The sequence below is a fragment of the Glycine max genome, chromosome 3 (assembly GCF_000004515.6).
Source record: "Glycine max cultivar Williams 82 chromosome 3, Glycine_max_v4.0, whole genome shotgun sequence".
Classification (NCBI taxonomy): Eukaryota; Viridiplantae; Streptophyta; class Magnoliopsida; order Fabales; family Fabaceae; genus Glycine; species Glycine max.
In genome coordinates this window covers 33,573,292-33,645,380 of record NC_016090.4, presented here as the reverse complement: position 1 = coordinate 33,645,380, position 72,089 = coordinate 33,573,292, and the positions used below count along the sequence as shown (strand labels likewise).

Genomic DNA, 72,089 nt, shown 5'->3' with positions numbered 1-72,089 from the left:
AGTTAGTAACCTGTTTGTGGCGATTTAAAACATCTGGGTTCGAGATCCATCTAAGAGCCTAGACAAAATCTAGAAGAAAGAAAAAGAGAAATGTAAAAAGAAGAAGTGAATTTGCGTGAATAGAACGCGTGAGAGAAGAAAAAGAAGGGACCTCGATTTGGCCATTGGCTGTAGCAATATGAAGAGGAGAGTGACGATCGTAGAGAGTTGTTAAGAGAGAAGGGTCAAAGTCTAAGAGAGTTGTGACAATTTAAAGGTCGTTGTGCAGCATGACGGTGAAGAGGCCGTGGCCATGGTTGCCACTGCAACTCAAGCTCTGACCCATTATTACTCAATGTGTGACTTTGGTTAACACCCGAGCAAAAGAGATGCTTTTAGAATTCCAACATCAACATCGGTTATTTAAAAAAATCAATGTTAATCAATTTTCGTGTTAATGTTAACATCGGTTTTTTAAAAAACCAATGTTAATCAATTTTTGTTAACATCGGTGTTTTAAAAATTAATATTATTATCGTAACGTTAACATTGGTTTTTAAATAACCGATGTTAACATCATCATGTTAACATCGGTTTTTGAAATCGGTTTTTGAAAAAACCGATGTTAACAAAATCAGCTTATTTACAAAAAATGTCACCGCTTTTTTGTTAACATCGGTTTTATAAAAAACCGATGTTGAAAGTATTTTTTCTAGTATTGCATATATTTTAATCTGTCTAGATTAGCAACAATGTTTAACCTTGCCACATGTGAGGTTGTAGGGATGAGGAAGACATTGGTGTTCTAGAGTAACAGGGCTCCAAATGCTATCAAAACAGGTTGGATCATGCATGAGTTTCGCTTGGAGACGCCATGTTTGCCCCCTAAGGTTGATTTTCACTTCTACTATATTGTTTGCCTCAATTTTAAAATGTGAAATGAATGTTAATTAATATTATCTTTCAATTTTCACGCATTTCCAATAGCGTAAATGATGACTGAATTAAAAATGAAAGTCTTTGCTTAATATAAGTGAATGAGATTAGAGCATAGTGGGGCAGGTGCAAGTTTCCCACGTAAGAAATACAAAGCTCATGATTGTAGTTTCATTTATCAGTTGAAACACTTAGATATTTTGAGTAAATTGGATATCTCCACTGTCTCCACCTAGAGTAAAGAACTATTTTTTTCTCAAAATTTAATACAATACGAGAGTTGATAATAATTTGGGGCACGAACCTGGTATGCTTCCATATGTGTGTTATATTAATTTATGATGGACGGGTTCTTCTTTTCAATTATGCAATTCACTCGTTGTTATACAATTATTAAATTTTATAAATGTAACTTATTTCTTATAACAAGTCATGTCTAATACTTTCTATTTTCTATTAATCATGTGGTAACTAATATACCTGTCATTGTTTGAGTTTTATGATTTCTTGAGATTTTTTTTATAATATATATGTATATATATATATATATATATATATATATATATATATATATATATATATATATTCTTTTTTAGATATGTGATCATCAACTATACTGAGCTAAGTATGCAAATTTCTTTTTTGGAAGTAATATAAGGTTAGGGCCAGAAGTTTTTTTTCTTAATTAAAGGGAATATGGTATTTCCCACCATTATGGGGTTGGGTTCATGACTTTTCTGGCCACTGAAGCCAACCAATTTACTTTTTACTAACTACCCTAATAAATGGCAGCCATAAAAGACAAAAGGAAGGGATTGTGGTGAAAGCCTTAACATGTTCAAGCAACTTTGTGCTTGCATCTTCACCTAGGATTCAGTCTCTTTGGTAGTATACAATGACTTTGCTTGATCCATGTAGCATTGTAGGAGAAAGGATTTTGTTGTTGATTTTTATAAAATAAAAGTAAAGTATATATGGAAAGATTTATAGAATTTGACATGACTTTGAATCTAGGACTTGTATATAATTACTATACTAAATCTAAATTACCAAAGCTGAAATCTAAATGATCTTAGAATGACTAAGAAAGTCAAATTGGTAGCCATGTTTGTGAGAATAATAATTTTTGGGATAAAATAAATAAATATCATCTAGAAGTTGGTGTTATTCTCATTTTTTTTGGCTTAATTCTTAGTGTTATGTACTCATTTTGGTACAGAAGCATTCTGTCAGCCATAGATGTCGTGGGTGACCATGCAGTGATTGGAGTAAGTATGCTTGTCCTGAACTATTTATTAATCCCACATGCTCTTTAATTGTCATTTGTCACACGATCCATGTGACCATTTCAAGCAAAACCTCATCCAATGAAAAATAATGAATAAGTATTTTATCTATAGGAAAGACGTTGAAATTAATATTTGGGATCTTGACAACTTCACTAAGATTTGGAATTCCAAATTTATGAGTCTTTATTTCAAAACCTCTTACATTTATTCCTTACAATTTGATACCATAAATTTGTTTTTATATTAATATTATGAAATTATAAGTAATGTGATATTATAATGAAAATAATATTTTTAAATATTTTAATTTAAAACTAAAATATTTTTACAAATTGATTCTAGTTGATTCATTGTAAAAACAAACAAAATATTAAATTTTTTTACAGAAAACATCGGTTGGTCTAAAATCGATGTAGAAAATGTCCTTATAGCATCGGTTTTGGTAAGACGAATGTTGTAAAGACACTTCCTATATCGGTTTTGACCAAAACCAATGTTGTAAAGATACTTTCTACATCGGTTTTTTCAAAACTGATGTAGAAAGTGTTTCAGAATACATAATTCAACATCAGTTTTTTTAGAACCAATGTAGTTATTCACCTTACAACATCTGTTTTAACCAAAACCGATGTTGTTTTTGTAGTTTTGTTATATATATATATATATATATATATATATATATATATATATATATATATATATATATATATATATATATATTTCTTACTATAAAACATCGGTTCTCTTAAAAATCAATGTCGTATAGTGTATGTTAACATCAGTTTTCGGAAAATCGATGTTAACATCGGTGTTTTCAAAATCGGTTAAAAACCGATATTGAAAGTCGAAAACAACCAATTTTAAAAGTTTATTTTCTAGTGTCATGTTTATATTGTAAATGAAGTTTAGAAACGATGGATGAACATCAACAAAATTGGAAGGAAATGACTAACATAATGATTAAGATTAACAAAAAAGCAGACGAAATGTTCAAGACTGTTCATGTTATTGATTAGGTTAGAAATTTCAAGACTATTCTAAAATAAACATGACTTGATATAACATATTTTCTTATATAACATTGCTTGTTAAATGTAACCTTACGGTGAAGTCAGTAGGTCATTTACTGTAAGATTGAAGGATGAACTAGAGCTTACTTGGCATTTGCTACACTCTAGTGACAACATGCACACTGTCATATATAACAAAGATCTGGTAAGCCCAACTCTACTTGCTGGATGGATAGAACTCAGAGTGTTCTATGGGCTCACTGAAAATTATTAAGTGACCTTGACCCACTATGGACATAGTGTTTTCTTCCTCACCATCTTCAAAAGCACATCTAAACCAAAAGTTTATCCTAAATGGCATTCCTTGTACCACTAAGTTCCTAACTCAATCACTTTTAAAGTCATACTGACTGAGTACAAAGTGACTTGCAACAGTTTGATGAGTAATTAAACACTCATTTATATGTCAAATTTTAAAATCATATATATATCTAATATGAATTTCATGATGTGCTGAGTACCATGTACTCATTTATGAAAGCTGTAAGATTGACGAATCTGAACTTGGAAGAGACTATGAAGTGTAGGATAGTTTATAATCATCATAGGAATACTGCAAAAATTGGAAATGGATGGAGGAATTTTACACAATCACAAAATTTTCTTACTATAATTCAAATTATATTTGAGTTTTCAAATTTAATTTCTAACTTTGTTTTATTTTGGTTTTGTTTGTAATTAAAGTTCATTACTACTCTACTATTATCAATTTGTAAATTTTTGTATATAAGTTATTTTGTAAGAAATATTTGAACATGTTAAACACATTTATGGTAGATGCAACTTCTAACTTTGTTTCATTTTGACTTTGTTTGTAATTAAAGTACATTACTACTCTACTATTATCAATTTGTAAATTTTTGTTTATAAGTTATTTTGTGAGAAATATTGGAACATGTTGAACACATTTATGGTATATTTTGTTTTATAAATGTTTATAACTATTCTTGATACATGATATATTGATATACTTTGTTTATAACTTTTAGTGCATGACTAATTTTATGTGTTTTTTTACAACTATGAATGATAAGTTGTGATATGAATTAATTACAGATTGGTAATTAAAAAAACAAATAGGATATTAAAAAAAACAACAAAAATTGATGTTGCCTGTAAATAACATCGATTTTTGGAAAAATAGATGTTTTAGCAAAAAACAACATCGATTTTTAGGAAAACTAATGTTGTAATTTACTGACGACACCGGTTTTAAAAACCGATGTTGGTGAGAAGAAAACAACAAAAACCGAGGTTGGTTTTTGCTAAAACAACATCATTTTTTTTCCAAAAACTGATGTTGTTGTTTACTGACAATATTGATTAATAACTGATGTTAAAAACTTATTTTTTAGTAGTGTATAAATTATCTACCGTAACTTGAAGCTACAACACAAACTCGCAACATTTTCATAGAAGATTGTGTGATTCCATGACTGAAACTTGAAAACAACCTTGGATCCCTTAAAAAATTGAACCAATTTCACCCCAAATCCAAATGACCCTCGTTACAAAATCGTAAATCAAAGAATGTGGGCACAAGATCCAATTAGTTGCAACAACTTGAAGTTACAAGACAAACCCTAAATTCCAATTTCAGGCTAAAGAAATGACCCTTTAATTTGAAGAGGAAGAGGAAGAATTCATTGGAAGAAAAGAATAACCAAAAACCATTTGAAGAAGGAGATACCATTTGTAGAAGAAGACCCCAACTGTAAAAAAAACAACCATTCCAATCTTATTAAAAATTTAATTATATTTATTTTCACATTAGAAAAACAAGTGTACATGGTGCACAGACCAACAAGACAACTTAACGGACACGTAAGCATTTGCTAACATGCCTTAACATGAAACCATCAAAAGAACTAAAATGAGGCATTTTAGAAACTTAAATAGCTAGAGTAAAAAAAATTAAATTTAATGTACTAGAATGAAACACTTCTGAAATATAATAGACTAAAAGTGATATTAAGCCTCATTTAAAGTAGGAAACAATAACCTAAAAAAAAAAAAGAAACAATAATTGGAAATAGATTCTAGAGTTAAGTTTGTTAAGATTCTACTTAATTAGGGTGCATGAAATGCACATTACAAAAATCAGTCGCAAGCTTGCATTATGCAGCTATATATATGCATGTATTGCTCTATGTAAAACATTTTAATTAGGTCCAACTTAAAAGCGTCATTGTGGAGACTCAAGACTAGTGGAAAGACCCATGCAGTAAATATTATATTTTAATTAGTGCCAGCTAAGCGTCTTTGTGGGTATCCTTAAATCCTCCATTAGACTCTTTAAGATTTGCATTTTCACTACTACAAATAAAACTTTTTAATTCGGTTCTGCAGGCCATTTTACGACGGTTTTGAACCGTCATAGCACACAGTGTCGTAAAATGTACCAACCTCTACAACGACGGTTTTGGAACCGTCTTTAAAGACTGGTGTTTCTAAGACGGTTCTAGAAATAACGGTCTTAAAATGTATTATTTATTCAAGCCGGTTATCAACTATTAATTGTTATAATAGACCAACTTTCTACGACGGTTATGGCTAAAACCGTCTTAGAAAGTGAGACATACTAAAACGGTTTTGCCTGTAACCGTCTTAGTATGTCTCACTTACTAAGACGATTTATGTTATAACAGTTTTGGTATGTCCTTTGTTTTGAAGGTTTTATAAGACGGTTTTTGCTAAAACCGTCTTAGAAAGTGAGACATACTAAGACAATTTTCCAACAACCGTCTTAGTATGTCATTTGTTTGTGAGACTTTTTAAGGTTGTTGTTTCTAAAATCGTCTTAGAAAGTGAGACATACTAAGACGGTTTAGGTTGGAACAGTCTTAGTATGTCCTTTGTTTGTAACACTTTCTAAGGCGGTTATTCATAAAACTGTCTTAGAAAGTGAGACATACTAAGACGGTTTTCAAACAACCGTCTTAGAATAGTTTTTTTTTTTAATTTTTTTGGTGTGGCTCTAGTTTTTTAGGTGGTGTTTTAATTATTCTATACATTGATTTGAAGCAAAAGAATTTATATAATTAATGAAAGAATTTACATCATTTTGAAGAATTGTAAAATTGTTTAATCACATAATAAAAGAATTTACATAATTAATGATAGTATACAATTTTGCAAGAATTTAAAATTATTATGGAATATCTAACATTGTTAACTTCAGTTGTAAGTTGTCCACAAATTACAACCTTTGACAGCACAACTTTCATAAAGCAGTGCTGAAACCTCCCTCACCATGTAATGAGTCCATAATTAAGGGCAGATGCAATAAATCCTTGAACAAACAAGGACATTGATTAAGAGTTGATATAAGGATCACCGAGTGTTTATCAGATAAAAATAAAATAAAGATCACTTAGTTGTAAAATGCTAGAACAAACAATTTTATATTCTTCTCAACACTAGCAAGAACAAATTAGTTACATAAAATGTTTAAAAATCAAAATACATTTAAAAAAATACTTAAGCATAACTACATGATACTTTGAGAGATTTCACTGAATGGTAACAGAAATTCATAAAACTATTTTCACCCCTCACACTTCATTTGCAAGCAGTTCATTACGCAGGTATATGCAGTTCATTTGCATAAATACATGATACTTTGACTAGCAAATAAAATTAGGTACTAGATAATGTCAATAGAAAGGTGAGTCCATATCCTAGTCAACATGCATAATCAGTGAATGTCTAAACCCAGGCAAAACACAGAGAAAGAGAGACCTTTTCCTGATTTTGTGGCTTTAATAAAATAGGCTCAGGAAGAACTGCATTGTCTATATCTTGAATGTATGGCTTCACGTTTGCCTCCAACATCTCATTCAACTGTAGGTGAAATCAAGCATCAGTCACTTGCACAAAAGATTGATGGACAATGACATTTCAAAGCGTGCAAGGAAGAATAATATAATATTTGACAAATAGAATATATATTAAAAGGCATGTGATAATTCTGAAAGCAGTTTGCAGTTTGAGTACAACCCAGTAAACCACAGATAGCTTTGCATCCTGAATTTTGAAGCAAGAACCAAGAATACCAAGAACATTGTGAACTAACAAAGCATAGGGTATGATCTTGAGACAATTTGCAAATGCTGTTTAACATAATTTCATTACATGAAATGCCTGATTAGGACATATGTCGGTTCTGATTAGTTGATCCTTTCACCATGAACAAACAAAGTGGCAAACAGGAGATGGAAAGACAAAAACCACCAACCTTGTCCTGATGCCATTTAGTTTCCCACTGTGCATCCAAGATCTTATCAGATATTTCTCTTTGGGCATTAAGAAGAACAGTCATTTCATAGAACTTATATGGATCTTTGAGATCCTCCTCACTCCAAGATGATGCATTCAATGGAAGGTCAAGCTCCTTCCAATTTTCTGCAGTTAGTTAAGTCTTATCATGTTTGGTATAAGCTATATTTGTTTCTATATTCTGTTACCCATTATCATGTCAGCTGTTTAAACTACCTGGTTGTTTTTGAGATACTTTTGCCATTTTAATTCTCATCGTTTGTTTTTAATTCAAATTATTGGGCACCAAAATGAATCATCAATTAATTTGAACCAAATGGATTCAACCTTCCTTTTGCTATAAAGTTGTCATGAACTGACAATCCCCAAGACTTAAGTTATAAGCTGAAGACATGTGAATGAGTTTATATTTATACTACATCTCTAATATGCTCCCTCATGCAAGAACCCTTTGGGCTTGATGCGTGGATAATGCACAAGCCGGTCTACCTTTTATGTTAAAACTGAGAACATTGCTCAACAAGAGCCATGGTCTAATCACAGAATGCACTTCACAAGGGTCATCCTTGTACAGTGTTCACATGAAGCTTAAAAAAAAATTAAACCAAGTTAGACTATCCCAGTTTCGTCACCAACGTTTGACCCATTCACTGCAAAAGCCATAAAGAGGTTTGTAGTTTTTTTAGTTATACCGACCATGCCAATCAAGTCCATACAACTGATTATATATGGCCATAATAGCCAGTGGAAGAGAAAGAATTCAGCAAGTGCAATCATCAAAAGCACATTATAAATTGAAAGAAAATTGTGCACATTATTTAAGCATAGACAAATCTGGACTATCATAATAACTAAAAAGGAATAACTAGCAAGCGTAACATGAAGATAGTGAATGCGTACACCCCAATTTGGCGGTCTTGGTGGAGGATCAATCTTCATAACCTCTATCTCTAGAGCCTTCTTAGCCTTATAGTAAGGGACATTTTTCACTATGACAGGATCATCCCTTGCACGTGCATGATCAATAGATATCAAGGCCTGTGATAACCGAACAATCCAAAATAAAACTGCAAAATCTACTCCAGAGGAAACTATATAAAAATTAAGATGTCATAGTTTCAACCACACAAATAACACTATATCAAGCATCCAAGTAATAAAAAAACTACCAAAAATTATCAAAAAAATAGTACAAGAATAAACAATTTTTTGATGATGGGGTTTCTTGTTGTCAAATAACATTTGCAGAGAGGAAGAGGATTGTGAAGATGCCAAACTAAAACCCAATGATAGAAGTTTCAGGACCTACTTAAGCAATGGAGACATAGACGCAAACTCTAAAATTGATTCTTCTGAAGTAAGGTTTCACTCATTGGGGCTAGGAGCCTTGGAATCACTTTGGCTTGTTTATGTATCCTGGTCTACAAAATAAAAAATAACTTTTCTTTTCTGTCTGAGCATTCTTTCTTTGAAGATTGATAGGGGGAGGGAGGGATTGGTATCTCTATATTTTACAATCATGTTTCATAATTGAAAATTTCCTCAATATATAAACTCAAAAGTCATGTCCTTTGTAAGTGCAAAGGTTATCTACTTTCTTTCCTTCTGTGAAAATTATTAAACTTCCTCTTTCTATGTTTCACAGGATGTGTCTGCCAAAGCAAACACCAATGGAGCTGCACTGAGTGCTGATTATAGAACATGTAGTGGTTCTGACATTACATTGTCAAGTTCTGATGTCAGTTCCGGACTTGATATTGCTTTCTACATTTAGAACAGTGGAAAGAAATGAGCTGGTGAGTGAAATTGGTTTATTGAAGAAGGAGGCAGAAAGGTCACTTGATGAGCTAACTAGGATGAAGAATCTCAAGTATGAAAAAGAGATGGCGGGTACAATGTTGTAGTCAGAATTAGAAGCACTTTGATGATTTCATCTAAATTCATAAATTATTTTCTCTATTGTTTTTCGAAACAAAGGAAAATAGAAATTCTTAAAATAACTTATTATGCCATCATTTTCTACCATGTTCTTCTATGTCATTTCTACGATACTAAAAAAATTGATAACTATCTCACTAAACCACTTGTTATCTGTTGTAAAGTTTATATATATAATGTCTTTGATATCCCTCCACAACACTTACTTGAGGAAGTACTTCCTAAAGTTATTATGCAAGTGTCTAAGACAAAATCTTTGTGATAATTTTGATAGAATGTCATCAATTACATTCACTAGACTCTTTGACACCATATGTGAAGTTGTTAGGACCAAAACCTCCACAATATTCGCATAGGGAAGTGCTTCCTAAAGTTATCATATAGGTGTCTAAGACAAAATCTCCACAATATTTGCATAGGGAAGTGCTTCCTAAAGTTATCATATAGGTGTCTAAGACAAAATCTTTGACAATTTTGATAGAATGTCATCAATTAGATTCACTAGACCTTGGCTCATATGTAATTGCTAGTACAAAAAATGTACCATTTTCCAAACTTGATGGACAAAAATAAAACCTTTTAAAAAACTTAAATTAAGTACCAAAACGGAATTGTTTATAGAGAATCAACATGGAATCAATTAAAATGACATTGTTTCAATTAATATGTTAAATTATTATCCTAATAAGCGTTAACAAACACATCACACTTTTCTATTAACATATTTAATGTTTTAGTAAAAAAAAAAGATCAAAATGTGACTTTTAAAATTTAATGTACCAAAATAAAATAAAAATATCATAACATAAAGAACGTACTAAAAGTAATAGATAGCCTTTGTTTTATGAAAGTTTTTATTGGATGCATATTGTATAAACTATGTAATATTGTTAGAAATGCATTATATTTTGTTTTACATAAACCCTACTTTTATAATTCTTTTGGATTAAATAATTTTTAACTAACTTTATTAGAATGTGATTTTATACCTAACTTAATCTTATAATCTAATATTTAAGATAAAGATTGTTTATCACTTGTATATTTCTAAGTTGGCAGTATCTTTAATCAATCACGGTGAGATGAGTTTTTCTAAATATACTCCTCATATCCAAGGATTTTGGGCTTGGTGCATGTATAATATGGTGAGTGACTTGTTTAATGGATCTAAGATATGTTCCGATATCATTTTAAAATGTGCATTTAAGTCTAACTCAATTTTACAAAACTGACTTGTAAGGTAAGGGTTGTTAGTTCCTCACTTATATACTTCTAACTTGACACTATTTCTATCTGATATGAAACTTGAGATTTTCCCAACAAACCTTTTCAAAATACGAAAAAAATCTTTTTTCTCCCTCAATTTTAAAATGTAATTTTTTATTTCCCAATTTTAAAAATAGACCAATTCCAATTTTTTTAGATTAATCTCCTTGCTTTGAATATCGATGTCCCTTAACCAAGTGATCAAGGGTTTGAATTTTGATTTTGAGTATGAAATAAATCATGTTCGAAGGAGAACACCAACCAAGCTCACGGTCTTTGACAAAAAAAATGCTGATGTAATTAATATATTAACATCCTATAGCCAGCCACAATTAATGTTATGGAACAAATATTAGTTTCTTAGTTTTGTTAGAAATGTTTGTGGGAGAAATTCAAACCTATCATTTCTTTCTCATTCTTCCTTCTCGATCTCTTGTCTCTTCACTCTTAAGTTTTCTCTTTTCAATCATTAAATCAATCTTCTTTTAAAGCACATGGTGACAGGAGTGTAAATAAATGATGTCTAATCGTCTTTGGTTGATCTCTTATGTAAGTTAGGTATGTTTTGTAGTCCAATCACAAGATTGACTCCTTTTAGGAAGGGATTTTCTCCACTGAAATTTTAAAATGAGAGAAAGTGAATTTACCCCATTTTTCTATAAATTTTAAACACAAGTTTATAATATTTTTTATAAAATAATTAAATATTTTTAATAATTAAGATCACGTGTCATTAAAATGTTAGTGGAGAAGATATGAACCTGACTGATTCTCTCGGCCTCTCCCTTGAATATGTAAAACCCACGTCTCTAATCAAGTTCAAATAATGGTTTTGGCTTTGCTGTTTTTGACAAGTGAAAATGAGTTGCAATTCGCATTCTGATGCCCATTCACCTTGTATGGAAAGTTAACATTCCAAAATGCAAAATACCTGTGACAATATTTGATTTAGGATTAATTAAGTTTTTAGTTGTTAAATTTTTTGAAATTCAATTTTTAATTTTTAAATAAAATTTTGATTGATTAAAGTTTTTCAACTTTCTTTTATTAAATTTTAGTTCCTAAGCTTTGGTTTGATTGGTTAACAGATCCTAAACTTTAAAAAAATTTGTTTTAGTTTTTAAACAAAGGTTTGAATCGATTATTTTAGTTTTAAAATTTTAGACTTTAAGGACTAAAAAATATTTTAAAAAAAATTTAAGGATTAAAAACCTTAAAAAATAATTGAGGGACCTTGACCAGTCAAATTCTTATTTAGGAATAAAATCAAATTTCAAAAAAGTTTAGAAATGTTGACCAAACAAACTTTTGTTTAAGGATTAAAAATCAAATTTTAAAAAAATTCAGGACTAAAAACTTATTAAACACTTTGATTTATTAGTGGATAGTAAATTCCTATCTAATATTTTAAAATAGAATAAGAAAATAAATAATTTTTTAAATAAAATCATATAATGCATTAAAAATACAGATTTTTAATATTTATATATTACAAATAATTAGAATATTTGATCAAATAATTATGATGCTTTCCCTATTTGTAAGTTATTGATGCTATATGCATATATGTAACTAATGTAAGGACATACAACTCAAGATAAATGAATATTATTATTATTATTGATCACTAGTGTTCTTTTGCCAACCACTTTTTCTTTCGTCTACTACCCACGTTTTTCATATCTATTTAGGAGATTTTATTATTATTATTATTTTCGCAACGTGGGTCACGACAAGACGGTGAAATAAAATATTCAGATAAATAAGTAAATTTCCAAAAAAACAAAAAAAATTGGAGAGTCACCACCAACGTTCATTTAAGGAAAACTTCGGAAAAACCAAAAAGGATAAGGAATGATCTACGATTAGAGAAAAATGATTTGAGAGTCGTTTACGCACGAGGAAGGTGTTAGCACTCCACACGTCTGTCATGAAGACAATAACCTTTAATTGAGTGTGCTAAAAATAAAGTGACTTTTAATTATTTATCTTCCCCTTGAAAACATGAATTATATTTTGTTATATTATTTTTTTATTTAGAAAAGAAAATCAAATTTTTATTTTTATATTTTTTTTTAGAAAAATAATTTTATTTTTTAGTTTTTTTGGGTCGACAAGGGATTTGACCTCGCTCCTACGTATCCCCAAGTGCAATGAGAAAGTCATGCTTACATACTTCTTTGTAGAAAAAAAATGTATTTGTGTGTTGAGTTGATTTTTTTTTTTTAAATATTTTGGGTTTTGTAGTAAATTTTGTGAAGTCAAGCAAGTCGGAGACCCAACATGAAGTGCGTGTAACATGAAAAAGGAGAATTGAGTGATAATTTATTTGAGAATGTTACCTTTTTGGAAAAAACTTTAGTTATGTGGTAGATTTTGTGAACTCAAGTAAGTCGGAGATCCAGCATGTTATTCACAAAATTTACTCACACATTATTGAAACACCACCAAACAAGTCAGAGACTCAGCATGAAGTGCACATAGTGTAAGAGTGTACTAAAGAATGCTAATGCTAATTTGCAAAAATAAATAAATAATTGACATGAGACTTTGAAATCAGATAAATAGAATGAGAATAGAAAGAGATAGAATAGAAGTGGGGAGTACACTTAGTAATTAAGGATGCGAGATTAAAACATAGGGCAAAATAAAATGAATAGCGAGATATTTACAATACATTATTAATTAAACTAACTAGCTAGACAATGATTAAAAAAACACATTGAAGAATAAAATAAACGATAGAGACCATAAAGAAATAAAATAAAAAAAGAGATATTCATTAATATTTATAATTATTCTTTTTTCTTTTTTCTTTTTTTTTAAAAAAGTCAAAGGGTTGACTTAGACTGATGCAATCTTACCCCCCAAGGACATTGGATAGAAGACTCCAAGAAGATTGGATCAAAGATGCAAGAGAAGACCCTAGGATTCTCATGAGCCTTAGGGTAGATTTCAGGTCCATGAGCTAAGTATGAGCCCACTTATATTTGTATATATTAGATTAAGGTTTCATTAATTTTGGACCTTGTATTTAGGGCTCCATAATGGAGGTAGGGTACCCTAGAAATATATGCTTTTTTCAGTCCTTGTATTTTAGGGCACCTAGACTAGTTTTTGTATTAGGGGTAGTTTTGTAATTTCACATGCACTAAGTGAATATTTGATGTGTGTGTTGGAAAATAAAATTTAATTGAATTGGTAGAAGCCCAATCCAATTAAATTTTAGAGGGGGAGGTGAGCATTTGTTTACTACACCTCATTGCCACATCATATAGTCACATTTTGTGCATGTCTTTCATGCTTTACATGCCTCATGACACCTAAGCACACTTAGTGGAGAATCTTGGAATTGATCTTGGATTAGTGGGCTGAACCATAACTAAAATTCACTAATCATAATTAGTGAAATTTTTGCTCCACAAATTCAATTTCAATTTCAAGTGAAATTTGAATTGAAATTCAAATTTCCCTCCAATTTTGTGTGACACTTAGGCTATAAATAGAGGTCATGTGTGTGCATTTTTTTGAACTTTGATCATTTGAATATTAAACTTTAAATTTCAGAGCTCTTTTAGAGCACAAAATTTCGTGCTCTTCTCTCCCTCTCCCTTCATTCATCTCCTTCTTCCTCTAAGCTCTTATTCATGGCCTCCTATGGTAGTGAGCTTCTTCTAGACTCATCTTCTCCTTGAAGTGGCGTCTCCTCTCTCTCTTCCTTCTCCATTCTGTTGTCATTCATCTTCCAAGAAGCAAAGGAATCCATTGATGGAGAAGATCCTAGGCCTACAAGCTCCAATGGAACTTACATCATGGACTTAGTCAACACTGACAAAGTGCTGACATGGTGGGCCTAGTCACCATCTAAATGACAGGGCTGCACATATAAAGAAAGGAGTGTAACCATCAATTTTATTTTATTTAGGATTTCACAAAAAAAACTGGATAGGTCCAAAATGAAAAAGGTGCATGTGTTAAGAAAAGGGGTGTAAATATTGTGTTCATTTTATTTCAGATTTCACAAAAATGTGCTAGGCCCAAAACAAAAAAAGTGCACGTATGAATAAACATGGTGTGAATAACGTTTCTTTCTTATTACATACTTTGCAAAAATGGGCTAGGCCCAAACCAAAAAAGTGCATGCATGAAAAGCGTGGTGTGAATAGCATTTCCATCTTACTATGGACTTTGCGAAAATAGGCTAGGCCCAAAACAAAAAAGTGCATGTACTACAAAGGTGGTGTAAACAACAATTATTGTTGTTGAGTTTTTTTGTACGTTTTTATTTTTTTTATTTTTTATAGGGTTGGGTTGGAACCGGGTCAGGGTGACCTGACCCAACCCGTGATTATGCAACAAGATTGGAAAACTCTAGTTGCCTCACACAGAAAACAACACGATCAAAGGGGAAACCACCACGGAGGGTGGCATGTTGCCCCCGACACCTTTAATGCATGGCCTAACAATACGAGACCGCCACAAGGGTGATGGAGGCGTGACGAAAGCGGAGGTTTCACGGTGGTGCAAACAAAAAAAGAGAAATGAAATGAAAAAAAAAAAAACAAAAGTGATAGGGCCCTTAACGACACCGACGAAGGACCCACAGGTGCGAAGTTATCACGGGATAGCGGAAAATGGTGGCGGCGAAATGAAAAGAGACATTGCGGTCTCACCGGAGTTGGCAAAAGAAAAAAAAAACATAAATGCATTAAAGGAGAACCACTTGAACAACCAAACAAAATAAAGGAATAAGAAGAAAAAAAAAACAAGATCATATTATGTCGCCGACGGCCATGGTGGAGTCATCATGGAGGGTGGCACGGTGATATGAAAAAAAAGAAAGAAAAAAAGAAGAAGGAGAACAAACAAAAAGAATCAGAGAAGAAGAAGATGAAAAGGGAGAGTGAAGGAAAAAAAGAAACCAAAATGGGGAAAAGAGACAGTGAAGGGAATGAGGGATACCTGGAGATCTCTCTCCCTTCTCTGACAAAATTTCCAAATGACGCTACCAGATTGACTTGTTTTCTGCCCTCGGGACCTGTGCCTCCTCTGTGCATTGATTTTTAGATACCTTCCTCTTTTTTGGCTTTTATCTTGTGCTCTTTTCTTACCTAATGAGTTCTCTTTGAGAGCCCAATAAGCCACAAAATGCATTATTATTTTTTCTTTTTTTCTCTTTTCTTTCTTTCTTTTTTTGGTTACTGCACGTTTTGTTTATTTTTTTCCTTCTTTTTTTTTCTTTTTCATTTTTTATACATTTTCTTTTTTTTCTTTTTTTTTTGGACCCGGACAAAAATAGGATCTAACAGCTGCCTCTTTACTTATCTTTTATTGAAAGTAAAAGATAAATAAACACAAAGACACTAATTCTGTTCAGATGATTCTTCGAAAGATCACAACATGAGAATGAAGAAACTTTGAAAAAAAGAAATTGGTGTACCAACAAAATAAAAAACTTTGAGTTCAACGACAAGGAAAGGAAACGAGTCTCATGAAACAAAAAGCATAGGGCTTTGAGTTATATGAAACACAAAGCAGAGGACGTTGAGTCCTATGAAACATATAGACAAAGGACGTTGAGTCCTACGAAACATAAAGATAGAGGACGTTGAGTCCTATGAAAACATAAAGACAGAGGACATTGAGTCCTACGAAACATAAAGATAGAGGATGTTGAGTCCTATGAAAACACAAAGACAGAGGATGTTGAGTCCTATGAAAACACAAAGACAGAGGATGTTGAGTCCTACGAAACGTAAAGATCGAGGACGTAGATTCCTATGAAAACACAAAGACAAAGGATGTTGAGTCCTATGAAAACATAAAGGCGAGGACGTTGAGTCCTATGAAAGCATAAAGGCAAGGACGTTGAGTCTTGTGAAACATAAAGGCGAGGACGTTAAGTTATATGAAAACATAAAGCAAAGGTCGTTGAGTCCTACGAAACATGCCAATAAGTACTAGTACCCAAGGGCTCAACCTTATAATAAAGCAAGAGGTTGACTCTTTAAGAGGGCTACTCAAAAGATAGGACATTGGATTCTAAAAACTGGCATATAAAGAGAAATCTATGCACTTATAGCCTGATATGAAGCATGAGTTTTGGGATGTAGAGGCATGCAAACTTTGTCTTGAAATATAGTAAATGTAGGCTTTGTATCTAAGAATTCAATGCAAAAGGTTTTGAATCATGAAAACTGTGCAATGCTCATGACAATTTTCCCCTCTTTTTGTGAAAAACACAGATTGATTGTCTCTTTTTGAAAGATGTGATAATTCATGCAATCTCATACTATCTTTTGCAAATCTCTTTGGGGACTCCCTCAGATTGTATGTTTTGATTTAATCACTTGACAATTTTTGGGTGATGGAAGTGGAGCCATTTGACATTTAATCAATCAACTGAAATATTGATCCTTGGGTTCCTCCCTTTCTGTTTGTTTAAAAACATCCATTATTCTGCACAGCAAGGCAATATAAGGCTTTGGGACCGATCGGGTGCACCATTGAAGGATGAAAATGGATTGTTATACTTTGGTATATGACCAAGTGAAACTTTCCTGATTTAAGATCATGAAGTGATGCCATAGGTCTATCGATCCTGCTGAAACTTGATGACATGGGCTGATCCCGAAAGAATTTATATAACAAAGACTACCCTTGGATTCGAAAGGAACCCTAGGGAGCCTGCGTAAGTGACTAATGTCAGATGTATCCTACTATCACAATTGTTTTTGGGCGTCTTCCACGAGCTATTGGTCGAAAGAGTTTTCTTCTTAAATGCGCAAGTGCAAACCTCGAGGCTACTTTTTTATTTTTTTAATTTTTTTTTTAACAATTACAAGCATCTGCGGTTTCCATTCTAGAATCCAAACTCAAAAGTAAATTAGTCACTCCTTGATCCACATGGACTTTATTGGGTTTGTAACGTGGTTAGGGGGTAAGAGGGCTATGAAAGAAGGGATCGGAGAGGCTCAAATAGTGTTTAAGGTTTATATTGAGTAAGAACCTTGAGAGCCTTACTTGTACTTTTATTCATTTTAGCTTTTTGGGTTGAACTCTACTCCATTTGTCTTATACATTAATCCTTATTGCACTTTTGTGCCTTCCTTGTAAAATTTGGAGGACCTTTGTCGTTTTTTTTCTTCACTCGCCTTTGGCAGATTTGCTTTCTGCTTTTTTTTAACATCATTATTGCCCAACCTATTGCTTAGTAAACCTCATGCATGTGTTGTTTGTATGGCTCTTCCCGCCAGTTTAGTGGTGGTTCCTACTCAGGATTTTTGTTTTGTTTTTTGTTATTTTTTTAAGAAAACAAAATATGCTTTGGCTTGGAGGGGGTAGCAAGGGATAAATTAGTGTTTGGGATGAAAAAACATGACCATGTTTCATTTCAAATCTTGACTAGACACTCTTACAGTTTGGATTTGGGGACAAAACCTCTGATAACACGCTCCTGACTATTTTTATTTTTTATTATTTTTTTAATATTATTACCCTAACTTTTGCCTAGGTCGTCCTTTTGGGTTTTCAACCTACCGGGTGAGAGCTTCTTATTTGCCCCCTAGTTCGCTTGAAGCTCATGCATGGTGTTTTCATTGCCCTAGTGTAGGGTTCGGAGGTATCTGTTGTTGTCATTTGTCATATCCTATTAGCAAGAAGAAATAAAAGAAACTGTGCAGGTTCTCGAAAGAGAATTTACAAGGACAAGAAATATTTAAAGGATTTTCAATTGACAGATTAAGCCAAATGACTCATGCTCTTCTCAAATTTTTTTAAGAAAGACAACTTTTAAGAAAGATAAGATGAGGTCTCATGAATGTCTGTACTTATTATTTATTGATTTGAAGCACAATCAATCAAATGTGTAACATCCCATTTTTCGTAAAATAAATTAAAAAAGATTTTTTTTATTTAAAAATAAAGAGTTTTAGAAAAATCATGGTTTCAAGGAAAATAAAAAGATATTTTATTGATTCATTTAATAGAAAATAAAATAGAGTTCTTGTTTATAAAATAATAAAAATAAAGAAAAATGGAGTAAATAATAGACTGGAAGTACCTTAGCTATAAATAGAGACACGTTAGGTCAATTTTCAGACTGATAATACGTCTACGCTTCCTCTTCCTCTCAAATCCGTTTTCTCTTCTTCCTTTCCCAAAACTTTTTTTTCCCCGCATATACTCGAACATGTGTTAGTAAAATGATGATCCCGGACTCGTTAACTGTTGCATTGTCGTGAAATTTGGAAACATGGTTCAAAACTTATTTTTGCACACAAAAAGTGCTGGGATTTTTAAGCTAATGTCTATGCTGGAAGAAATGTCTCTCGCACTGAGCTTTCTCTTTTCCCGTAGACACCCAAAACCTATCCTAGTAAAACTACGATCCCGAACTCATCAACCTTTGGATAGCCGTGAAATTTGAGAATCATGTGCTATACTCATCCTCGAACATTCTCACCATTGGAATTTGAGAAAAAAATGTCTAAGGTGAGAGAAATGCCCTTCGCATCTTAGCTTTCTTTTTCCCGCATATAACTAAATTTGTTCCAGTATAACTACGATCCTAAACTCGTTAATCATTGGATCTTTGTGAAATTTGGACACCAGGTTCACAATTCATTTATGCAGATCTTCATCATTGGGATTTTTAAATTAATGTCTAAGGAGGGAGAAAAACTCATGACACGCAGATAGTGGAATGAAGGCTTCAATCTCTCTTCCTTCTCTCTAACGCTTGAAAACCGTAGTAGAGCAACCAGAGGAAAAACTTGAGGAGTCTCAAGAAACCGCTAGAGATACCGTTATTGCTAACGGAATACACATGTGAGCCTGCTTAGAAGTAAGGGATGAGTTAATCGCAATTGGGTTAGAATGAACATGTGTAGGGATCCTTAGAGGATTAAATTTGGGTTTATTTTGGGATGTTTATTGAATTATAATTTTCCTTTATGATTATAAATACAATATTGTTGTGTTTGACAGACCAATTGATGTCCTGATGCGAATTGGTTGATAAAATTGAGTGCTCTTGTTGTTTTCATGTTTTTCACCTATGATTTTAATTCATTGATTTTAATATGATTGTGTGAAATTGTTTGAGGGGTTTTACTCTCCATGTTGTGAGAAATTTTTTTGTATAAATTGTTATATTAAGATTATGAAATGGTGATTCAAATTATGAGTAAGTGACAAATTGAACCTGTGATGAATGATGAAATACATGTGTATTGAGATGTTGTATGTGTTGAGTTGTGAGCTATAAATCGTGCAATCACATAATTGTAAGACCCTTTAAGGGTGACAAGTTTTTGCACGATGAATATTTTGATTGGATCCACTGTGGGAACTCGACGAGTTGAATCAATTTGAGGCACGACGAATTAAAATGATTTTGAAAATAATTGAGTAGTTGTGTGTATTGCATAGTTCATAGGTAAAGTATATGATTCATGAGGTGTGATAATTTTCTACTTTGGGATTATACCATTGTGATTGAGACTGAGTGTATGTAATAAATTGAGTATGTATTGACTTGTAATATATATGTGCATTGAGATGTTGTTTGTATTAAGTTGTAAGCTACGAATCGTACAATCACACAACTATAAGACCCTTTAAGGGCGACGATTATTGTGATGGGAACCATTATGGGGACCCGACAAGTTTAATCATAAGCGCGATGAGATAAAATTATTTTGAGAACAATTGAGGAGTCATGTGTTTTGCACAGTTCATAGATAGAGTCTGTGTGCTAAAATGTTTTATGGGTTGGACCTGAATCAAGAGGGAGAAGCCCTGATGAACTCTTTAGAGTATAGGCCTTGGGGGTAAATACACCATGTTTGAGTGCTCCATTAAGCCTGTGCCGATCCCACATGGCTAGAGCATTCTCGCAAAACAGCATGGCCATGACTGGTCTCCCTATAATTTTACCTAGTGAGAGTGACCTGACTTACTAGTGTGTGGATTGTCTTGTCATGTACTCCTAGGTGCCCAACGAGGTTTTTCACTGACATGGTACCATATTGCATATAGGATTGAGTCTTAGTGTATCTGTTGCATAACGCTTGTGTATTGATCAATATTGATTGATTTAGTGATATTGTGTTTTGATCCTTGAGTACGTGAATGATGTGAAAATGAATGAGACGTGTTTTGTTGTGATGTGATATTTTGCGACAAAGTGGTGGAATGACGTGAGCTATGTTTAATTAAGTTGTGTCTCATTTTTCCTCTATTAGCTAGAAATGTGATAACTCACTCCCCGTGTGCTATTTGTGTTTGGATCCTATGATGATCTTGAACTTTGTGTTCGTGGGAGCAGATGGTAGGTGGATGGATGGCTATGAAGAACCTCATGTTAGAGGACGCGGGAACACAATGCTTTGATGGGATGTGACATTGGGGTATAGGTTTCTATATTAATTGCATGAAGTCTTGGGCGACCTTGTTTTGAGCCGAGATGATTTTATTATTTATTTGGACAAGTTTTATTATGATATTAGAAAAGTGAATGTGAGCCTTTTACCCTTTTGAAATGTTTATATTTAAATATGTTTTAAAAACGTTTAATTAATTCTAATTTCTTATTCATTTTATTATTAGTACATATATGTGTGGGGTAAAGAGTATCACAAAATGTTTATTCAACATTAGTCATTGCTTACAACACCCCACCAAACATGTAGAACGCGTCATTTCTGATTGGGCAGACTTCGAGATCAACTCCAGAGCGTAGGTCACATGAGCAAAAAAACCAACAACGTACATTCATATTCTAGTGAAAGTTAAATAAATATGCAAAGATATAATTGTGAGAGAATGAGAGACAACGACATCAAATTCATCCATATTATTAGCATTGTGACTGTTGTTTACAGTAATAGCATAAACCTAAAAATCCTAATGAGTCCTTGGAGACATCCAACAATAACCTTCAAATTGCCCTAAGCATCATGCATAGTATCGCTTGACGATGTCAGAATTCACAAATGATTGTCCTCCTCAAATCTTAGTCAGTATGCATCAATCAGACTTTGCACTTTATGTTTCAGGGTCATACAGTGCTCTATGGAATGCACCAAAACTCCCCCATGATAAACACATGTCACATTCGAGTTGTATCCTTGGGGAAATGGAGGTTAAGGGATCTTTGCTAGGCTTATGGCTACCATTGCATTATTGAGAAAATACGAGAGTAAGTCAGAATATGACATCGGGATTGGGGTGAATTCTTCAAGCTTCTTTTTTGGGAAATTCCTTCCCCTATTGGTGTTTTGGTTGGTATTAAGGGTGGTGTTTGGTCTTGGATGTGCAACGAGTTGATTTTGTGGCCGATTTAGGGGCGATCTTTGTGGCTGATTGGGTGTTCTTGGTTGGTAGGGTGGTGGGTAATGGGAAAGACTGATATTGACTGAGTAGTGATATTGTTAAGGATTGCAGCCACAACATGAGGTTCTCCTTCCTTATTCCTCTGGTTGGTAGGGTGGAGGATATTGCTACATGGGATTATAAGGAGCTAGTGGAAAGTTTGGCCATGCCAGCATTGCAGCCACAACATGAGTTTCTCCTTCCTTATTCCTCTCATCACTCCTTCCGAGTCCCCCATTACCAGGATTCACAGAAACAACATAATTAAATTTCCCTTTCCTTAGACCTGCTTCAATTCTCTCGTCGATAGTCACTAGATCTGTAAAACTTGAAGGCATGTAACCTACCATCTTCTCATAGTAGAACATCAACAGTGTGTTCATTATCATTGTTATCATCTCTCTCTCCGTCATCGGGGAAACTACTTGATTTGCCAAATCTCTTCACCTTTGAGCGTATTCTTTGAAAGATTTGTTGTCTCTCTTGCACATATTTTGTAGCTACATTCTATCTGGAGCCATATCAGAGTTATATTGATATTGCCTAATGAAGGCATCCATTAGGTCCTTCCAGGAGTGGATCCGAGAAGGTTCCAGGTTAGTATACTAGGTAATAGCTGCCCCAGCGAGACTCTCTTGGAAGAAATGCATCAGCAGCTTTTCATCTTTCGCATATGCTCACATCTTCTTGTAGTACATTTTCAAGTGATTCTTTGGGCAAGTGGTTCCTTTGTACTTATCAAAATCTGGCACCTTGAACTTCGAAGGAATAACCACGTTAGGTACCAAGCATAATTCTGACATGTCCACAAAGCGATAATTTCCTACTCTTTCAATGGCCCTCAGCCTCTCCTCTATGTGATCAATTTTTTTCTTTTCAACTATAGCAAGAGGTCATCCTTCCATCACAAAATGTAAGGGTTATGATGGTGGTCGATACTGAGGGCCCATCACAGCATTTGGCATGAGGACGCTAGAAAATACAAGCCCTTTAGTGGTATATCCCGGATAAACCCTGAAATCGGTCAAAGTGTGGTCTTGGGGAGCTTCATGTGTGTCCTCCAAAGGTTGAGAGACATGGGCATGAGTATGATCGGGCTGGGGTTGTTGATTCACAATGAATATGGATGTGGAATTACCGATATTCTCACCATGAGTTTATACAATAATAGGTGGCGTATAATTGGGAGGCAAACCGTATGGTGGAAAAGAAGACTTACTCTAGACCTGGACATAATGAGGCCCATTTGATTTGCCACTGTCTCGCCTCCTTGACCTACTACATCTATGATTGGATGACTATCTTGATTGAACCCGGATGGGTGAATCAAGTCCCTTTCAGTAGCAGTACTAGCAACAACAGTTGTAGCAGTGTTGACCTCCATCATCTTCCTCATGCTCATCATTGCTTCCATCATTTTTGTCATCTACTCCTTCATGGCCTCCATATTGGCCTTTATTTGCTCCTGTACTTGCTTTATGTCACTCATTCTCCTTGCCTTGGCACGTGTTTGGTAAGGGTGTTGTAAAGCGCAGTCTTTCTTTCTTAGCACAATGATTACTTTTTTTTTCTGATTTCAAGGAAAGAATGTAATAAGCAATGCATACCAATGTGGAAAAACAAATAAGCATGAATTCATGTGAATGATAAGTTTTTGAAGTATTGCGAATTTTACATAGAACACTCAACAGAACATAAGGTTGAATCAACTTTAATTTTCACTAAAACAACATTGTTTATTACATCCTGTCAGAGTCAAAGTGCAACTAGAAATAAAACATGGGCACATCAGCGGTTCCTAATTTTTTAAGTCATTAGCTCAATCATATGTTGGTAGTAGTCAAAGAGGCTATGTAAACCCAATCCATCTTCTGCCCCAACTTTCGCAAGTTGGCTACTTCCACACTTATACCTTGACTTGATAAAAAGCTTTCGTAAAAGACTATGCTTGGTTCAACCCCATGTTCCAAGGAATAGAAATTTTGATTGTCAATAATTCAGCAACCTATCATAGAGATGAATGATCAAGACATACTTTTGTTATGCAAGACAAATGTATTTATGAGATCGCCCGAAAGACCACCATTTCTTACTAACATTGCAATCATTCTCAGGAGAAAGGACTTTTTTGGTGATGCAGAGGAAAATGAAAGGCATGAACAACTATATGTCAAGATCATGCATGAGTGAACATAACATGCGAATAATGACAATAAAATGTATGTAATTGTCTGAACAAAAAACCTGTTAAATGAATATGTTTGGAAATGCAATGACTTATACAAATGCGGTGCATGAATATGATAAATGATGAATGCAGGAATGATATATCCATCATAATGCTATGAAGAGATGCATGATGCGATCAAGGAAACAAGACAAGGTGAGTCTGCTCTATGTCCCTAATTCAGGAACCAAACAGAATGGGTCTAAAAGTTCACTATCCAGTGAAAACTTCCAAGGGTAGTTTAATGTAACCTCACTAGCCTCTAGAGATATCATCCTCTTAGGAAACAACATTATGGCGATAGGGACTACCAACACTAATGTATCACCAAAAGAGAAAAACTCTAGATGAGGCTTCACTATCATCTAGTGAGTCAGAGACTCAGCATGACCACAAATCGACCTTCACTCCCTATGGCTCACACATACTCGGGTATATGACCCAATATCTTAAAGTGTGTGCAAAAGTGTAGGTGTTATTTGTGAAAGGAGCAACCTAAGAATTACCCAAACCCACTTGCAAAACAACCAGAAAATTCACAGGCAGATACAACAACTATAGCACATGTCGTCTACCCTAGGATTCAATGCCACAATTCATTTCTAACTATGAAGGTAATAGATACAAGGATACACACCAAGAAGTAACAACGTAGCAAAGGTTATATACAAGCATGAGCGAAACAAAGAATAAAGGAAATGAGATCGAAGCAAAACCGCAAAAGAATGATAGCGAAATGAAACTTTAACGAACAGAAGCACAACGCAGGGATAAAAGAGAGGGAAAATAAATAAAGAAAAAGTCATGATAAAATTGCACACTCAATCAAATGACTTAACTCTCTAACGAGTCCCCAATGGAGTCGCCATCTATCGCAGTATGGGCCACGATGGGATGACGAAATAAAATATTCAGATAAATAAATAATTTTTTTTTAAAAAAGAAACTTGAGGAGTCGCCACCAACGTTTATTTAAGAAAAATGTTGGGAAAACCTAAAAAGGATAAGGAATGGTCTACGGTTTGAGAAAAAGGATTCGAGAGTCGTTTACGCATGGGAATATGTTAGCACCTCACACGTCCGTCATGAAGACAACAACCTTTAATTGAGTGTGCTTAAAATAAAGTGACTTTTAATTATTTATCTTCCCCTTGAAAACATGAATTATATTTTATTATATTATTATTTTTTTATTTAGAAAAGGAAATAAAATTTTTATTTTTATATTTAATTTTTAAAAAAGGATTTTATTTTTTTAGTTTTTTTGGGTCGACAAAGGATTTTCCCTCGCTCTTACGTATCCCCAAGTGCAATGAGGAAATCAGACTTAAGTAGTTCTTCGTAGAAAAAAAACGTTTGTGTGTTGAGTTGATTTTATTTTATTTTCTTTTCTTTTGAAAGTTTTGGGTTTTGTGGTAAACTTTGTGAAGTCAAGCAAGTCGGAGACTCAGTATGGGATTCACAAAATTTACTCAAACTTTATTGAAACACTGCCAATCAAGTCGGAGACCCAGCATGGAATGTGTGTAACATGAAAAAGGAGAATTGAGAGATCATTTATTTGAGAATGTTACCTTTTTGGAAAAGACTTTAGTTATATGGTAAACTTTGTGAACTCAAACAAGTTGAAGACCCATCATATCATTCACAAAATTTACTCACACGTCATTGAAACACCACCAAGCAAGTCGGAAACCCAGCATGGAGTGCACATAGTGTAAGCGTGTGCTAAAGAATGCTAATGCGGATTTGTAAAAATAAATAAATAATTGACATAGTGCTATGAAATCAGATAAAAAGAATGGGAATAGAAAGGGATAGAATAGAAGTGAGGAGTACACTTAGTAATTAAGGATGTGAGATTAAAACATAAAGGAAACTAAAATGATTAATGAGATATTTGCAATGCATTATGAATTAAACTAACTAGCTAGACAATGATTAAAAAAACACATTGAAGAATAAAATAAACGATAGAAACCATAAAGAAATAAAATAAAAAAGAGTTATCCACTAATATTTATAATTATCTTTTTTTTCTTTTTTTTTTTTAAAGTCAAAGGGTTGACTTGGACTTTGTTAACATTGATGGAGTGCTGACGTGGAGGGCCTAGTCACCATCCTAAGTGGTAAGTGTGCACATATAAAGAAAGGAGTGTAATCATCAATTTTATTTTATTTCAGACTTCACAAAAGAATGGGTTGGACACAATGAAAAAGGTGCATGTGTTAAGAAAATGGGTGTAAATGGTTATGTTCATTTTATTTCAGACTTTACAAAAATGGGCAAGGCCCAAAACAAAAAAAGTGCACATATGAAAACGTGATGTGAATAGCGTTTTCATCTCATTACAGACTTTGCAAAAATAGGCTAGGCCCAAACCAGAAAAGTACATGTATGAACAAACGTGGTGTGAATAACATTTCCATCTTATTACAGACTTTGCAAAAATGGACTAGGCCCAAAACGAAAAAAAGTGCATGTATTAAAAAGGCGGTGTAAACAGAAATTGTTGTTGTTGAGTTCTTTTTTTGTATGTTTTTGTTTTTTTTATGGTTGGGTTGGAATCAGGCCAGGGTGACTCGACCCAACCTGTGATTATGCAATCGGGTTGGAAAACCCTAGTTGCCTCACACAGAGAATGGCGCGACCAAAGGGGAAACCACCACAGAGGGTGGTGCGCCGCCCTCGCTACTGCTAGTGTAGGGCCTGGCAATACGAGACCGCCACAGGGGCGGCGGGGGGCTGATGACAACAGAGGTTTTGCGGTGGTGCAAACAAAAAATGAGAAAAAAATGAAAATAACCAAGGTGATGGGGCCTTTAACTACACCGGTGAAGGACGCACAGGTGCGAAGCTACCACGGGATAGGGACAAATGGTGGCAGTGGCATGAACAGGGACACCACGGCCTCACTAGAGTTGGCAAAAGAAAAGGAAAAAAAAAACAAAAACGCATCAAAGGAGAAGCACTCGAACAACCAAACAAAATAAAGGAATAAGAAGGAAAAAAAATTAGACTCTGTCGCCAGCGGCCATAGTGGAGTCACCACAGAGGGTGGTGCGGTGATATGAAGAAAAAAAGGAGAAGAAACAAAAAGAAACAGAGAGGAAGAAGATGAAAAATGAGATTGAAGGGAAAGAAGAAACCAAAACGTGGAAAAGAGACCGTGAAGGGAATGAGGAATACCTGGGGACCCTTCTTCCTTCTCTGAAAGAATTGCCAAATGGCGTCGTCGGTTGAACCGTTTTCTACCCTCGAGACCCATGCCTCCTCTGTGCATTGATTTTTCAGAGAACTTCCTTTTTTTGGCTTTTATCTTGTGCTCTTTTTTTACCTAATGGATTCTCTTTGAGGGTCCAATAAACCACAAAATGCATTATTTTTTTTCTCCTTTCTTTCTTTCTTTTTTTTTTGTTACTGCATGTTTTCTTTCTTTTTTATTCTTATTCTTTTTTTCTTTTGCATGTTTTCTTTCTTTCTTTTGCTTTCTCTATTTTTTTTTGTTTTTGGATCCGAACAAAATTACGGTCTAACAACAACAACAGCAATAATAATTATTATTAGACATTATTCAGGGGATATTATTTCGCTACAATAAAGCAAGAGGAATATACCTTAAAAAGATTATGTAGATGCTAATATATATATTGGGGAATCATTTTGTAGTAGCAATCATGATGGTCATGACATCGATTATGGTAGTAGTGGTGATAACAACAACGATAACAACAATCACATTGGTTGTTATTTTAAATGTTGTTTGTAATTTTTATTGGAATCACATTGGTTGATAACAACAATGATAACAACAATGATCACAACAATCACATTGGTTGATAACAACAATCACATTGGAATCATTTTGTAGTAGCAATCATGATGGTCATGACATCATAATTTTTTATTTTAAATGTTGTTTGTAATTTTTTTATGTGTGTTCTAATTTAAAATTCATATAGTTAATGGTATTTTCATTGTTGATTAAACTTAATTTGTTGTGTGATATATCTATATTATTTGTTTTAGATTCTTCTCATTTTGCAACATTTATAAGATAGTGAAAAAGTTGGTTCATTATTTTATATTTATATATGTATTGTCTGGGGTCCACAAATTAATGTGGCAAGTGACGTGACAGTGAAATATACATAAGTCATGGAATAGGAGCATGATAATGTTATTATCATCTTTTCAAATTACAACCACTCCACTTATCTAGTGGATACAATTTATTCATAAGGATTATTATTCTACTATAACAACCCTGACAATCAAGAAATCTAGGCTCTTATCCAATACTATAAAAATCAGGATATATCTATCCTTTTGATTCATTCTTAACTTCCTCACGTACTTATCATACTTGAGCGTCAAAATTATCTGTTGTTTTTTGCATATCCTCCTTCAAGTTCCCCGTTAGAGAACACCTATAAGTCTGATAATGTGGGAGATCGAGGAGTCCATATTGTTTATGACGACCCTCATGTTGTAAGTACAATATAATTAATGCAATTATTTAATATCATTAATTAGTTAAAGATAATTTGCAAATAAAATTTTAAATTGGTAGCATTCTGAATAATCAGTTGAAAATAAATGATTGTTACTCAACTTATAATCATACGTTACTATTTCATAAAATGTATTAAAGACATGTATGAATGTTATCTAATGAAACGGAACAAAAAACATAAATTTTTTAAAACAATTATTAAATAATAATCAAGAAAATTTAATCATGTAATTTTTATTAATAATGTTTTCGTAACCGTTAAATTTTTTTATTAACAATGATTAAATTAATTTTTTCAGCCGTTACAACTTTTTTCTCATATAAATAAGATCCTACAAGATGATTTATTTATTTTTAATCTTCTCTATTATTTTCTACTTTCAGCATTGTTGCTACTAGGTATGCAAGGTTTTTATAATATTTTTTTTTGTATTTTTCATATTTTCTTTGTATTTACTATCAACTATGTGTGCGTTTATGTTTGTAGGATAACGTTTTGTTCGAGACAAAATTCACTGATTGATTTAAAAGTTTTACAACAAAATTAAAAATGTATATTTATAACTTTTTAGAATTGGGATTACATTAAATTTTAATATTTTTATACTAAAATGTTTCATTCTTAAATTTGGATTTGGTATGAAAAAATGAAAATTCTGACTACTTTTTAGCACTTTTTCTTTCATTCAGACTATAAAAAAATTGTAAAAGAAAAAAAAATGAAAGTATATTGAAAATAAACCCATTACACTCGAATAGTATATGTAGTTAGTCATTACAAGTTGTGACAAGAAACATGATTTTGATTGTGTTACAAAAGATTGAAAATTTTCTATGAGTATTAGAATCCGTCACTTATTATTTTTTTTTTTTGAAAGAACTTCAACTCCATTGCGCGGGTAAAAGAAACTAGTATATATATATGGTGAGAAATTATTAGCATAGTGCATAGTTATATTAATAAGATTTGGGAAAACATGGTTTTAGTTATTATATTGTCGGTCAATGTGATGAAAGTTCCTGTATTTTTATATAAAAGAATTTGTTCCTTAAATCTTAAACACACATGTGAATTTTGTCTCTTCTCTATAAGAATTTACTTTTTAAAGTTTGAAGATGGAATTTGTAGATATGAACCAGTTTTACATTGCAAAATATATATATATATATATATCCTCTTCGATTAGAAAATATCTCAAACCAATAACATTTTATTATATGAGTGTTATGTCAAACTAATAGCTTAATTGGAATCCATGTGTGACATTATCATTTAATTTAGATATTTGATGGTAGAGCTAAACATAATGACAAACATATTTAAGTGATTATGATTGGTTAAAAAATATTAATTAAAGAATTAGAAGTGAATTTCATGAAAAGATGGAAGACTAAAATTGAATAATGTTGAGAGACTTAAAGTGAATTTTACGAAAAAAAATGATAGACTAAAAATCTAATTTACCAAATTTACACGTGAATATTATGTTATCACTTAATGATTAGATCCTCCTTCGTTAATGTGACTTTTATGTCATCACTTAACGATGATACTTGATGATAAAGATAAGAAAATTTTAATGGAAAAAGTATAAGGGCTAAAATCAGTCAATATATATTATTTAGGGAATAAAAGTGAAATTCAAAAAAAGTCAAGGGATAAAAAAATATGAACCCGATAAAATTAATGTTGACTTGATAGTACTACCATTTTTTTAGTGGTATCCTAATTATTTGAAATTTGATGATATTTGTTGTTTGTATAGAAATGTCGAGTTAAGTTGGAACAACTCTTACTAGTTGATCTATGTGTTTGGTGGTAAATTTTAAGACTACTAGCATAGTTTAGCACACAAAAAGAAGAAGAAAAAATTAGTTTAATGGAATTGAAATGTAATTAATAGGAGGGAAAAGGGCAACATTTTGTGTTATCTTTAAGATCATTCTTTTTCCCTTTCATTTGTCATTATGAAAGAGAACACATTCTTCTCATCATAGTGCTCTCAACCTTTGGGATGGCTTATAGACAGTATAGTTTTGGTGCTCTACGAGGACTTTCATTTCCTTGACTAGAGGGACATTTTTTTTTAATTTAAGTCCCTTTTGGATTCTATTGGGCTATAATATCTTAATTTTTTTCATCGATAAATGTTAATTGATAGTAGTGTTAATTTTTGTTAGCTAAGAAATTGAACCCGTAACATTTCATTTTTCCCTTCTTCTTTAACCATCCAACCCCCACCTTATACCTATCTTAATGTACATCTTGCTTTTTTTTATTATTAACTCTTCTCTCTATTAATACAAGGGCTTAATTGTAAATTTTATTACTCAACTTTCATTATTTTATAAATTTTAGGGTACGTTTGGTTTGTATTTTTATTTTTTGTTTTCATTTCTTGTTTTCATTTTCTGAAAATTGTTTTTATTTTCAAAAGATTAGAATTCTGAAAACATGTTTGATTTGAATTCTTGTTTTCTGCTTTCAAAAAATAAAAACACTGGAAATGCGTTTTCAAAAGAAAATGTATTTTCAGATTTGTTTAAAATTATATTCATTGTCACTGCATTTTCATTTTGAGGTTCCTGGTTTTAACTAAAAACAAGATTTTATTGTTTCCAATTTTTGGTTCGTTTGGGAAAATATTTTAACTGAAAATGAAAACAGAAATCCAACCAAACACATTTCCATCACCATTTTCTATTTTCAGTGAAAATGAAAACAGAAAACAACCAAATCAAATACCCCCTTAGTATCCAAGTTTTATTTTTGCGAATTTTACTATCTAAGTTTTCAATTTTTGCGTGTTTTACTATTGCTGATGGATTTTTTTTAATACCAAATTTGGTGATTTTGTAAAATTATATATCGAACTAGGTGGTTTCGAAAACTATTTACCAAAAATAGATGATTTTGATGTTTGACATCGATTGTAATTATATCAAATGTAGAAAAATAACTTTTTGCATTGGTTATAACTATAATTAATGTAGAAAGTCACTTTTTTATATTGATTATAACCATAACCGATGTACAAAAATTTAGAAAATGACTTTTTACATCGTTTTGTTACTAACATAATAATAAAATATGCAAAAATAAATAATTTGGATGATAAAATTTGTAAAATATTAAAAATTAGATGATAAAATTCGTTGAAAAAAATTTAAGTGGTAAAATTCGTAAAAATTATGAAAGTTGAGTGATAATATTTGTAAAAAATAAGACATGAGTAGTAAAATTTATAAAATATTAAAAGTTTGATTGTAAAATTTGTAATTAAGCCTAATACAAATTCATATTTGCCTTCCAAAACAAAAAAAAAATCATTTAAGTCTTGAAGTATCATGAATAGTGTAAAAAATCATTTAAGTCTTGAAGTATCTTGAATAGTGTACTTTTTTTCTTGAATTCTTAATTTATTTTTTGAAATCCTATCATGTTACATTAAATGTAAGAATTTTAGTATTTTTTTCTTTTAATTAAGATCGTCTCTTTTGCTTTATCTTTGATGAGTTCTTATTCCATGGGAATGGTTCTTATTTTTCCTTTGCAGGAGTTCTTTAATGAAGCAATCACAGTATGTAGAACCACTCTTAAGACAAACCAATTCTTGTGAATATTCTTTTTCCACACTTTTATTAAAGGAATTTAGTTTAATTGATTGAATATGATAGGTGAGTGTTATAAATCCTTTAATATTGTCTTCGAATTTTACAAGAAAAAAAAAAAAAAAAACCATTTCCTAACTTCCTAACTGGAAGACCGGGCTGGAGGAGGAGTGAGTGAAGTATGGGAAGGGGTGTATTGCATTCGTCCAATTTATTTTCGTGACAAATAGGATTTCTCTTCAATTATTTATGCGGAAGTTACAATTAGCAAAGAACAACGTAAAGAAAAACAACAGTCATATTTGCAGAAATATCATGAAATATTTTACTTGCAGCCTCCCATATTCTTCCATTTTGTGGCCAATTGAGACAATGTTGTTGTGGAAAATCCATTATTTTTAATTGCACTAGCACCAGCATCTTGCATCACTTCCATTCTATTACGAATTCTCATTCCTTCATTACCAACCAATAAGCTCTTCACCACTTTGGCAACTTCACACCTTTCCACAATGCCACTCTCATTAGCCTTTGGCCTTATAGCCACTTTGAGGTCATCAACTAGAATTGTTGCAATCATTCTCTGCTCAGCAAAGAGTGGCCAAACTATTATTGGCACCCCATTCACCACAGACTCAAGGGTAGAAAACCAACCACATTGAGTAAGGAATGCACCAATAGCTTTGTGACCAAGGATCTCAACTTGGGGTGCCCAAAATGGAATCACCAAACCTTGGCCTTTGGTCCTCTCCATAAACTCATTTGGTAGAAAACTCAAAGGGTCTTGTCCTAATGAGGAACCTCCAAAATAATTAGCACTAGGTAAGTCATTTGGTTCTCTCACAACCCACACAAACTTTTGGGAACTTTGTTCCAATCCCAATGCTAGCTCATTCATTTGGTGTTGAGAGATTGTGCCCCCACTACCAAATGAGACAAACACCACAGAGTTAGGTGTTTGCTCATCTAACCATGCTAAACAATGTGACCCATTGATATTATTATTAGTATTATTATTGTGAGTGGTGTCACAAACATTTTTTACAATAGGTCCTACCATGTACACTGAAGGGTTACTCTTGCTTTCTTCCATCATGGCTTTGAATGCCCTAGCTTCCAATTCCACAAAGCTATTGACCAAGATACCATCAGCAAGACGTAGTGCTTTGGACCGTAGAAGAAAATGCTTGTAATTTTCGCTTGACCTATCCTGAAGTGAGGTTGGTAGATCCCTACCGTGAATTGGTATACAACCTAGCCGGAAAAGATCCAGAAAAAAAGATACAAGAGAATAAAAATTACAAACTTATTAAAAAATATTAACATAAATGGTTACATTAATAAAATATTATTTATGCGACTGTATATTTTTATAATGAAAGTTAAAGTTTATAAATAATTTATCTTAAAAATTTAGCGGGTCAAGGCAGGCTTACCTATGAATTTGTCTAATGTGATGTAGAGAAATTATTGGACCGATTATATGAGTAAGTTGCAATTGATCTAAGCCAAGGTTCTTCTTTGATGAGCAATGGATTAAGATTTTTGTTCTAACCAAGAAAGAATCTTAATTGATATAAATCAATTGCAACTTGATATTTATCAAAGCATAAGAACGTGAGTAAAAATAAGGAGTGTATAATAATAATAATAATAATAATAATAATAATAATACTAATAATAATAATAATAATAATGTTTGGTAACCGCCAACTTTGATATAATATTCAGAGTAAAGAAAATCTTAGATCCATAAACGTAAACGTCTTGCAACAAGGAACCTAAGTTATAAAAGGATTGAACCCCACAAGTTGGACTAATCTTGATAAGTTCATGGTTATATATTAAAGAATTAGAGAAAATTTAACTCACATAATGTTTTTTCTTTAAGAAAATTATTATTTCAATCTTTTTGAAAAGTAGGTAGGTTTAGTCTTATTTATATACATGATTTATAATATCTAAGTAATAAAGAAATTAAAATTTGAAGCAAATAATGTCATCGACCCGATCATTTTTTCAGACCTGTATTGCATCATTGTCCCAAAACTTAGGAAAATATTTTCAATCCTCAATAGATATGTCTTCATTCCAAAAAAATCTTATTCCTAATGAATAGTAGTTATGACTCAAATGTAATTTTTTTTTATAAAAAAAAAAAAAAAAAAAAAACTGTCAGAAGTTTCAAAAGAGTACTCTAAAAATTTGCTCGTACCTGGGATCTTGATTGGTTCTTGCAGCTCTTTGTATTCACAAGAAATTGTTTCATGCAGCGTTGATGAATGTAAACAAAGCGAAATTATTGTTGCCGCTGTAGGAAAAAATACGTATGATAAAATCTTAAGTTCCTTAGCAAATGGGAGCAGTTCATAGGCAAAATAATCTGCAACTATAGCAACAACGTGTGAAGTTGACGTGATTGACTTCAATGCATCATGGATAGAAGGCAGAGAAAGAGACATTGCAAGTGGAAGTTTGAGAGCTGGAACAGTGATCTCTTGTGGCAAGTTCACTGGAGGAAGAGTAATGGTTTCTATGTCTAGGGCTGAAAGAGAAACAATGATGGATTTGGAGGCATTTGGAAGAGACTCTAGCACTGGAATGATGAAGGTGATTCTAATGGTGGGATGGAGCTGAAGGAGTCTCTTGCAGAATTCAGAAATTGCTATTTGATGGCTAATAACAGGAACAGAAACTACTACTAAGTGAGTTCTCATTTCCTTAGATCTTGGATTTTACTTGGCTTGGTGCTTTAATTTCAATGGTGTTTGTTTATGAAAGATTGATGGGTTAATGTATATGAAAAGATCAATAAACAGCTAATTGTCTAGTTCTTCGGAAAGCTGTAATGTTTTTTTTTTTTTTTATCGATAAGAATAAAAAATAAATATAAAAATATTTATAATATTTAAATATTTTGTTCAATTAATTGAGATAAACTCTCTGTTTTAGAAAGCTGTAATAATTAATATAACTAAATTATTCCAACTTGGTTTTTTTATAGTCTTAATTATATTATTCTGTCCTTTACCGTTAGTTATAGTATATTTTGATTTTAATTCCTATTCTCGTTGAGTACCATTCTATATTTATCCTATGCACACTAGTCCACTGGGCACATGAAATTTGCATATTATATACTTCGAACATCAAGGTAATTGCCGACTAAATTTAGCCTTCTTTTATTAGTCACCTATTATTAAACTGCAAAGAATCAAACATTGTCAACTTCTACGTTGAACAGTGTGTAAATATTGTAAATCTTCTATCTATGTTTGACTCTTGCAGATAAAGCAAGATACACATCATGTCCAGATTGATTAGTAAACTTTTCACTTGATCCAAAAAATAATGGTTTAGTATTTCGTAAGAATTAAGTGGCTATATGCCCCCCCCCCCCCCAAAAAAAATGGATATATATATATATATATATATATATATATATATATATATATAACGTTTAAGTGCAGCTAGAACAACGATGCAACTTTCAGGAAACAAATAAATAAACAAATTAAGAATTAACAAAAAAAATATCATATGAATAAAAACAAAACTTTTAGAAATTATTAAAAAATTATTTATTTAGTCCTATATACTTAATTTTAGTCCATATAACTAAAAAATTGCTCGTATATTTTCTACATGTACTTTTTAATTGTTTTAGCCTGTTGTCCAAAATTGCAAGGGCTAAAATGGATTAAGAGTATATGTATAAGACTTACATGAGTTAAAAAGTGTATGTGTAGGAAGTTTTTTTTTTTTTCATCTTGACTCAGAGATTAATTTTGCTCATGATATGTGTTTGTCGTTGGTCCAAAAAAATTTTACATACAAGAGAATCGAGCATGAACTCTTTTGTTAAATAGATCATTCGTGAAGATATGAACGTAGTGAGACCTTAGAGCACTACATCAATCCTATAAGTTGTATAGAAAGTAGCTAAAATTAATAGTTTTTAAATGTACGGACTAAAACTTAAAAAATGTCTAGATATATAGACCAAATGAGTAATTAATTATTTTTTTATTATAAAATTAGTCCCTATGACCTAGATCAGATTTGGAAGATCAACTAATAAGAGTGAGAGTAAGTATTAAGTACCAATGTACAATTTAACATAATACAGCATTGGCTTATGAGTTAAAGTTGCTATCTGTATGAGTATGAGGTTGGATACAAATATTTTTTTAACCATGGGTATTGAAATAAATAAAAGTTGATTTCGACCTCCTTTATTGTCACCAAGGTGTTTAATCATTGGTGTTTGAGTATAGACTTCCCTATTATGATTATTCAATTTCAAAATCATTCAAAGGAAGTTGATGTCGATTTATTAAAGCCATCAACTTTGATTTCGACTTCCATTGTGGTGATCATTATTAATGGACGTGTTATTGTCAAATGTGGTTCTAATGTTATTTTTGAAGATTTCTATGTTATTTTGTGTTTGTTTAGCATTAGTTTTGGTTGTAAATTTTATATTTGGGTGGTTTTTTTTTTGTTTGCCAAATGTATTGAAAGATGTTCTTTTAGATTTTTCATGTTATAGAAGCCCACCTCTCTCGATTTCCATTTTCATCGTGCCTCTCAGTTTCCAAATTATATTCAAGGACTTTTCTATGAAGTTGAGACTGAAATCTGGTACCTTCACTACTACAAAAGTGATTTTAACGACATTAAATCCAAGACAGTATTTTCAAAATTGTCATCGTCCAAAACTTGGTAGTATTTTTTGTAAATTATTGAATCATTTTAATGACAATTTTATAAAAATCATCTTAAAAATCAAGTGTTTCATGACGATGTTATAAAAACTATCTTAGAAACAAGTGTTCTAAGGCTTTTTAAAACCCATCTTTGAAATTAAAAAAAAACAAAAAATGTTTTCTCCCAACTCTTCTTCTCCAATTCATCTCTCCCTCTTCTTTGACCCTAACTCATCTTTCTAGCCATACCGACGACCCTTTCTTTGACAAAGTAGACTCCTTCTTGCTCCCCCCTCGGAGGCCCTGTTATGGTTCAAGCTCGGCACGAGCATGATCCTCCTATGACTAGGCGATGTTGTGATCCTTCTGCATGTGCATCCCAAGAGCATCCTCTACGGCTCGGATTGGGGTTTCGTGGATTGAGCGTGGCAGAGGACATTGGAGATGAGAAGTCACGGTAAAAGCTAAAGGATGACTTCGACAACTTCATGGCGATGAAGGTGAGCGACCTGGCGCAGGCCCTGGTGAAGGCCTATGATAGACGACTCTGTTAGCAATTTTGGGTCATACATATATACATATATATATATATATATCACATAATTGAATGAGTTAGGGCCATTATATAATTAGCCAAAATATTAAAGTGGTCTAATCAATATAAAAGTATGGCTAAGGGCATATATGTTATGAAAGGCTAATTGTGTAGATACCATCAGTGATATTATAATTTGATGAGGGGCCAAATTATAATTATCAAATTTGGACTGATGGTAGTTACCAATATAAAGGGTTATGGTCCCCATTTGTAGAGAGCAACGCCTATAATTTCTCTTTATCCCGTTAGAAGAAAAAATTCAGAGAAAGAAAAGAAAAGGGCTCTCTACATTTGGAAGATCATAAAACCAATCTTCTCATCAACCTTTCATCATCATTCCATTAAAATTCACAAGTAGTAAATGATACTTGGTAACAAGAAATCAATGTAACACATGTAGAGTAACACTGCAAAACAGTGTAGGCATAGCCGTTTGATGTGTTAATAGGTTATGCATTTTATGAGTACCATGTACATATTTCATGTGGAATAATAGGTGTAAATTTAAATGCATCATTTATGTGTTTGTTCTTACTTTTAGAGGCCTCTGCAGTATATTAAAATAATAATCATAGGCTTCTAAAATTTAAAATAAATAAAGTTAAAATAATTTACTCAAGAAACATTTTAATTTTGGATTTGGTGCATCAATGTTTAAAATTCGGTTATGGTTTGTCATTTTAATTATTTAGCATTTAAATGAGCTAATTGAATCAAGATATCACCAAAGTTACCTCTCTTGTGTAGATTGTTCATGAGAAATGTTAAATATTAACGTGTGTGATTATTTATATGAATGGTGATTGCCCCAAAGGAAACTTACCATCCAACTAAGTTACATACACATTTGTGATGTTAAACGTGTGATAATTATGAGGTTTTACATGTGAATGATAAGTCACATCAAAATATTGGGTTTGTTATTTGATATGCTTTTATTATCAATGTTTGAACATTACAACAAGGATATCACTAGCAATTAATGTCATTGTCCAAAGACTTGATATTAACGGTGCTCTAGATATCTTGAGATGAGATATATCACTATTTTAAATGCATTGATGAGTGTTATGTGAGCTTATTGTATTATTTGTTTTGATCTTTTCAGTTGTTGCTTCTATGTCTGCTAATCTGAATTCAGTTCCGGATTTTAAGGACTGGAAAGAGAACATGCAAATTGTTCTTGGCTGCATGGATCTAGACCTTGCATTAAGGATTGAGAAATATTCTTCTCATGAGAAGTAGGATCACTCAAATCGCACGAGTCTTATGATCATTAAGTGTGGCATTCTTGAGGTCTTTTGGGGTACTGTTTCAGATGATATAACTAGTGCCAAAGAATTCCTTGCTGAAATTGAAAAGCACTTTGAAAAAGGCAATAAGGCAGAAACAAGTACTCTCATTCAGAACTTGATTTCCATGAAGTATCAAGGTAAAGGAAATGTCAGGGAATACATTATGAAATTATGGGAATGTCAAATATTGCTTCAAAATTAAGAGCACTAAAGCTTGAGCTATCTTATTCATTTAGAGCTAATTTCTCTACCTTCACAGTTTAGTCAGGTTAAAATATCTTATAACTGTCAGAAGGAGAAATGGTCTCTTAATGAGCTGATTTCATATTGTGTGCAAGAAGAGGAAATGTTGAAGCAAGAAAGGACTGAAAGTGCTCATGTTATGAGTACCTTTAAAGACAAGGGCAAAAGAAAAAGAATTGAGGAGCCCAAGAATGAAGCTGCTAAGGGTCCAACACAAAAGAAACAAAATCAAGGTGACAACTGTTTCTTTTGTAGTAAGCCAGGACATTTAAAGAAGAAATGAACCAAATATCATCTTGGGCGTGCAAAGAAGGGTATGTTTCTTACTTTGGTGTGTTCTGAGGTCAATTTAGCTTCAGTACCTAGAAACACTTGGTGGTCAGATTTTGGTGTCACTACTAACATCAATGTTTCAATAAAGGGTTGCCTAAGCTACCGAAAGCCAATTGATTATGAAAGATGGATCTATGTTGGAGATGGTAAATCGGTAGAGCTGGAAGCTATAGGGCATTTTAGATTATTATTATGTACTGGTTTTTACTTGGATTTGAAAGACACTTTTGTTGTATCTTCATTTAGACGGAATTTGTTTTCAGTTTCTTATTTGGAAAAATTGGGTTATTTGTGTTCATTTGGAAATAATGTGTTTAGGTTGTCTTTTAATTAAGATATTATTGGAACTGGTTCACTCTTGGTTAATGATAATCTATATTTACTTGATACTGTAGCTTCCTATGGTTAATCCTTTAATGCAGAATTGTGTGGTAGTAAGCGTAGAATTGATAATACAAACTTAGGAGCATTATGACATAAGCGCTTAGGTCACATTTCTAAGAACAGAATTGAACGACTTATGTCAAACAAAATCTTGGATTCCATTGATTTCACAAGCTTTGATGTTTATGTTGAATGCATTAAAGGTAAACAGACCAAAAGCAAGAAATTAAGTGCATATAGGGTTACAGACGTCTTGGAATTGATACATACATACATTTGTGGGTCATTTCATATACCTTCATGGAATGGTCAACAATATTTTATATCATTCATAGACGATTACTCTAGATATACATACTTGTTTCTTATACATGAAAAGTCACAATCTTTGGATATGTTCAAAACATTTAAAGTTGAAGTTGAAAATCAACTCAACAAAAGAATAAAGTGTGTCAAATCTGACCGTGGTGGTGAATATTATGGCAGATATTGTTGGACAAGTGGCCTCAGAACGGGGGGTTGAATTAAGATTTTGTTGACTATTCCTAATTGAAAATTTCCCTTTCTTAATTATTCCCTAGATTCAATTATTTCTTTGTTAACAAGTTACTGAAATAATAAAAGAAGGAAAATAACTTAAGGAAATGTAAAGACAACAGAAAGTAAAAGAGACAAGGGAAGAGAGAATGCAAAACCGGATTTATACTGGTTTGGCCACAACCTGTGCCTACGTCCAGTCCCCAAGCAACTCGCTTTAGATTTCCACTATCCTTGTAAAATCCTTTACAAGCAATGAACCACAAAGGAATCCCCTCCTTTGTGTTCAGTGATTACAACCAAGAATTTATTCCCACTTCTTGCAATGAACCCTAAGGAACGTTGGTCCCATGTGTCCAGTGATAACAACCAAGAAGTTATACCCACTTCTTGCAATGAACCCAAAAGATGTTGGTCTTTTATGTCCAGTGATCAACCAAGAAGTAAATCCTGCTTCTTGCAATGAACCCAAGGAATGTTGGTCCCTTGTGTTCAGTGTTTGCAACGAAGAAGACCTTCTCTTGAAAACAGTCACCAAGAGTAGGTCTCTTGAAAAGCTTTTTGTAAGAATGGAGGAGAGGAAGAAAATAGAATAGCACAAGTTTTTGCCCAATGAACTTTTCTTGACAAAGCAAGTGTTTGAACAAAAACTCTTAGAAAGATGTTGAGAATGATTCTGTAATCTATGTTGAAATTCGTGTCATGGTCACATATTTATAGCCATTTGATGGCTCTTGAAAAACCATGTTAAAAGTTGTGACTCTTGGCAATTTCTTCAAAACTAGTCACTTTAAAAGTTGTGACTCTCTTCATAACTAGTCACTTTAAAAATTGTGACTCTTTTCAAAACTAGTCACTTTAAAAGTTGTGACTTTTGGCAAATTCTTCAAAACCAGTCACTGGTAATCGATTACCATTATAGTGTAATCGATTACACATCAACAGTTGTGACTCTTCATGTTTAGATTTGAAAACCAACATCTAGAAATACTAGTAATCGATTACAAATGTTGTGTAATCGATTACACAAGTTTGAAAATGTTTTATCACAAGTTGTGACTCTTGAAATTTGAAATTCAATGTTCAAAAATATTGGTAATCGATTACATGCCCATGGTAATCGATTACTACTTTGTAAATCAGTTATAAAATTGTTTTGGGCTTCTGGTAATCGATTACGACCTTATGGTAATCGATTACCAGAGAGTAAAAACTCTGGTAAAAGATTTTTCTTTGAAAAATTCTTTTGGACAAATTGTGATATTCAATCTTTTCTTTGAAAAATTCTTTTTACACTCATCTTGATGCTTTTCTTGAGGTTCTTGCATATCTTGAGTCTTCTCTTGAATCTTCACTTGAATCTTATTGATTTCTTTAATCTTGTTTGAAAAATCTTTGGCATCATCAAAATAATCTTGGAAGTTTTGCTTCTACAGATATGACGGTTTAGGTGAACAACATTCGGGGCCTTTTGCCAGGTACCTAGAGGAATGTGGAATCATCCCACAGTACACCATGTCAGGGTCACCTAGCATGAATAGTGTGACTGAAAGACGAAACAAAACTCTTACGGATATGGTAAGAAACATGATTTGTCATTCTAACTTACCAGAGTCACTCTGGGGAGAGGCACTAAAGACTGCAGCTTACATTCTAAATAGAGTGCCTAGTCTGAAACATTTTCATGTATGGGGATGTTCAACTGAGGCAAGGCCTTATAAGCCAAATGAAAGGAAATTGGACTCCCGAATAGTGAGCAACTACTTTATTGGTTATTTTGAAAGATCCAGGGGCTATAAATTTTTTGATCCCAAATTAAAGACAATTTTTGACACGGGAACCACCACATTTTTTGAGGATATTGAGTTTGGGGGGGAAGAATAAGGTTAGAGACTTTGTCTTAGAGGAAGAATTAGTAACAATTCCAGAACCGATTCATACAGTTGCTTTTGATAAAGCAAATTCGAAACCTCTACAATATATTGTTATTGAATCTCCCATTCAAGATAATTTGGTCGTTTATGAAGAATAAACTTAAGATCCTCAAGAACCTATGCTTCATGAGCTAATACCTTTGCGGAGATCTACAAGAGAAAGGAGAAGTGCTATTCCAAATGATTATGTGGTAGTTCTCCAGGAACATGAGGAAAATAAAGGGATGATGGAAGATGACCCAGTCAACTTCCATCAAGCCATGCAAGATTCCAACTCAGAAAAGTGGATTGAAGCAATGAATGAGGAGTATAAGTCCATGCAAGACAACAAGGTTTGGGAACCTGTCCCATTACCAGAAGGTGTGAAACCCATTGGTTGCAAATGGATATTTAAGACCAAGCGGGATTCCAAAGGTAATGTGGAGAGGTATAAGGCTCGTCTTGTGGTGAAGGGCTATACCCAAAAAGAAGGGATTGACTTTAAAGAGACTTTCTCTCCAGTTTCATCGAAAGACTCTTTTAGGACAATCATGGCTCTTGTTGCACACTATGATTTGGAGCTTCATCAAATGGATGTCAAGATGACATTTCTCAATAGAAACATTGATGAGAAAATTTATATGGTGCAACCAGAAAACTGTGTCAGGAGACCTAAAGAATATGGTTTGCAAACTGAAAAAATCCATTTATGGGCTAAAACAGGCATCTCGTCAATGGTACCACAAATTTCATCAAGTAATTCTCTTATTTGGTTTTGAGATGAATCTTGTTGGTGATTGTGTGTATCACAAATTCAGTGGGAGCAAGTATATTTTCTTGGTCTTGTATGTTGATGACATACTACTTGCCACTAATGATATAGGCATGTTGAACGAAACCAAGAGATTTCTATCAAGAAACTTCGAAATGAAAGATCTTGGTGACGCCTCCTTTGTATTAGGAATTCAGATACATCGAAATTGATCTCGGGGTATTCTAAGATTATCGCAAAGGAGCTATATCAAAAAGGTACTTAAAAGGTTTAGCATGCAGGAATGTAAATCCAGGGATACTCCAGTTGCTAAGGGAGACAAGTTCAGTCTCAAATAGTGCCCAAAAGGAAATTTCAAAATTCAGGAAATGCAGAAGACTCCCTATGCATCAGCTGTAGGGAGTTTGATGTATACCCAAGTATGTACGCGTCCGGATATAGCATACATAATTGGGGTATTAGGCAAATATTTAAGCAATCCAGGAATGGATCATTGGAAAGTAGCCAAAAGAGTTATGAGGTATTTGAAGAGAAAAAAGTATTATATGCTCACATACAAGAGGTCAGATCAATTGGAGATCACTGGGTATTCTGACTCAGATTTTGCAGGATGTCTAGATAGTTTGAGATCCACTTCAGGTTACATTTTCATGTTAGCTGGTGTTGCGGTTTCTTGGTGTAGTGCCAAGCAAACCCTTACTACTTCATCCACTATGGCAACAGAATTTGTGGCATGCTATGAGGCATCAAATCATGGAATATGGCTGAAAAATTTTGTCACAGGGCTGCAAATTGTGGAAGGAATTGAAAGACCACTTAAGTTATATTGTGACAATAAATCAGCTGTATTTTATTCTAACAACAATAGGAGCTCGACCAAGTCGAAACATATTGACATCAAGTTCCTCGTTGTTAAGGAAAGGGTACAGAGTGGATAAATTTCCATAGAATACTTAGGGACAAACTCCATGATAGCAGATTCTCTTACTAAGGGACTTCCACCCAAGGTATTTCATGAGCATGTTGCTCACATGGGTGTTTTACAGTTCGAGGAATCTTTGGTTTAGTGGGAGTTAGTCACTTTTATGTATTTTATGTTCTATGTTAGATTTTATGTATGCATACATTGACTTTTGGATATATTTGGTTATATACATATGGTTTATTATTTAGTTATTACACTTTGTACATTAAGGTTATTAAATGATCTCATTGAGGTAAAGTAGGACTAGTTGAAAATAGACGTGTACATACCACCTTCACGTAATTTTCATGCTACATATTTCATTACGAGTCTATGTCATTTGATTCTGTCAGCATTAGTGATCATTGATGGGTTTAGTTGTGATTGATACAATGAAAACTGTTTTGGTTCTACATGCGGATGTAATCAATGGACAAGATTTTTGGAATATGCTCAAGGCATGTAATGGCAAATTTTGAGCTCATAAAGTCTAACACATTCATAAGGATTGTAAGGATATATATACTTGTGACCAGTGGGAGATATTAGCAATTTTTGGGTCATACATATATATATATATATATATCACATAATTGAATGAGTTAGGACCATTATATAATTAGCCAAAATATTAAAGTGGTCTAATCAATATAAAAGTATGGTTAAGGACATATATGTCATGAAAGACTAATTATGTAGATACCATCATGAGGGGGCAAATTATAATTATCAAATTATGGGGTAACTGATGGTAGTTACCCATATAAGGGGTTATGGTCCTCCCATTTGTAGAGAGCAATGCGTACAATTTCTTTTTATCCCCGTCAGAAGAGAAAAATTCAGAGAAAGAAAAGAAAAAGGCTATCTACATTTGGAAGATCATAAAACCAATCTTCTCATCAACCTTTCGTCATCATTCCATTATGGCTAATCCAGGTACGCTCCCGCATTTAGTTTTTATCATGATTTTGAGTATGAGAGCACAATGGGATTCTATTCATCTTTATGTTGTTATTTCTCTCTACATGAATAGAAAGCATGTGATTAGGATTGATGATTGTCTGTTAGAATCAAATTAGGTTGATTGATTGAATCCTAACATTTGGAATTGAATCCCAACAGTGAAAGTGAAAGGTGTGGAACCTAGGAATTTTAGAAGCTTTAGGTCATGCAAGGTTTTAGCTTAAACTTCATCCACTTTTTGCATTATAACTTATTTTGATATCGGATTTTGAATTTTCACTTCTTCGAAGCTTGGGTTTCCATTTTTATCTATTACTGATTGACTGTTTTTTTATTTGTTTTCATCTAAATCAGTTAGTTCCAAAAATGCAATCGTTTTCGGTAGAACACGACATAGTTATTGTTTATAATGTTGTTTGTTTCAGCTATTCTCTTTAGAAATGAAGTGTTGTAAATTGTGGTTGTTGATGGACGATTGATCTATAGAAAGTAATGGGCGGAGGAGCACGATGACAGGAACACAGGCCGCCGCAGCAATGCCATTGTCTAAGATACAAAAAAAATCCATCAAGTACCCTAGGTGGCAAAAATGTTTGGGAGAAGAAAATTCGAGTCATGGTTCAAACTAGGCCACTTAATAGAAAGGAACAAGCTATGCATGATCTAATTGTTTGGGATTGTTTGGATGAGCACACTATTGTGTTCAAGAATCCAAACCAAGAGAAGCCTGCAACACCTTTGGTATGTTTCTTTTTTTTTTTTTTTGCAAGAGGAATTTATTGTTTAAATGTTGTTCAAGTGGACTTGTATTCGTTAAGTTTCTATTTCCATTTATATATTACTTAGTTTTTATTTGTTACTTTTTTTTTATTATTTGTTGTGTTCCAGATAAAGTTTTTGCACCTACACGCTTAACTCAAGAGGTTTATGAAGAAGGGGCTAAAGATGTTGCCTTGTCAACACTTTCTGGAATCGATGGTAACTTGTTCTCAACCAATTGTTATTGTATTAGAATTTCTCTCTCTTTTAGATTATGGGCTTTTATAGATTCATTCAACAATTTCATGTTTTTCTCTCTCTTTTATTAAAGATGTTTTAATTTTTATAAAGTTGACAACGAAGGTTATTGGAATAACCACCTTTAATAAGCAAGGAGGCTGGCATAACAATGGGTGTATTAAGACCGTCGTAAAGATATGGTGATACAAAGATGGTCTTTTTATAATGACTGTCTTTGAATAATTTTATAAAATACTTTGCATCCGTTCCTCTTTCACAAATTTCACGTCCGTGTTCCTCTTCTTCTTGCTCGCTCAAGTCTTTCTTCTTCTCTCATCTTCCTTTTTCCCAATCCAATCCGAAGCAGCAGAAAGTTCAGCATTAGTGTGATGTAAAATCAAAACCTTATAAGACTCCTCTTCCAAACTATCCTTGTTAGCCTCGACCCATTCCTTATATTGCTTGAGAAACACCCTATACCTATCCAAGCCCACGCCATCAGTGTCAATCCTCACTCCGCTCTCCACCTCCTCTAGCATCACCCTCCTCGCCTGCACCTTATGTGCCTCGCGGATGAATGTGAGCTCCTCCTGGTCGACACACCACCCACGAGGCGGCCAGTCGTGTGGCGGCACGAGGCGCACCACCAGTGGTCCCGCCCACGTCGTCATGAGAGGCTCCGAAATGTCGCCCTTGATCTCGAACTGCTTTGTGTAGAACTCTTCCTTGGTGAGTCCCATTTCCTCCCTTTTCTTCTTGCGGTAGTTAGGGCTTAGCATTTTGAACGCTTCGATGGCTTCCGGGGAGCGGAGGGGAACCTCCTCACCTTCGTTGAGGCTCTTGCACGCGAAATCGGCCTTCAGAGTGAGGATTTCCTCCCATGGGGCCCACCCGCGCTCGATTCAATTGCGGCAGCAGGCTTCATCCTCGGTTTCTTTGTCCTCGATTTCTTTATACCTTTATTTCTTGGAAAATAAATGCTAAGGAGTGCCTTAAGGATGCTTGGTTAAGGAAAAACAGTGGAAAGTTTTTATTGGAATGTATGGCTTTTATTGTTACTGATGCACTCCCACCATGGTTACCAATAAAAGCTTTGTATTTATTGATTTTTTAAGCCGTGGACTTAAGGAACTTGTTAACAGAATCTTAGTTTCTTTCTTTTTTCTTTTATTTGTTTCAATGCGATATCTTCTCTTTGTTCAAGCGTTATTTATCTTATACTTGGTTTAATTCAAATGTTTGTTCTGGGATTTTGTTGCTTTTCCCTTTAACTAAACATGTTCAGATGTTCTCACTTCTGATATTTTTATAAATATTGTTGGGTACTTTTTTAAATTCCAAAATGCATGAACCATGACCTTGGTCCTCTGAGGCCATGGCCACATTTCTTTTAATCTTTCCCGTAACCTTGTTAAAGAAATTGCAAAATACATGAATCTTGGAAACTTCATTGTGACCTGAAATCTTTCGTGGTAAGTGCATTGGACAATGCTCTATTGTCTATTCTTTTTCTTTATGGTACTAAGACTAAACTCTTCTGATTGGTATTATCTTGAAGTTTTTGGATAAAAGACTAAGTGATGAATTTGACAGACCAAATGAATCAAGAAACTAGCCATTTCTTTTCAATTTTCAATAATGTCCAGTCCACTCTCAATATAGCATAGTTTTCCTTGATGTATACTATGATTAAAACGGGTTTCTTTCTACTAAAGAATTTTTATGGAATGTTATACGAAAAGCCGGGGTTGTCCAATTTTTCTTTTCAAATGTTTATGCCAATTAAGTAATACTTTTCCATCTACTTTTCAATCACAAAAGGATTAATTTGAACAAACCATTTTATTAGGAGAAATGATACTTATACAACAACTTGTATAATAAATCTAACACTAGAGAGAGAAAGGGAAAAAAAGTAAGAAAAGAGAAAATTCTGAAATGTAAAAAATAATATGATAAAAAGAGAATTTTATGTTTGTGGCACTTGAGATCTTCATTACAATGCATAACTTTTTTGCAGACTTTCATTCTAGTTGCAATAATTTTTTCCCCTGGAAGTTATCATGTATATAATTTTACCCATATATTTTTTGAAAAAGCTTTGTGCTGAAAAAAAATGTTAATTAAATATGACATGTAGTTAGTGTTAATTAGTGTCTATATGGCATGTAGTTAATTAGTGTCTATATGACATCTAGTAATTCTAAATCACACGATATTTCTTCTTCTTCTTGCTTGAAATTAATTATATTGTATGAAATTATCATGTGCCTATAGTGTTAATTAGTGTCTATATGACATGTAGTTAGTTTTATTAACTTTTTCTCGTAAATTAATGAGGGTCATAATCATGGACTACTTCACTTATTTGCAGTCCCCTGAACCTGAAAAAAAAAACCGAGAAGGATCGAGAGACAGCTTTGTAATCTGCTTTTTTGGACTGATAATTGCTTGCACATTTTTTTTTTATCGAACTCTTAATTTATATAAAATCCATTCCTTTTTTAATCTTTATCAATCAATAGAAGTGATCTGCTAGGAACATTAGTGCGGGATATATTTATGTTTTTATTGGGTTCAAAGTCATCACTACTCTACTTATGGTTTTGGCTATATATTTATGTCTTTAAACGCTTACCCAATATTATTTATTTATATCCATGCATATAAGTTCATTTCCTTCATATATTGTTTCTCAGATTTTTGCAAAGCTTACCCAAGTACAAAAAATAATACATTTTAAGATGGTTGTCTCCACAACCGTCTTACAATGTGTTACATACTAAGACGGTCGTTGCAAGACTGTCTTAGTATGTAACACATTCTAAGGCGATCGCGTGTATATAGGACCGATGTAGAATGTATTATATTCTAAGACAATCGTGGAAACAACCATTTTAGAATGTTCGCACATTCTAAGACGGTTGTTAAAAATCGTCGTCATAGACGCGTTCTTTTATACTACAACGATGATCAACATCAATAATTATATGGCCACGAAAAGAAATAGTAAGATCAAGGGAGATAAGAAAACATAAAAAACATAAAGAAAGTAAAGGGCTCTATTCTTTTTGTGTAATCCATCTAAGATGAATTTTGAATATTCCCACTCCACCCTTGAACTCTATTAGAGTAGAGTAGACTTTTAGGTCAATAACTAACGTCATATGTAGAAAAGAACCGATTAAAATGTGATTTTTGCAGTAGTGTTTGTATGTATATCTATCTAATCAAGCAATTATAATACTTGAATTGTTGTGATTGAGTTAATATTTACACGATTGACTCAAGAAAATATTTACTTTATTGTTTTAAAATTTCGTAATATTTCAAGAATTCGTTAACAAATTCATTTATATGTTTTTTAATTTTTTTTTTCAATGATACATAAGAACAATATTAGTGGATTACAAAAATTTTAATTAATTGTGTACAATTATAAGATTTTCATTTTTTTCACTTCATTTTAACATAAGAATTCTGATTTGAGTTAATTAAGTTGTGATTGATTCATATTTCCTAGTGCTAAAAAATCTAATGATATATTAATTGTTAATAGTTTCAATTTTGCACGATTGTCTCAAACAAATGTTTACTTTATTTTTTTTAGGATTTTCTTAATATTTATGAGATGATATTATTTTTTGCTGAATTTTATGAGAAAGATATTAGCACATCAGTTTCTATTTTTATTAATATTTTGAGTAATAAAAAAATACATATGGTAGTTACCGCGGGATCCTGCTTCAATCTCTCTTGTTACTCCTAAAAGTTGAGTAGAGGAAGATGTACTCAGCATAAAGACTCTTTTTTCGTCAAGTTGTACCTATTGTTCAATTAAAATTTCAAATTTATTTTAGATTTGAGGTGTCTATTTTTTAAATTCTTAAAGTTTAAAATTTTGTCTTTTGGTTTTTGAATTTTAATAAATTACTTTAAATTTTTTTTTTGACAATAAATTAATAATTTTTAAATATTATAAATTAATTTTTATTTTTACTCATTTGAATTTACATGTTAAAACTGAAAACTGATATAAACTACTAAAAAATCATTATACATTATCATTTATTAAAAAAATTAATTTATCAAAATTTAAAATTAAAATTACAATTTTAAATTTCAGAAACTAAAAAAAGAATATTAAATAGCTGAGAGACATTCTCACCCATGGGGTATGGAACATTTGTACCCGTCTGGAATTTATTTTTTTGCATCGTACACGACGACTATATGACTGGTGCACGCTAGAAGGCGTCATTCCATTGCTAACCCTTACCAGTTGGCAAAGAAAGATGATTAGGAATGCCACTCTTGCCGCCACCATCTTTCCCGGCGAGTTGATCGGAGCAATTCTGTTATGGTTACCGGTGAGATCTGTGTTACGTTTCAAATGTGTGTGCAAGTCTTGGCTCTCTGTTATTTCTGATCCCCATTTTGCCAAATCCCATTTTGAGCTAGCAATTGCACCCACCCACCGAGTCCTGAAATTGCTCAACAATTTCCAAGTCAATTCCATAGACGTAGACAATGATGATGATTCCGCCGACATACTCTTCAATACCCCACTACTTCCACCACCACACGCTGCTCCCAAATACGTATACATTGCGGGTTCTTGCAGAGGATTTATACTCTTGGAACTCGTTTCGGACTTAAATTCCATTCATCTCGTCGTATGGAATCCGTCGACGGGTCTCGTGAAACGAATTCACCATGTTAATCATTTGAATTTGTTTGATATCGATTCACATCTATGTGGCATTGGGTATGACTCGTCAACCGATGATTATGTGGTGGTAACAATGGCATGTCAACGACCTGGTAGGGTGGTGAATTGTTTATCTTTGAGAACCAATTCATGGAGCTTCACCGAGAAGAAACAACTAACTGCTGCTTATGATGATAATGAAGTCGGACATGTTACGAGGGAGTTCTTAAACGGGGCCTTCCATTGGCTCGAATACTGTAAAGGTCTTGGCTGCCAAATTATTGTTGCATTTGACGTGAGGGAAAAAGAATTATCAGAGGTTCCGCGGCCACGCGATTTACCCGTTGAATCTGAAGATAATTTTATTTATGATTTGATCACAATGGGAGAATGTCTTTGTTTATGTTTTGTGCGCTGCCAGAACAGGACTAGAGTGTATGAAATGTGGACCATGAAGGAATACAAAGTTCAGGCATCTTGGACCAGGTCATTTGTTTTTTCTACTAGTTATTATTCTTATCTGTGTTCCATTTCCCCAATATGCTTCACCAAAAATGAAGAAATTCTGGGATTGAAAGAAAACAAATTGGTGAGAATTAATGGCAAAGGCGAGGTGTTTGAGCATCGCCCACGCGACAATTTTGCAGGGCGGCCTTGTTTACATGTTATATATACAGGGAGTTTGTTATCACTCCCTAGGACGACTTTGAAAAATTAAGCAAGTGAAGATGAACTTCAATCATAGACAATAATGTAATACTCTTCAATCCTTTTCACCAATTTATTACTATTCAAAAAGCATGCCATGCATAATGGATTGAAACTAATAAAGTTGTGATTGAATTTGTCTTGCATGTTGTTGGTTTAATTTGTTCCTTATACTGATACTGATATTGATCATGTTCATATGCCTTCTGTCACGTGTAATTTCATGATATCTCTGAACATACCTGCATGTGCAATGAATGAATGATTATATATAGCTTCTAACTTTTTCATTCAAATGTTCTCTTCCTATGTCCAAATTTTGTTTAGCTGCATAAGCTATGAGCATGAGACAGGAAACTAACATAGTTATATAGGGGCTAGGGTTAACATGTTGCATTTTATTCCTACTCTGCACTTTGGTAAACATGTTGTATGTACTTTTACCACAGGGCTGTATGGTGGATAAGTGGTGGACGGACAGTGCTCGAACTGAACTGAATTGGTGGCGAACCAAACTGCACTGTACAAACCAAACTGTTTTTTGATAAAAACTCAACTGTACTAACTGGTTGTTTGATTTGTCAATTTCTATCAGAAGTATCTTATGCAGAACTGATTGATGAAAATAAAAATGGCCATCTTTGGACCTATTTCAACTCTTCTTTGTGTCGGCTATTTTTTTTTCTGTGCAACATGTTCTGTTTCCTTTACATTCAACAATCCATTGCTCCTTAATCTTGACTTCTGTTCTGTCTAAATGAAAACCACTCTCTGATTATTGTATGGCTGAAACCCATTTGAAAAAGTCTTAACTTCCTCCTGTTAATGGATATATATCACCATCAACTTTTGAAATTTGAATACCAAAGCCAATATATGTGACTTAATTGGAGCTGTTATTGTAAACCAACGTATAAACTTCATTGCAGTGCTCTTGAATATTTCTATTTACGTTTGGCAGCAGTAATTGTGTGAAGTATTGTCTGTTTATTTTTAAAACAATCTGATATTTAAGTATGGAGAAGTAAGCCTTACTGATTATGATTGTGCTGAAAATTTGAAGGATTGTGTTAGGGCCTAAGATTTTGCAAGTAAATGTAGTATTAAAGTTAAAGGGGTGGGAAGGGAAACGATCAAAATTAGGGATCTGTCACGTGTGTAAGATGTATAGGGAGGTAGAAGTTGGAATATGTAATGAAGATTGTAGCATTCTGTTATATAAGATGCATAGAACTGATAGAAGTGCTTTGCTTTCTGAGATCCATTCCATTGTTTATAATTATTATTCTTCCCAATGCCATACCTATCCGTTATTGTACATCCTTATTATTTTTCCCCCTTAATATTTGTTATTGCTTCACACTTCATCCTTTTTCTTTTCCAGCACTTGTTGCCTTCTTCACGCTTAACTTTCTTCACCGTTGTGTAAACATTGGTCCCTTGCAAATTCTGATTTGGAATATCATTGCAAGGTTAAGTTTCTTCAAAAGAAATTCCTTTGAACGTTGGATGTGCCAATTTGTGGGCTTTGGCACCTTCTTTTGCGTAGTAAATAAAAAGAATTGTTTTTGGAAAAAAATTATGTTTCGTTCCTTCTAATTTTAATTAAATTGGATTTGATTCAGATTGTTTTAAATTTGAGTCTTATATTTTTAAAAATGGGTGGGTATAGTCCAATGCGCCAACAAAGTTTACCTAAATAGGGACTAAATATACCTATTTTTTAAATTATATGAATCATTTTGATTCATTTGAAACTACAAAACTAAATTAAATTTCATTGAAATTACATGGATTAAAAATATATGTCTTAAATATGTTTTTATTCTCTTAAATTTGAGTAATTTTATTTTTAGTCTTTTAAATTTTAATTTATTTTTTTAATCTTTGAAATCTGCAAAATATTTTTTAGTTCTTTTATAGAATGTGAGACAAACAAGAAATAAGAGATTTATAATTTGTGACAATTTTTTAGCACTAAAATATAATTTTCTATTTTATATTTGAAAGAATTATTTTATGAGAGTTTAAAGTTTTCAAAATTAAGTCGGTAAACAAATAAAGTAAAGTGATATTTAAAACGGTTAATGCGTTCTTTTTTAATCTTCTACTGACTTCATATTGATAGTTTTTAACTACCAAAAAATTACACTTTAAAATATAAATAGAAAATCAAAATTTGGTAGTAAAAAATTTTCACATTTCTTTATTTGACTTACATGGTACAGAAGAACTAAAAAGAATATTTTATATATTTCAGGACTAAAATGAACAACTTTAAATTTAGAAGACTGAATAAAATAACTTTAATTTGAAAAATAAAAAATATATTTAAACCAAAATATATTTTAACCTGTTTCCATAAGGAGGGACAGAGGCACATCGGAGGGTGTGGGGAGCCAAGCTTTTTTAATTTTTTTATACAGGATTTATATATTAATATTTGAGTAACTATATATTTTCTATTTTGGAATAATATTTAGGAGTTATTTTTTCTTCTTTTTTGTAAAATATTTTATCCTCATTTTCTAATATTCATTGTGAAGATAATTATTTTCTCTTTTTAGATAAAGTATTTGACAGTCATTTATTTTTTTCAACAGTATTTTTCTTCTGTCATATATTTGAAAGGTTATAAGTTATTACATTTACAAGTCTTTATTAGCCATCCGTTGATATCGATTTGTTTATAACTGATTTGAAAATTAAAAGTAATTGATTAACATTTATTAATGGATCAAATAATTAAGTTGAATTACGAACAGTTAATAAGGGATTGGAAGTGGGAGGTTTGAGACAAATTAACAAGAGAAAAAGGGACAAAATATTTTTTGAAAAATAATTATCTCTTAAGCCATTTAATGTGAGAGGCAATTTTAAAATAAAATTAAAATTTATGATAAATTAATTAATTTAATTATTTTTATTGATCTTTGATGAATTATATATTTATTTCTTATATATAAGATTGATTAAGTTTTTTTATCGGTAAGATTTGAGTATGGTACCTGGAGTTTGGTATTAACTAAGCTTTTTAATTGGCGTTATATAATATTTCTTATATTTAGGGTCTCGAGATAATTTTAATTTTTATTATATATTTGTCATGAAATTTCGTTGTGACATGTAAAACTAATGACTAACAATTATAATCTTGGGTCTTAATTTGTTTTCTGTTTAAATATATCTTTTATTAATATTTTGATAAACTAAAACTGCTAATATAATTATATATCTTTAAGGAAATAAATGCGTTCACATGTCATCACTCTTATAGTCTAGAATGGGTAGAGAAATAAATGCTGACATTTTGGGTCCACATTGGTGTAAATTCTAGTATCATTATCTTTGTTTATTATTTCATTTTTATTATAGGCCCAATTAAGTTAAATGGGTTGAATTCTTCTTTATATATAACATTTAATTTGTTTTTAGACAAAAAGTTTATATATAAAGAATAATAAAATGAACTTTGACATATAATAAATATGTAACAAATTTAAAATGAAATTTGTTAACTGACTCTTTGTAAAACATGTAGAAAATAGTTTAGGACTACAAGAGCATAAATGCCCATAACTTATGTATTTGGTTATAAATCTACTGTTTCACTTATGATATTTGGCCACCATTTTCAGTTTTTTATCCTTTAATTGTTATTCTAACTATTTGTTTCAATTCTTAACCCCACACATAATTGACTAATAACAAAAAATTCCAAATTAATTATATAAGCACCAATTTCAATGGCTTATAATATAAAAAAAATATATATATGAAGAAACAAATATGCATGCAAATGCTTGTCTTTCGGCTAGTATAATATAATTGAAGTTTTCTAACTTATCCAAGAAAAAAAATGAAATTAAACAATCCTATAAAAATATAGATGCAATTAATTAATCATGTATTTTAAGATGATTAATATAATTTTCTTAATTGCACCAATCATCTTCTGTGAAGTTGTTTAGCCCCATTTCTAATCGAGTAAAATAGAAAGCCCCAACCTAAGTTGTATCAATTGTGCAAAAGTTTTAGTTAACATTATGCAAACCCCAAGCTTAAACTTTTCCATTTAGTGCCAATTGTGTTAAGGCCATTGTTGAGGATCCTTCATCCTTCAATGCATGCATCAGCAGCAACACCTTTCAACTTTTTCATTCTCTGGCGAATTCCCTCACCTTCTTCCCCCACCATTTGTTTCTTTATGACCCTACCTATCTCTTCCCTTTCCACAATCCCATTCTGATTTACATTAGCCCTAAGAGCCACTTTCAGACCTTCAGTTAGCAAAACAGCATTCATCTTTTGCCCAGCAAAGAGTTGCCATGCTATTAGTGGAATCCCTTGCACAACACCTTCAATTGTGGAGTTCCAACCACCGTGGCATATGAACCCACCAATTGCACCATGAGCAAGGATTTGAATCTGATATGCCCAATAAGGAACCACCCAACCACGCCCTTGTGTTGTCTTCAAAAACCCATTTGGTAAAAATTCAAAAGGGTCCTCATTTTTAGCACCAAAATGTCAGCAATAATGCCAAACTTGTTTGGAGGTCTTGACACCCACAAGAATCTTTGACCACTCAATTCCAAACCCCAAGCAAGCTCGTTTATTTGCTCTTGAGAAAGTGTGCCACCACTTCCAAAGGACGCATACAAGACAGAATTATGTTGTTGCTTGTCCAACCATCTCAAACATTTTGTGTCACTTCCTTGATCATTGCATGACTCATTTTGCACAAAGGGTCCTATTGCATCAACAGAAGAGATTCATCTTCCCTCTTCTTATTGCAAGGCCCTTACGGTCTCTTCTTCCATCTCAAAAAAGTTGTTAACCAATATACCATCAGCTAAATAGAATCTTTCACTACCTTAAAAAAAGTTATTAACCAATGTATCATTAGCTAAATATATTTAGAATTAGTCTCTCGTAGCCGTCCCAAAGATTGAAACTCCTATAAATATCTTCAAAGTCTCACCATGATGAAATTATTACATGAAACTATCATGACCCAATTAATCTATGCATGATACATAAAATAATGTTATTAATTATTTTTTGTAAATTGAAAAGCTTGACTGTGTGTCATGTAGAAATTGATTAGAACCATAGGCATGTAAATGTCCAAAATTATGTAATAATTTCTTTTTATCTGAAAGTCAAAAAATCCTAATTAAACTAGTAATCATAGAGAAAATAAAATAGAACCTATCATTGCCTTTAAGAAATTGCTTGTATGCTACACCTGATCAATCTTTAAGAGGGTATGGTAGATCAGTCCCATGAATGGGTATGGAATCAGGAATCTCTATAGGTTCTAAAAGGTGTTTGTACTCGCAAGAAATTGTCTTGTCTGGCATGGAATTAAGAATACAAGCACAGTAATAGTAACATAGTCGTGGATGGGAAAAATGTGTATATAATTTATTAACTTATAAATATTTTATAAATATTGGATAAAATTATCTATCCAACACAACTTTTTTCTTATGCAGGTGCTGAACTTGCAAAAAGACTGTCTTATGCAGATACCTAACTATTGCTATATATGCACCATAGCTACTATGGTGAGTTTAAACCTTAAAGCTTTGAATATTTAGATATACTCAATAGTCAATTTTCTCAATTTGTTTGGTTCATAAGCACATTAAGGCAACTGGTTTTCTCTCCTTTCTCCTAATTAAGAAACACGAAGCAAAAAGTATCTTTCAGCTTCAAGAAGAAACACAATTCACCAGTATTCTGAGTTTACCTTTCTTTCAAACTACTGTGTTGTTTGTGCTATATCTGCTTAGTAATGGTTGCCTCTTTTCTCAAATAATAATAAAATTAATAATAAAAACAATAAAAATTTGTTGGCATGTTCCAACCCCATTGCCTAACAGTGAGATTGGGATTTTTATCCCCATTTGAGGAGGATGAAAATAAGGTGTATTTCTCCCATTTGCTTATACACATTCTGATCTATTTAACCCATTACTTGCAAGACTCTGATCCATTGCTTGATATTATTTAGCAGGTGCCAGAACCAAACCAGAAAACTAAAATAATAAGGTTGATGTACAGCACTTGTTATTCTATGTTGCTGAATTTGTCTACATTTTTTTGTAGCTCTAATTAAACCTTGGCGACTGAAATGTCTTCCGGCATTTCAAACATTAGGATGGAAAAGTCAAAAGGGGACGATGGTGAAGCTAGAAATTTTCGTTATTGGTTTGGTTAGGGTTTTGAATTTTGATGTCTTAAGTGGTAAGGTTTTCTATTGAGGAATTAATGTTGTGGGGGCAGTAGTGCCAGGTCTTGTTCCTGTTAGAAATCAGTGATTCTATTGTTCTATATATAATATTCCACATCACTGATTCACTGTGATGATTTAATGGATATAGTAGAGTATGAGAATTTTTCTTCATAGTTTGTTATCTGCCATTGAGAATTGGCTTTATTACAATTTACACTGCAAAAATTTAAATTTGTTATATATCTTACAGCATTATTGCTATCTACTATTAGTTATAACACAACTAGAATTAATAATTGTCAAAGAGGTTCCTTTCATCTGTGAACCCTCATATAAAGCATGATGTATCTGCAATTTCATTTCTTGAAGAAATGAGAAGGACTCAAGGGTGTTGTTTTATATATATTCAAGAGTTCCTCTTTAGTTTCAGTAAGACATTTTCCACAAGGCTTCAAAAGCCTCTTTTTAACTTATGAAAAATGAACCAAAACATTTTTCTTTTTTTGAAATACTTAATCAATTATCTTAAAATTTTCTCTTTCACTTTTACACTAAATCAGATTTACATTGACCCTTTAAACAATTTGTCTTATCAAGTTTCTAACCAAAACTAATGAGTTAACATCACTAGAAACAGTTTGTGTGTCCACCATTATGCTTATTTTTTTGGTCTGATTAGAAAAAAAGAGAAAAATTATTACAATGCATTTACTGATTTTTAACACCATGTTGACTTGTTCTACCCCTTTCTTCCTACAAATCAATAACTGAAACAAACCATCCCAAAACCCATATTGTGCATTTTACCCATATCTGCTCTGGTATATGATGCACTAAAATACCAAATTTTTGCCTAAATTGTACATCTAAAAAATCTTCCCAAACTCTCAACAAACAAACCAGAAACATAATAATCTACTTTGTCATAACCGTGCTATTGACTACTAGCGTGTTCTGAATTGCTACCAAAATCGAAAAAGTGGCAATGGCGGTGACGCAATGGTGATGACCATTGATAGAGTGGCAACAACGGAGTGAAGGTTCAAGAGAATGAGGGTTTCAAAGTGAGCCAAAGTAAGGCGCCAGAGAAGAGGTTTAGAAATATTAAAAAAGATTCAACATCGGTTCTATTTAAAAATCAATGTTATCTATGCATTTAACATCAGTTTTCAAAAACTGATGTTAACTAATTACTAACAATATCAATTTTTTGAAAACCAATATTAACATTGTACTAGCAACATTGATTTTCAAAAAATCAATGTTAAGTTTTTGCTAGTGACATCGGTTTTTTAAAAATCGATGTTAAGAAGTTCCATTTATTTGAGGAAATATCACCACGAATAATTTAACATCAATTTTTCTTGTAACCAATATTAAATTGGCGATGTTGATTGCATATTTTGTAGTAGTGTGGTGTGTTCTTCTTGCCTATGTAGACATGTTTGTGTTCATTTGTTGTTTTCAGCATTGCATCTTCTCATCATCCTTAAGTCATGTATATCTTCTAATGTGTACTCTTGACTTAAATTACCTCTAGAATTATGCTTTTAGTCATAAACTTATGATACCTATGATACCTGCACTTTGGCATAGAACTAATGATTTTTCTTTTGCTTTTAGTTTCTTGCTTCTAATGTTGGACACACGTCATATTTGAGAAACCAAGGCCATAGGCTAATGCTTGTTGAGAAATCCTTTTTTTTTTTTTTAACTCACTTCGGGACAAACCATTAGTAGCAAAAGTCCAAAGGACTTAAATTAACTTCATAAATGTTTGTTGTCATTAAAACATATATCTCATAAAGGTTCTGCTTCAATAAAATTTTCAATGTGGTGTTTTATATCCCGTGAGAAAAAGGTTTTAAAATTCGTTATTTCTTTCCAGAAACAAAAACTTTATTTATGCTCTTTGCAATATTTATTTAATAATGTATTTGGAGTAAATGGTGTCACATTAGCCCCCCAAATACCTAGGCACGACCTTGACATGCAAAAGAGGCCTATCTACATCCTTTTATATTCCTACTAATTGCATCCATTTAATTGTTGATTGATGCATGGTCTTTGTAGAACTACCATCTTCTTTTATTGCATTAATAGCAGCTTCTTTCAACCTCTTCATTATTTTTCTCATTTTTCCACTTTCAATTTCCATTAGACTCTTTATCACTTCAGCAACTTCTTCCTTTTCCACCACTCCATTGCCATTCCCTTTTAGCCTTAGTGCCACTTTGAGGTCATCACTTAGCATAACAGCGTTCATTCTTTGCTCTGCAAAGAGAGGCCATGCTATCAATGGCACACCTTGCAACACACTTTCAAGGGTTGAATTCCAACCACAATGACTCATGAACCCACCAATTGAACTATGGCTGAGAATTTCAATCTGGGGTGCCCATGATAGAATCACCAAGCCTTGCCCCTTGGTTCTCTCCAAGAATCCATATGGTAAAAATTCCAATGGATTCTCATTTTGACCACTGAGATAAGCACTACTAGCTGAACTACTAGGTGCTCTTACCACCCACAAAAATTTATGATTACTCGATTCTAGGCCCATAGCTAGTTCAATAATTTGAACTTGTGATAATGTGCCACCACTCCCAAAAGAAACATATAGAACAGACTTAGGTTGTTGTTTGTCCAACCACTTTATGCAGTCTAATTCAATGGGCCCATCGGACTCAATGCCTGTTTGAATTATCGGCCCAATAGGGTAAACAGGAGGGTAGCCATTCCACTCTTTAGCCAATGCTCTTATGGGCTCTTTTTCCATTTCAATAAAGCTATTGATGAAAATCCCATCAACTGTGCAAAAACGTTTAACACGTTGAAGGAAAAGTTCATAACCTTGACTTGATCGATCTTGAATTTGGTGGTGGAGATCAAGGCCGTGTATTGGTACACAACCTGGCATTTGAATAGGTTCTGGAAGGTCTTTGAACTCACATGATGTGTCTTCATCCAACTTGGGCAAGTGAAAGTACATTGAAAGTGTAAAAGCCGATTTTGGAAAGTAAATATATGACAACATGTTGAACTCTTTGGCAAAATCTAGTGCTTCATAGGCGAAGTTATCAACCACTAGGGCCACAAGGGGAGTCCTTGAAGTCAAGGACTTTAAAGCATTGTGTAAAGAGGGCAAAGAGTAAGTCACTGTGAGTTGCATTCGGATTGCAGTTTCAAGCCCCTGTGGTATGTCAATGGGGTCCACTGGTGGAAGGAAAGTTGGGGTTATGCTTGGTGAGAGTGTTTTAAGAAAGGATTTTGAGACACTTGAGAGAGACCCAAGTGTGGGAATGAAGGCTGTGACATGCAAGAGAGGGTGGAGTTTAACAAGCCGTTTGGAGAACTCAAGAATTGGGATTAGATGGCTAAATCCAGGACCTGGAACAACTGCTATGTGAGTTATTTTCTCCATGATGCGATGTGTTGTTGGTTTAGGTATGATTTTGTGGGTGAAGGGCATAGATTGATGAACTTTTTATATGTAAAATATCTTTGATAGTTAAAATAACATCCGAAAAGTTTTCCTACTCGAAGTATAAGGGTTAAAAATGTAATTTTCTATTAAATGGTTGAAAGTTGTGAAAGTCATCTATTAATGTCCATTGCTATTGTACATTAATGATTTTTATGATTTTTGTCCATTAGCATTGAATTTTTAAAATTATTGTAATCAATGATATTTAAAATTTGATAGCCGACATTAATGGTAGAAAATCAAAATTCAATATAAGACATACAGGATGTTTTTCCTAATATTGATTTTCAGGTTATATGTTGGATAAAATTAATTGTAAGCGGAAAAGTTAGTCGAAAATTTTTAAATTAACTTATTAAATTATAAATGTTGGATAAAATTAATAATTAAAATATATAAAATGACATATTAAAAAAGTAGTAAGAAAATTAAATAAATATTTTAAGGATAAAAATAAAATAAAATATAAAAAATTATAAGTCATTTTAAAAAATATTGCTTTAAGTAACGTTTAAAAAATATTAAAAATTACTTTAAAAACTTGTATATTAAGCAATAAAACAAAATTTCAAGCTAAAAAAACTAAAAACTAACTAAAATAATTTTTTCAACATAACCTAAATATTATGATAGAAAATCATTAGCATCTAATGTTTTTCATTTTTCCACTATATCAATATTTTTGTTATTCAAGAAATTGATTTCAAATTTAAAAATATTTTATTTTATCACATGGATATCATTAACAATAAACGAGGTAATATTTTAATTATAATAAGTCAAAATAAAATAATTCATTCATTGAAATAAAGATAATATTTATATATATTTAACTAAAGATAATATTTAGAGGAACCCGTGTATACGCACGGGTCGTTCGTCAATTGATTTTTTGATGCAAGAATTAAAAGAAAGTATTGTAAAAAAAAAAAACTAACATTGATACTAAAGAGTTTTATAGAGGGCAGTACATTGATTTCGTCTGATTATTTATTTAGCAAGCATAAGATTTTTTTTTTCAAGGCAAAGTAGTTGTAACATCCACAAATATGGTTTTATAAGTTATGCATGGGAGGAGTAGTTGTGGCATCCACAAATATGATTTTTCATTTACAATAAATTTGCAAATAGGACTTAATTTATTAATTATATTTTATCATTGTACACTTTATCAATATTGAATTTTTCATTAAAATAAGTTTTTAAAAATAAAATAGTCAACATAAAATGATTCTATCTAATTTTTTTTAAAATAAAAAAGATAACATTGGTAAAAAATATTTCTCACTGTGTTTGTGTGCTTAATTTTATTTATGTGTGTGTGTGTGTGTGTGTTTTGTGTTTTTTATTGAATGATTTTATACCGCAGATAATTAATCATTTGATTGTAAAAATTTAATATATAAATAAGCATATAATGCTATTTTCCAGGAGCTTATGGTAATCTTTCTTTTGAAACATTGTATGCAGTCTTCAAGATGACAAAGATCCAAATGATGTTTACGCTAAAAAATGGCCTTTAAATTCATTTATTTAAAATTATATTAAATTAATGTACAATTATGGGTTTGAAACACAATACAATTTGTTGATGAAGATAATTTATTGATTATATTTGCGCATGTACAATGCAAAATATCTATTTGTTTACTAATTGGTAATATAAAGATTCAAACACCATCAGTACATTTCTATGAAGTTCTATAATTAACATGACAACCCATTCAATGTACATTGCATAACAGTGACATACTAATTCACATATAGAATAAGGAGTAATACATATATCCTACATTCATAAGACACAAAATATGGTAAGCTTTTATGAAGCATAGGCAGACATACAATGCAAAAGCAGGCCCCTTAGACCGTGTATATTGTTTTGCTAATTTGTTAGATGAAAGTTAAGGAGGTGAAATCTGGGAACTCAATCCTTGAGGTGTCTATTGCAGGTAGGGATTGCTGCATAAAATATGAAGTAACTTTTGAGTCCGATTAAAAGTTAGCATTGGTGCAGCTTGAACATGCGATAGTGCCCACAATTATGAACCTAAAACTGAAACATAAAAATTTTCACTTACAGGCTCGTAGTGGGGGAGGATCATTGGAATCAGAGAGTGGAAAATGGACCTTGCAAGATAACTACATCATATATTAAGAAACAAATCGGAAACAAAAAAAATCAGATGAACATAACTATAATATTAATGTATGATAATGAGTGTTGAAATATTGACTAAACATGTCAAAAAGATTAAGCAACCTGAACTAGAACCAAGTCAAGGGAGAAACTAATTTATGTTCGCCAATTGGATAAGTAAAACATCATTTCCACCTCTTTATCATAACTGATATTGAATTTTAGTATCCTCTTGCACACTACTTCATGGACCTCTTTATAGGCCAACAAGGAAAAGCATAAAAATTGGACACTCTAAAGAGCTGGTTGGATCAAGCTTAAAAGTAGCATATAATTATTTTTTTATCATTATCTGAGATAGACCTTTATGTTTCATCTATGGGAGCCATATTTATTGAGGATCTAATCAAGCTTATTTGTATCCATGACAGGAAATTCATAGTAAAAATAGGTACATCAAAAGCAGTTGTTAAAAATCCATAATCAAACCATATGAAAACCCTAAATAGATATCCTTTTTAAAAAGACAATATAATGCCGAACAGAATCAACAGTTCATTATGAAACAATTTCCAAGTTAGGGTCCAAACTCATGCCAGTAACTATCCATTGAAACACATTTTCAATGGTGAGAAAACATGTCAAAAGTTTCAACGAACAACAATAACAACAATAAAATAATCAAGAGGAAAACATATTGAATAGCAGAAGAATATTGTATCAGAGGTCAAAATTGTACTCTTTGAGGTTGATGGTGTAGACAAAGCTTTCTAGATGTCGATGGAGAAGTGTCCTTACTGAAAAAGAACAAAACAAAGGAAATTATTAAGAACAAAATGAGTTATTCAGACTTCCACTCCTCTTCTCCTTCCTCGGATGTGGGCAATTGGTACTCAGGTGGCCCTTACCTTGGTAGTTAAAGCAAGTCACCTCTCTATATGTGCACTCATGAGCATTATGCCCAAGCCTACCACACTTCCTACACCTGAGTGGTGTAGTAACAATAGCAGGAGCACCACTACCACCTCTACCAGCAGGCTGAGACACTCTGTTAACTAACTGAGAACTCCCACCAGCTAGGTGATGTCCTCCACTGGTCCTTTGTCCCCCATAATGGTTTTCATATTCGAGAGGGGCAGAATATGGCTTAGCACGACTGTGAGTCATAGGTTTCTTCTCTTTCCCATGACTAGCATTGGCATTCTTGTAAAATGCAACCTTCTCCTGCTGATCTTCGTCAAAGATCCTACACATGTTGGTCAACTATGCAAAGTTGTGGATACCGTGATAATTCACCATTATCTTTACTTCTGGTCGGAGGCCATTGACAAATTTCACACACTTGGACCTCTCTCCAAGTTCCCCCTGATAATAAGGAAAATACCTTACAAGGTTCTCAAACTTCACTGCATACTCTGCCACCGTCATACTCCCTTGTTTTAGCTCAAAGTACTTCTCCAGAAAAGTCTGTCTAAAGGTTCCCCATGGGACAACAACACCACCTGCTCCCTCTAAACATGGGCTAGTGTTCTCCCACCAATACTCTGCCTCATCTGCTAGCATGTGAGTAGCAAACAACACCTTCTGATGGTCTTGACACTCCGTCACTCGGAAGATCTTCTCAATCTCCCTCAGTCAAGCCTCAGCACCCTCAGGATCATAACCCCCTTTGAAGGTAGGCGGGTTGTTCCTCTGAAAGCGATCTAAACCATGGTACATAGTTGCTCCTCCACCGCCTCCCTGATTGGCCATAACTTGCGCCAAGTTGTTCAAGGCCTCGATAAGGAGTCATTCTCGCTCATTTCTCCCAGGCATTACTCCCAGCATAGTTGCTCCTCAACACAATAGAGTACACCTCTAATCAAACAAAACAAACACAACACATCAGAGTACACAAGGAAACACAGAAAGCTCATAACACACATGGCCAAAAGGTCCGACCTACTCTGATACCACTAAATGTGACACCCTCTACCCTCACAAATATCGAATAAAAGGAAATGAAATCATGCGGGATTTTTTTTTAAACACATTGACTTTAAATTAATTTCAAAAGATAAAGGGTTCACACTCACTTAATGAAAACATTGTAGAAATTATTCGAATAAAATGAAGTTATCCCAGCTCAAAACAAGGTTGTGCATGTTTAATAAAAAAAAAAAAAACTAAAGTAGAAAACATAACACAATTATATCATTTACGGAAATTATAACATGGGAAGTAAAATCCTATGCCCCAATGTCACACTTATCAGAGCATGCCTCTATCACAGACTAAGTCTCTCTATCTCTAGCGTGGAACTCATCATGTGATGACTCACCTGAACAACAAAATGACAATCAACCCAAACACAAACACACACCAGGAATGAGTTATCACATTCATATATACTAAAACATTAGAACATGTAAAACATATAATACTTAAAACTGAATTTGTATAAATAGCATCACTTCATAAAATCACACACATTATTCACATCCATTCAAGTTCACACACTCCAGAAAATAATATCAAACCACAATTGCTAACTCAATGAAAGTCAGACACAAGCGTTATGCAACAATTATACTAAGACTCAAGTCTATATGCAATGTGGTACCATATCAGTGAAAAACCACACTAGGACGCTTAGGAGTACATAACAAGACACACCACACAATGAGTATATCAGGTCACTCTCACTAAGTAAATCATAGGGAGACCAGTCAGGGTCACGCTGTTTTGCGAGAATGCTCCAACCATGTGGGATCGGCACAAGCTTAAAGGAGCACTCAAACCGGGTGACCTCCAAGGCCTACACTCCGAAGAGTCCGTCAGGGCCTCTCCCTCCTTATTCAGGTCCAACCCCTAAAATAATTTTTTTTGCACACAAACACTTTTCATGAATTATACAATACTCGTGACCTCACACTTATATTTCAAATATGTTTAACAAGTTGCACTACAATTCAACCCTTCAGGATCCTAACTAGGAATCCTACAATTTTCCTTTAATACTGCGCATAAAAATTTTCTCGAGATAAACACTGGTCGGGTTACTGTATAACTCATAACTCACAAGACAAGTAATATCACAACAAATATCAATCACACTATCATTCACAACCATATCTCATGTCTATAATTTAACTAATTATAAAATATACTTAACAATTAGATAACAATGTATAATAAAAATAACATAACACCTCTAACTTCAAGACTTATAAACAAATATATATAACACATTAATGCACAATTATATATAATACTAAATATATATATATATATATATATATATAACATTCACGTAAACATTTAAAATATTAACATAATTATATTAAACCATATAAATAATATATTATATTTAATATAAATTAACGTAACATGCGTTAACGTAAGATATTAAAATCTTAATATAAACTTACTTATAATATATATATTTGTATATATTAGTTTGAACGTATATATTATATTATATATATATATATATATATATATATATATATATTGTTTTATATGAAAAACATGTATACTCATATTCTAAACATATTTCAACTAATTTGTCAACATTAAGAAAATGCTTAATTAGAATGTGAACACAGTTTTAGTTAATTTCTTCAAATAATTTTAGTCAATTCAATTATTCCATAATTGCTACACATGTGAATTTTATGATGAGAAATCAGTTACGCAAAATAAAATATGAAGTTTATGAGATAAGAGTGTCAATATCTATACGTGTATACACTGCGGTGTAAAAAAAAATAAAAATAAACAAGATTGAAAGGCCAACATATCTTGTATAAACAAAATCACTACCACACAATTTTTATGCTATTTATAAAGAATTCTAATTCAGGTACACACCTAACATAGGAATACGTTAATCCTACAACAAATTCGCATCAGAATACCAATTGGTTCATCAAACATACTTAATCCGTGATTAAACATGAAAACATAATTAAACTTCATAAACACCCCAAAATAACCCAAAAAAATTTATCCTCTAGGGATCCCTACACATGTTCATTCTAACCCCCAAGCGTGAGTAACTTATCCCTTACCTCGATGTAGTCGCTCAAACATTCTCCGTTAGCAATTGTGGCGTCTCTGGTGCTCTCTAGAGCTCCTCCTCCGGTTGCTCTGTTAGGATTCTTGTGTGTCAGAAGAAGAAGAAAGGAACAGAATGTGTTTTCTAAAAGTTGTTCTAGGTTAACATTTGGCTTATATAGTGAGAAATTATGACCTATTTACTTTTACTTATTTATTTATTTATTAATTTATTCTAAAAGTTACGACTGTTACAGGTATGCTAGCAGTTTAAAAACTAGATGAGAAATCTGCTACTTTCAACAGAGGCAAACAATATATGTAAGTCACATTCTCCTTTGATAAATACTTCATTGCCAACTTCCTAAACAACATTGTGCAGCACATAAAGTACTTGAATTATGGTTATCTACTACTTACCCCGTTTGTCTAGAATTGAATAATAATAATATAATAAAATTTTCAAATTTTAAGCTAATCTAATAATTGGATTTGAATTGGATCAATTTTCAACTCTAAATAAATAATAAAATATATAATAAAAGATTATCCAAAACATTAAATATTTCATTTATCTATTATTATATAACTTACAATATAAAATTTTAAATATACACATTATTAAAAATAAATTTACACAACTTGACATAAATCATGCATCTTTTGAAACCATTTTGTAGACTGAAGTAATCATCTTTTGATTTTGATCCATAGAACTGCGGAATAAAGCAAACCTACATAGAATACAATATGAATTTAATTAGTATAGGTAAATAATTTGGTGGTTTTATAGCCGTTTTTATCATCAGAATTGAAACACTGGTATCTTTTAAAAATTTTCTAACTTCAAACATCATGAACTCAGATGGAAAGAATCACAATAGATAAGAAACTAAACTAAGAATACCCAAAATTTCATACCACATAATATAATAATATTCAAGGGAAAAACAAACCGAGGCAAGCAATTATGATATAGGAAATATTAACGTTAACTTCCGTCACCACAATGTAAAAAAGGGCCTCTGAAACTTCATTTTTTTGAGGAAACAAACATGCATAACAATAAACAAAAGAAAAGTCTTACCTGCTCGACGTCTACATAATCAAAAAGGGACTTCCGCTAGAGTCGGCATAATAATAATAATAATAATAATAATAATAATAATAATAATAATAATAATAATAATAATAATAATAATAAACACAAATTAAAAGAGAGTATAAAGAAGACTTAGTATTCAAACAAAAGGAAAACCTTGGTTGTTGCATGCTTCTTCCTGGATGACCTTGCAAATGGAAACAAGTAGTAACAAAACAAACATGGATAACAGAAAAAAATTAAGAGATAGGAAATGTCAATGTTAACTCTTGTCATCACAACATAAAAAAAAAGGCCTTAAGCTTCCTCCCACATAATAATAATAATAATAATAATAATAATAATAATAATAATAATAATAATAATAATAATAATAATTAAAAAAAACCCAAAAATAACACAAATTAAGAGAGAGTGGAAAAAAGATATGCACTTGTTCAAAACTTCTTTTTTTAAGGAAGCTAACATGCATGCCTACATTAGCATAATAATAATAATAAGAAGAAGAAGAAGAAGAAGAAGAAGAAGAAGAAGAAAACAACAAAATAACACAAATTAAGAGAGAGTATAAAGAGGACATGTGTTTGTTCAAAACTTATTATTTTTGCCCCATTGAACAAAGCAACAATTTCTTTTTTGAGCTTGCTTTTAAAAAAATTGAGATTTAGGGGTAAAATCTTTGGATCTCAAGTATCCATGAATCTATTTCACATTTTTTTTTCTCGGCTCGTTGCCAAAAAATTGAAACTTCAGGGGTAAAAATGTTGAATCCCAAGTCCCCATGAATATTGAAAGTTACAAATCTTTGTTGTTGTCTGGAAATATGAGTCAACGTTTGAGAAAGAAGAATAGAACACACCCACACACACAAAAAAAAGTCCTGTAAAGTGTGAAGGAGTAGAGGTCAAAACAAAGTTAACTTTTTTGTAGAATATTTTACCCCTCAAAAAAAACTCAAACAACAATGTTTCAGGGGCAAAATTTGTTTTTTACAGCCGATATAATCGTAGCACCGCTACAGCATGTGAAAAGCCATTACTACAAATACAGTGGCTGCTATTGAAAAAATGCTCAACCATTAGAATCTTATAGTGGTTTAGGGAAGCTCCACTTAACTATAGCAAACTATTGACTACTATGGTCATTTGTACACCAAATATTGTCCATTTAAATAGGTATTCAGCAATATCCAAATGCAAAGATATCATACCGAGTTAGTGATGTCATAGACAATGATATCAGCAGCACAATGATAGCAGTAGCAACACCTTTGTAATACATCGGAGCCAAGCTATGTTACCTCTCTTGTCCTGATGTGTCCCAAATCTCAAACTTTACTATCGCGCCATTTACTGCCAGTGCCTGTGAAAAGAACGTTGCCCCTATTGTTGATTCCTGTCACCATAAAAGACAACATAAAGTCATAAATTCAGCAACACAATCTCCATGTTTCCATAAGTTCAAGACTCATCAGGCACAAAACAACAACTCTCACAAGTCAAAACCCAAAATCATCAACACACAACTACAAATAGAGGAAAAATACCATCTCCCCCACCACACACCACTATTTAGGCATCATTCAAAGCTAATAACAACCAACACTTCCTAATCACTACCATCATAACCTCCATGATTAAATCAGGTTGTGACCAATCTGAATTCCTCACCTTCTCTATAATAGTTTTTAACAAAAATTAATTTGAAACAACATAACCCCATTACTGATCGACTAATTTCATAGCCGAATCAACATAAATTAGCTGAACTCAACACACACCCATGATAAAAACGTGAAAATGTTGTGGAAATTGTTGGTCTGTAGTTATGGAATTTTTTCTTCCTTGCGGAATAATAAAATTTTTCTATTTCAGTTTTTTTTTTCTTTGCTCGTTGCAAAAAAATAGAAGCTTTAGGGGTAAAAATGTTGAATCCCAAGTACCTATGAAGTTTGAAAGTTACAAACTTTTGTTGTGTAGAAATATGAGTCAATGTTAGTATGTTGGATACTTCCTTGCGGGTGATGTTGCAAAACCACGGAGCAGAGAAAACTGCTTTAACTTGGAACAACAAAACCAACAAAATGACGAAGAAAAAAGGATCAGTGTTACTAATAATAATAATAATAATAATAATAATAATAAAAGGAGCATGCAATGAAATGAAGTAATGTTGGAATGAAAAATGAAAACCTGATTTTGCCAGGTAAATGTGGTGGTGGAGGCTGAGAAAGATCGGCGATGAGTATTGATGTCATGGTGATCTACCTACCAATTACAAATATAATCTACCTACCAATTACAAATATATAGAATATCGTAGGTGGTAGTAGTAGTAGTAGTAGTAGTAGTATGCAATGAAATGAAGTAATATTGGAATGAAGAATGAAAACCTGATTTTGCCAGGTAAAGGCAGGTTCAATGTATGAACCAAAAGGAGTTAGAAGGCATTTCAAAATCAAACTACCAATAAAACAACAAATCACCTAACTTTAGTCATAGTAGCATTCATCAGATGGGAGGACAAAACATGAGGCACGCTGAATCGTTGATAACCAACTCCACCCTATGAACCACATTTTTTTTCTCCAGTGTAAACTCTTACAAAATCAAAATTCTTCCAGTTAACAAAACCTTTATAAAATTTGACAGTTTGAAGTCCATATAATTTAACAATGCAAAAGGTTCACCACTTTGATAATGAAAAACAAAACAAAAAAGAACAGAGTAGTAGCCTCGAGTCGGTGTCACAACTTGCGAGCTCCGAGTCTCACTTTTCTGGCGATGGAGGTGGCGAGATTTTGGCAAAGCGATGAGAGAGAAAGTTGAAATTGCATTTTTTAGAGAGAGAAGTTCCACATAATTTAACAATGCAAAGGGTTCACCACTTTGATAATAAAAAACAAAACAAAAAAGAACAGAGTAGTAATCTCGAGTCGGCGTCACGACTTACGAGCTCCGAGTCTCACCTTTCCAACGATAGAGGTGGCGAGATTCTAGCGAAGTGATGAGAGAGAAAGTTGAAACTGCATTTTTTAGAGAGAGAAGTTTTGTTTCGGTTTTGGAGAAGAAAGAACACGCTTCTGGAACCCTCCTACAGAGATGAAGAAAGAGGAAAAATCTCGCTGTCACGTGTCAACAAATTAAGCATGGGCAAAATGACCAAAAACCTGCAAAATTGCCATGTGTCGCAGCATTAGATAGGAATATTTTTTGTTTTTCCAAATACTTCTCTTCTATTCGATAGTATTTAGATATATCTCTCTCAAAATGCTTTATAATGTAAAGGTTAATAATGTAATTTTTATTAATTGACATAAAGTTGTAAAAGTTAATGGCATTTAATTTAGTTGGAATCAAGTGTAATAGTATATTTCCCTTTTCAAAAAAGTGTAATAGTATATTAATGTCATTTATGATTTTTCTCCATTACTATTAAAATTCTTAATTAACATCGCAAAT

General features: G+C 32.6%; 4 protein-coding genes and 1 pseudogene across 5 annotated transcripts; 1 reads left to right on the top strand and 4 right to left on the bottom strand.

Annotated features, from left to right (window-relative positions):
* Positions 1–32,702: 32,702 nt before the first annotated feature.
* Positions 32,703–35,609, bottom strand: LOC100808581 (hydroquinone glucosyltransferase). The gene is made up of 2 exons (XM_003520399.3): positions 34,704–35,609; positions 32,703–33,742 (listed from the first exon to the last, which is right to left on the bottom strand). The coding sequence occupies exons 1-2, from the start codon at positions 35,203–35,205 to the stop codon at positions 32,814–32,816; spliced, it is 1,431 nt and encodes a 476-aa protein (XP_003520447.1). The 5' UTR covers positions 35,206–35,609; the 3' UTR covers positions 32,703–32,813.
* Positions 35,610–45,413: 9,804 nt separating this feature from the next.
* On the bottom strand, positions 45,414–47,055 carry LOC121174590 (protein PLASTID TRANSCRIPTIONALLY ACTIVE 10-like). The gene has a single exon (XM_041014001.1). The coding sequence runs from the start codon at positions 46,975–46,977 to the stop codon at positions 46,513–46,515; it is 465 nt and encodes a 154-aa protein (XP_040869935.1). The 5' UTR covers positions 46,978–47,055; the 3' UTR covers positions 45,414–46,512.
* Positions 47,056–50,376: 3,321 nt separating this feature from the next.
* Positions 50,377–52,426, top strand: LOC102660222 (F-box/kelch-repeat protein At3g06240). Of its 2 annotated transcripts, none has more exons than XM_006576678.3 (2): positions 50,377–51,395; positions 52,067–52,426. In XM_006576678.3, the coding sequence occupies exons 1-2, from the start codon at positions 50,494–50,496 to the stop codon at positions 52,113–52,115; spliced, it is 951 nt and encodes a 316-aa protein (XP_006576741.1). In that variant the 5' UTR covers positions 50,377–50,493; the 3' UTR covers positions 52,116–52,426. The 2 variants fall into 2 exon arrangements, with proteins under 2 accessions (XP_006576741.1, XP_006576740.1); XM_006576677.3 differs by having other exon boundaries at positions 50,377–51,662; positions 52,067–52,424.
* Positions 52,427–55,678: 3,252 nt separating this feature from the next.
* LOC102663639 (UDP-glycosyltransferase 72B1-like) lies at positions 55,679–57,622 on the bottom strand (annotated as a pseudogene).
* A 1,885-nt stretch (positions 57,623–59,507) lies between these two features.
* Positions 59,508–61,407, bottom strand: LOC100807516 (hydroquinone glucosyltransferase). The gene has a single exon (XM_006576676.4). The coding sequence runs from the start codon at positions 61,331–61,333 to the stop codon at positions 59,879–59,881; it is 1,455 nt and encodes a 484-aa protein (XP_006576739.1). The 5' UTR covers positions 61,334–61,407; the 3' UTR covers positions 59,508–59,878.
* Positions 61,408–72,089: the final 10,682 nt, after the last annotated feature.

Coding starts and splice junctions, on each gene's coding strand:
- LOC100808581 (XM_003520399.3), bottom strand. CDS start 35,205: ATGAGAACTCACTTAGTAGTAGTTTCTGTTCCTGTTATTAGCCATCAA. Junction 33,743..34,703: donor AGAACCAATCAAGATCCCAG/GTACGAGCAAAT, acceptor TTTTCCGGCTAG/GTTGTATACCAATTCACGGT.
- LOC102660222 (XM_006576677.3), top strand. CDS start 50,494: ATGATTAGGAATGCCACTCTTGCCGCCACCATCTTTCCCGGCGAGTTG.
- LOC100807516 (XM_006576676.4), bottom strand. CDS start 61,333: ATGCCCTTCACCCACAAAATCATACCTAAACCAACAACACATCGCATC.
- LOC121174590 (XM_041014001.1), bottom strand. CDS start 46,977: ATGCTAAGCCCTAACTACCGCAAGAAGAAAAGGGAGGAAATGGGACTC.